Source organism: Impatiens glandulifera, chromosome 4 (assembly GCF_907164915.1).
Source record: "Impatiens glandulifera chromosome 4, dImpGla2.1, whole genome shotgun sequence".
Lineage (NCBI taxonomy): Eukaryota > Viridiplantae > Streptophyta > Magnoliopsida > Ericales > Balsaminaceae > Impatiens > Impatiens glandulifera.
The window spans coordinates 4,917,665-4,986,486 of NC_061865.1; the positions used below are offsets into that span (position 1 = coordinate 4,917,665).

General features: G+C 30.8%; 6 protein-coding genes and 8 non-coding genes across 15 annotated transcripts; 8 read left to right on the forward strand and 6 right to left on the reverse strand.

The window, feature by feature from the left end:
- Positions 1–9,723: 9,723 nt before the first annotated feature.
- Positions 9,724–9,844, forward strand: LOC124937144. Its single transcript, XR_007099255.1, has one exon. It is a non-coding gene; the product is annotated as a small nucleolar RNA snoR86 (small nucleolar RNA).
- Positions 9,845–9,934: 90 nt separating this feature from the next.
- Positions 9,935–10,058, forward strand: LOC124937142. Its single transcript, XR_007099253.1, has one exon. It is a non-coding gene; the product is annotated as a small nucleolar RNA snoR86 (small nucleolar RNA).
- A 36-nt stretch (positions 10,059–10,094) lies between these two features.
- On the forward strand, positions 10,095–10,218 carry LOC124937145. Its single transcript, XR_007099256.1, has one exon. It is a non-coding gene; the product is annotated as a small nucleolar RNA snoR86 (small nucleolar RNA).
- Positions 10,219–10,312: 94 nt separating this feature from the next.
- LOC124937143 lies at positions 10,313–10,434 on the forward strand. The gene has a single exon (XR_007099254.1). It is a non-coding gene; the product is annotated as a small nucleolar RNA snoR86 (small nucleolar RNA).
- A 71-nt stretch (positions 10,435–10,505) lies between these two features.
- Positions 10,506–10,629, forward strand: LOC124937147. Its single transcript, XR_007099258.1, has one exon. It is a non-coding gene; the product is annotated as a small nucleolar RNA snoR86 (small nucleolar RNA).
- Positions 10,630–10,685: 56 nt separating this feature from the next.
- On the forward strand, positions 10,686–10,810 carry LOC124937146. The gene has a single exon (XR_007099257.1). It is a non-coding gene; the product is annotated as a small nucleolar RNA snoR86 (small nucleolar RNA).
- A 3,960-nt stretch (positions 10,811–14,770) lies between these two features.
- On the forward strand, positions 14,771–15,435 carry LOC124934519 (transcription initiation factor TFIID subunit 9-like). The gene is made up of 2 exons (XM_047475055.1): positions 14,771–15,048; positions 15,127–15,435. The coding sequence occupies exons 1-2, from the start codon at positions 14,791–14,793 to the stop codon at positions 15,433–15,435; spliced, it is 567 nt and encodes a 188-aa protein (XP_047331011.1). The 5' UTR covers positions 14,771–14,790.
- Positions 15,436–18,137: 2,702 nt separating this feature from the next.
- Positions 18,138–20,192, forward strand: LOC124935687 (thioredoxin-like protein HCF164, chloroplastic). The gene is made up of 4 exons (XM_047476105.1): positions 18,138–18,352; positions 18,569–18,768; positions 18,855–18,958; positions 19,908–20,192. The coding sequence occupies exons 1-4, from the start codon at positions 18,154–18,156 to the stop codon at positions 20,188–20,190; spliced, it is 786 nt and encodes a 261-aa protein (XP_047332061.1). The 5' UTR covers positions 18,138–18,153; the 3' UTR covers positions 20,191–20,192.
- TRNAE-UUC lies at positions 19,692–19,763 on the reverse strand. Its single transcript has one exon. It is a non-coding gene; the product is annotated as a tRNA-Glu (tRNA).
- A 2,853-nt stretch (positions 20,193–23,045) lies between the features above and the next one.
- Positions 23,046–23,600, reverse strand: LOC124936820 (calmodulin-like protein 3). Its single transcript, XM_047477342.1, has one exon. It carries the CDS (start codon positions 23,598–23,600, stop codon positions 23,082–23,084), a length of 519 nt encoding a protein of 172 aa, XP_047333298.1. The 3' UTR covers positions 23,046–23,081.
- A 9,391-nt stretch (positions 23,601–32,991) lies between these two features.
- On the reverse strand, positions 32,992–33,064 carry TRNAF-GAA. Its single transcript has one exon. It is a non-coding gene; the product is annotated as a tRNA-Phe (tRNA).
- Positions 33,065–34,724: 1,660 nt separating this feature from the next.
- On the reverse strand, positions 34,725–39,778 carry LOC124935826 (probable E3 ubiquitin-protein ligase ARI8). 2 transcript variants are annotated; one of them, XM_047476259.1, is made up of 15 exons: positions 39,417–39,778; positions 39,106–39,227; positions 38,883–38,988; positions 38,671–38,761; positions 37,275–37,447; positions 36,936–37,040; positions 36,776–36,864; positions 36,503–36,610; positions 36,094–36,184; positions 35,902–35,991; positions 35,766–35,813; positions 35,605–35,676; positions 35,435–35,534; positions 35,233–35,359; positions 34,725–35,147 (listed from the first exon to the last, which is right to left on the reverse strand). In XM_047476259.1, exons 1-15 carry the CDS (start codon positions 39,567–39,569, stop codon positions 34,862–34,864), a joined length of 1,761 nt encoding a protein of 586 aa, XP_047332215.1. In that variant the 5' UTR covers positions 39,570–39,778; the 3' UTR covers positions 34,725–34,861. The 2 variants fall into 2 exon arrangements, with proteins under 2 accessions (XP_047332215.1, XP_047332214.1); XM_047476258.1 differs by having other exon boundaries at positions 39,106–39,230.
- Positions 39,779–42,130: 2,352 nt separating this feature from the next.
- Positions 42,131–44,527, reverse strand: LOC124935053 (PTI1-like tyrosine-protein kinase 2). Its single transcript, XM_047475517.1, has 8 exons — positions 44,325–44,527; positions 44,097–44,211; positions 43,766–44,019; positions 43,555–43,681; positions 42,907–43,180; positions 42,693–42,825; positions 42,531–42,617; positions 42,131–42,441 (listed from the first exon to the last, which is right to left on the reverse strand). The coding sequence occupies exons 2-8, from the start codon at positions 44,182–44,184 to the stop codon at positions 42,316–42,318; spliced, it is 1,089 nt and encodes a 362-aa protein (XP_047331473.1). The 5' UTR covers positions 44,185–44,211; positions 44,325–44,527; the 3' UTR covers positions 42,131–42,315.
- Positions 44,528–45,735: 1,208 nt separating this feature from the next.
- LOC124934054 (2-isopropylmalate synthase A-like) lies at positions 45,736–48,592 on the reverse strand. Its single transcript, XM_047474519.1, has 10 exons — positions 47,878–48,592; positions 47,502–47,796; positions 47,333–47,425; positions 47,058–47,245; positions 46,947–46,980; positions 46,802–46,876; positions 46,640–46,723; positions 46,436–46,570; positions 46,225–46,370; positions 45,736–46,152 (listed from the first exon to the last, which is right to left on the reverse strand). The coding sequence occupies exons 1-10, from the start codon at positions 48,564–48,566 to the stop codon at positions 46,017–46,019; spliced, it is 1,875 nt and encodes a 624-aa protein (XP_047330475.1). The 5' UTR covers positions 48,567–48,592; the 3' UTR covers positions 45,736–46,016.
- Between the last annotated feature and the right edge of the window lie 20,230 nt (positions 48,593–68,822).

Sequence of the window (68,822 nt, forward strand, 5' to 3'; positions counted from 1 at the left end):
AAAAGAGATTTTTTAGTTTAAACATATATTAATTAGTGCTTGTGAATGAGCTAATTAAAAAATAATAATAATAATTGAAATTATAATTATCATTATTATATATAATTATACTGTTGTCGGTGAATAATTGAAATTATAATTATCATCATTATATATAATTATACTATTGTCTGTGAATTACTGTGAATGAAGTAATTTATAAAAGAATATTAATACAGTCTATGAATGAAGTAATTTATAAAAGAATATAAATCTGTGTATTGTTTTAGTAGAATATTTAAGTTATAGAAAAGAATAATACATGTATCTATTGTATCGGTGTATTTATTTGGTAGAATATTTAAGTTATATAAATGATGTATATATGGTACAACAATAGATATGATAGTATATAAAGATAATATTACCTGCTGGATTTTACAATAATAATCTCCCTTCAGTTAGGAAAATGAGTTTGTCAAAGTGGCAAGGTATTGCTCCAAATACTGCGAAGTGGGAAGCATGTCCCGAAAGAGCAACCTACTTTCTTGAACTATTAGTCATTGAAAAAGAGAATAAAAAACTTGTAGAAGGAGGGCTTCGGAAACTCACATGTGAAATGTTGGCTGAAAGATTTTGGGAGAGATTTCGAATTTATCACACAAATGAACAATTCAAAAACCACTTCAAGAATAAAAAAAAATTATGGAACTTGATATGCCGGGTTAAAAAATCAACTGGAATCGAATTTAACAACGACACAAAAGAGATTACGGCCTCAGACGAATGGTGGGCAGAACATAAGGTAATAATATTTCAATTGAAATTAGAAAGTCAATCCATAATAAATTTTTATTGAATTCTAATTTTATTGGAATATTTTTTTTAGAATTGGAAAGGGCTATTACAATTAAAAAAACAAACAAATAGCAGATTATGACTTATTGAAAAAAAAAATTGGGGGCTCATCGTGCTACTACTGGTGAAAATATGGAACATGTATTAAATATAGACGATGGGTCTGGCGATTCTGATAAAACCATTGATGAAGGTTTTCATGACCCACTTGTTGGTAACCAGAGCCAAGGTACGGAGTCTAATTATGACAGTTCAGGGAGCAAACGAAAAGCAAGTTCATCCAATGCACCCAAAAAAAAGAACGCATGGTTATCTCCTTGCAAAAAAGTAATTTATATGTTCTTTCAAGAGAAAGATACGCACAAAGAGAAATCTGACTACATGAATATATCGGAACCGTATGAACACACGAATGATAGTATGCAGTTTGCACACGGTTCTGTAAATCCATCGGTGGGGTCTCAACCTTCTATAAAGAAGTGTATAGACACAATGCTTAAAGTACACAAAATTAGTAGCAGATTAGAGCTCTACAGGGTTAGAGTGAATGTTTTCAGTGCCCTTCCAGATCTAATGGTTAGTTTCTTGGCAATTAATGATCAATAAGAACAATTAGACTATCTTCGGTTCATAGTTGATGAAAATAAGCATATTCATCCAAGAACAATGAGTAAAGATCTCCCAAGTCATCAACCCTGTGACCTTAATTTTCCACCATACTATCCTTACTCACCACCACCGGATTATTGATCTGTTGTATTTGTTATTTAACCACTATCGTATTAATTATGTATGAGTTTTTTTAAGGTATTTAAGTACTTTGTTTAATTATGTATGTGTCACCTTTATAATTAATATATTATTATTATATGTTAATCTATGAATGTATTTTATAATTATATAGTTTAATTTTTATATTTTCATTATATTGCATGAAAAAAATGGATCATTCTAATTTACCACCAGAGTTAGACTAATATGATCTATATTTCTTAACATTATTGATGGAGATATTAGGAGACACGTTCAATTATTCATTAACACGCCCAATGAAGGATCCTTCTACTCGAGGTATGGAACTTGTACAAGTGATAATGTCTAACAATGAGAAATGTCTAAACATTATTAGAATGGAGACTCATTGTCTTAGACTACTTATAGAACAACTTGTACAAGTGTATGTGTTGCCTATTTTACGATCATCAATTCGAGTTGAGGAACAAGTGGTGATGACCTTACAATATTTTGCACATGGTCAGAGTATGTCTTGTGTGGGAATAATATTTGGCCACTCTAAACAAACAGTATCTCGATACGTTTCAATGGTACTAAAGTCCCTTCATCGACTAAGCATTGCTGAGATACAACCGATTGATCAAAATATTATACATCCAAAATTTACAACAACACCATTACGTCAAATATTTAAGGTTTCAATTTTTTTTTATTTTATATGTGTTGTCTTATGTAAGAAATTATCTAATTTATGTTGTCATATGTGCAAAATTGCATTGGTGCTATAGATGGTACTCACGTGGAAGCGTATCCTAAAGTAGAAAATTCGTATTGTTGGCGTGGACAATCGGGGCACACAACCACTAACGTAATAGAAATATGTAACAATGATCTCATGTTCACTTATTTTGTGTCTGGTGTAGAAGGATCAATGCACGACTCAACTATGCTTGATATAGCACGACATACTTCTCAATATCTTTTTCCACATCCACTCCCGTGTACGTTAATTAAACACATATCAGGTTTATTGTAAATAATACTACAACTAAGTATTAATTTGTTACAGAAAAATATTATCTAGTTGATTCTGGGTATTCGAATCAAATAGGGTATTTTACCCCATATCCTCGAACAAATTACCATCCTCATCATTTCGGAGGAGTACTTCCTTCTACGAGAAAAGAGATGTTCAATATGCAACACTCTTCGCTCAGATCAACCATAGAGAGGACATTCGGAATTTGGAAAAATAAGTGACGAATTATCTCAAACGGAAAATCATTACGTGGATTTAATCTTAAGAAACAACTTTAAATAATTAAAGCAACTGTAGGTTTACATAATTTTGTTCGGAAGAAGAATATAGAAGTCATAGTGGATGATAACCCCAACGATGACACTGAAGTACTAGTAGACGATGATATTTTATTGTCGCCTAATGTTTTACCTCGTAATGAAATGGATCAATTTCGAGATGAACTTTCTAAAAAGTGTATGATTGTATTAGACATGAATAAATGATAATTTTATATGGGTTGTTTAAGATTTTATTGTCATTACTTTTTTTATTTGAATGTCATGTATTATATCAATACAAATAAAATTTTGATAATAGATGTGTTTATATAAGATTGTTAGAGTTGCAATATTTTTTTAAAAAAATTACATTATAATATTTTTTTTATTTTATTAAATTGAAAAAATATGAACTTAAATTAATTAATATATTTATTTAAAATTATGGTTTATAGTTAGTTTATATAAAAAATAAAGTTAGAATAAATTTGTTTATAAATATTTAATTTAGATGAGATATTTTTATAAATTAATTAATATTTGTTAGATAAATATATAAATTTTATTTTTTATAAATGGGTAGTGTAACACCGTTTTGTTTCCCCCCGGTTTATGTCCCGTTCTATTACTTATCATGTGTTTGTGAGACACGTGGCAATATGGAAGGACTACCGCGAGGCAGCTCGAGGTTCAATGATTTCAACCTTGGTTTGCGTACCAGACATCTTTTAAAATGAAACATTTAATTTTTAAAAGATTTTGAGAATACCTGGAGCAGTAATAAATTAATTATGTAAAATAATTAATCTTTTGTTCAAACATTAATAATCTAGGAGGCTGAATAACAATTTAACCTGGCCTGATTTAAATCAATTAAACATAATCAATTTAAAGATTATTCATTTGAAAATCAGAGTCGCCAAGAGATTTTATGAAAATCAATAAAATGATACGTGTACAAACATATTTATACCAGAGTTTCTAAAAAAGTGGTTCGTTGTCTATTTACGCTCGGGAAAGGGCTTTCGCGCTATGTCCTTTGCGCCCGCCTAAGGACGGTTTTCAAAATCCTTCTAAAATAGACAAAGTCTGGCTTCTATAAATCTAATTATAACATTCCTTATCTTTAATTAGTAGTCAAGGGGTCCTAAATGAGGATAAACTTTAAATAATTGTACAAAATTATTTAAAGGAGGTGTGTACCTGTTGCGTTGGGGTTCATATTTAACAAAACCTGAAAATATCAGAAAAAGATGTTAGAGAGTATAACCAAACAAGACCTAACAAAAGAAAATTTTTTTGGGAAACATCCCAGAGAATTTTGAGAATTACTTTATGACCTTGAAAATACCATTTTTTTAGAAAATGGGGGCTTGGTTTCAAAACAGTTTTGGATTTTTTTGAAAATTGAAACCAAACAGGCCTAAGGATTAAACCCTAGGTTCGAGTCTGATCTGGTCAATTTGGGTTTAGTAAGGTTGAAGAGGTTCAATTTTGAGTAAGGGTTCGGACTTAGACCTAGGGCTATAACGGTCTTAGGTTAATTGGGAGTTTGATACTAGGCTAGGGCTAGGGTTTGGCCTAGGCTAAGATGAGGTTAGGTTTAGTTGTTAGTCCTAGGTTAGGTGTTAATGTCAATCCTAGGTCAAGTGGCAAGGTTTGTCCTAGGTTAATTAGGTCTAGGCTAGTTTTGTCGGCCCTAAGACAACTTTCTCGGTCGGGTGGCACGGTCCTGGGCAGTTTCCTCGGTCGCTCGGCTCGGTCCTGGCCTGTTTTTCTCGGCCCGAAGGCAAAATTCCTGGGCCTGGTGTTCTTGTTTTGGTCCGAAACTTCAGAAGTTCATAACTTTTGATTGGGATGTCCAAATCACAATCCGTAAGTTGCAGTAGGTTCATATGATCATGAAGAACAAAAGCCCTAATATAAATCACGATTTTGAAAATCATAAGAGGATCAATTTTAAAACACCATTTCTAGGTCAAATTTTGGGATCTTTTAAATTAGGCCATTTCAAAACCTGATTTTTGTTCCATTAGCTTTGAAATGATGAATATAGTTGATCCATACCAAAACAAGAACATCATTACATCATTAAAATGGTTTTTGAAGATTGAATCAAAATCTAATTTTTTTCAAAAACCAAATTTGATCAAACATGATCAAAAGGGTGAAACAGTTACTTGAAATTCATCCCTAAAAGTTAGGAATCATGTATAGCTACTAATTGAATCAACAAATCCATCTTAGAAGCAAGAACATGAAATTTCAAAAATCCAGATTTTTAACCTTTTTTTCCAAAATTTCAATTTGATCAAACATGATCAAAACATGATTACAGTTACTTATAAATCATCTAATCATGTATACAAACATGTAATACAACTAATTGAACCAACAAAATCAGATTAAAAGCAAGAACACAAAGTTTTGAAATTCAAATTTTCAAGCTTTTTCTCAAATTTCAATTTTGATCAAACATGATCAAAACTTGATTACAGTTGTTTGGAAATGATTCAAACATGTTTATAAACATATATAACAACAATCTGGATCAACAAATCCAAGTTTAAACCAAGAACAAAACATTTCAAAAAATCAAATTTTCAAACTGATTTTTGCAAAATTCTGTTCTAGGTTGATTTGATCGGGTTTTTTTCAACAAAAGCTTACACATGATATATATAATGATTCTGTACAAAGAAATCATAAAATCAAGCATAAGAACACGACCAAAGTGATCAAACAAGAAATTTTGAAAAAAATTCAAAATTTTCAATTACAAATCAATATTCAAAACTTCTGAAATCATACCAACAGCTGGAAAACATTCATAGGAGTTGCTGGAAGTGATCCAGAAGCCTGGATCGAAGCTTGGCTCGCTGGAGAAAGTTTTGAAAAAAAATGTTCTTCGCCGGATTTTGCAGGTCTTCAATCGGATTGAATTGATGTGTAATTCCTGGTTATTGTTTGATGGATTGGTAGTAGAGGGGCAGGGGAGTATTTATAGTGCTCGAAGGTCGGCTGTAGAAAGCCAATTTGAGTTTTCTTTGATCGTTGGCGTTCTTATCCCTAATTCGTGGCAGCCTTATCCCGGGGAAGATAAGGCTTCTAGATAAGGGGGAAACGTAGGCGCTGACGATGGGATCACGTGGGCGAAAAAATCAACGAATTTGATCGCCTGTAGCCGAAGTTAGAGCTTCTGGAAGAAACTCGTCGGCGAGGTCGCGATTCCGGCGACCCCTGCGTCCCAGCGAAGAAGACGGCTGAAACGACGTCGTTTCGCCTGACGTCGTCAGCGTTCCGTCCGCGGTCAGCGGTCTTGACTAACGGGGTTAGTCCATCCCGTTAGTTGATCCGGTGCGGGCGCGCGCACGTGGTTCTGCTACAGCTGGATTTCTGGCGCGCTCTGGGCTGTCGGATGAGATCTGGGCGCTCATTTGATGGTCCAGAATCCTGCTGCAAAGTTTAAACATAAAATCAGCCACACAGGATTATGCAATTTTAATTTTATTTAAAAAGTTATTAAAAAATCGAATTTAATTCCTTTTAAATTCATTTTTTCACCAAAAATTTCACAAAAAATATTTCTAGATTCATAATAACAATTATGATCATATTTTATTTTTTGGAGAATTTTTGGGAATTTTGGGGTATTTTTTTTTAATTGGTTTAAGTCATGAATTAAACATAAATCATGAATAAATCCTAATTGAATATTTTTAACCCCTTCCTTGGTCTAATTTGGGTAAAATATATACAAATATTTTATCCTCAACTTATTTTTGGAATTTTGAAAAGTTCTCTTAATTAAGGTTTAATTATCACAATAATTAATCCTTAATTACGTTTTAATTCCTTCTTTCAAGTTATTTTGAATATAAAAATCCAAAATATTATTGTAATATTATTAAACATAATAATATTATTTTGCAAATAGGGTAAGTCAAATTTTCATACTTACAGGTAGTTTCTTCGGTCAAAGTTTGATGAAAAGTCTCCAATGAATGTGCATTCCAATCTTTTCCAAAAGTTGACTTGACTATAAATTTAAAGATTTTGTTTTTTTTTTTTGTCATTTTTTGACACAAAAAAAAATACATTTTATTGTAGTTGTCCCATATAAAGTAGGTTACACTGTAGTTCAGGAATATAATACACATTATAAATGATTTGTTTATCTCTTCCTAATTATTTTAAGCCATAAGTTATACATAATTTATGTTTAAAATTATAATTAAATAAATTCATTTTTTTCTTAAGTTTAATTTTGATAAAATAAATATAATAATATTTTAACCTCAAATTATTTTTAAATTTTTATTTATTTCCTAATTAGAGTTTAATTATCACAATAATTAACCCTTAATTTGATTTTAATTCCTCATTTAAGTTATTTTGAATTAAAAAATTCAAAATAATATTTTAATATTATTAAAAATAATAATATTATTATAAAATAGGGTATGTCAAATTTTCATGCTTACAAATGGTATTCGATCTCCGACTCAAATTTGGCATTCACGACTTGGACATCCTTCTAGCGATACTACATCTTTAGTTATATCAATTTTAAATTACCATTTTCAACTAGTAATATTATTTCTTTTTGTGGATCATGTCAATATGGCAAAACACATAAACTACCTTTTTCGGCTTCTAAATCTACATTTATGGCTCTTTTATACCTAATCCATTCGGATGTTTGGGAACCTGCTTCTGAATTGTCGTCTACTAGTTGTCGTTATTTCGTATATTTTGTGGATTATTTTAGCAAATTCACATAGACATATATCCGCTAAAGAAAAAGTTTGATGATTTGAATACGTTTATATCAATTTTCTTCAACTTGTTGAAAATTTGTTTAGTCGTAAAATCACTAATTGAGAATGAGAATATAGAAATTTTAAATCATTAACGGATCATCATGGTATTTTATATCGCTTATCTTGCACATATACTAGTAAGCAAAACGGTATTGCTGAACGAAAAATTCGTCACATTATGAAAATTGGTCTTACTTTATTGGCTCATTCATATATGCTTCTACATTATTGGAGTGAAGCTTTTGAAACAACCACATATCTTATCAACTGTCTTCCTACTCCGACATTACAACAACGTTCATCATTCGAGACTATATTTAACTCTTCTCCTAATTATGATTTTTTAAGACATTTGAGTGTTCTTGTTATCCACTCACACGACTGTACAATCAACACAAATTCGATTTTAATACTACCGAATGCAGTTCCTTGGTTACGGTGCATCTCACAAAGGTTATATCTTCACATTCCGTTTGGACAAATATTTATCTTTCGACATGTCACTTTTGACGAACTCACTTTTCCATTTAAAAGTAAGGACTTTGTGCACTTTTCTAAATCACTTGAAGATAATTAGACATTTCTTCCAACAACTATATACTTAATTCATCAATACCACATTTATTATCTCGTATCATTTCATCGTCTCCACCATCACCCTCTTCGACCTCCTCATCATCATCAAACACTATATCATATTATTCTACTACTATTATTATTCATAACACAAACAATTATCACAACAATTAATACACTTAAATCTTCTACTAATGAGATGATCACACGCAACAAAGCACAATTCATGTCATTATCAACTCTCACTATTAATTCTTTCGCTACTACACTTACGTGCTTTACTAAAACTAATAAGAATATGCAATGACATCTTGCCATGACAAATGAATATAATGTTCTTATTCAGAACACAACATGATACACCATATTGTATTATATTTAACAATAAAAATATCAAAATGAGGTTTTAAAAAAATTGAAATCCTATATAATACGTTTTATCTATCTCAAAATTTAACTTATAAATGTTATTAAATTGGTTAATATATACCTAATTAAAAAAAATCAAAATATTATTTTATCTAAAACAATAATAAATTTATTAAATTTATTTTTACCTAAACACAAACTCTTGAGAACCAATAACTTAATAAATAGATCAAATCTTCTACTACGGAATGGGGTGTTCCCCTGTTGCGGACCAATCAAAACTCAGCAGCATTATTATATTAATAAATTAAAATTAGGTTGAAAGGAAGAGAGAACCCCTAAACCCGTAACCCGTATTTCATTCTGAAAGAAGCTTTACTCCTTTCCGCTTTTGTTGAACTCGAAATGAAGTACGGGTTCCGGGTTCTCTTTTCTTTTAACCCAGTTTTAATTTATTAATATAATAATGCTGCTGAGATTTGATTGATCCGCAACCTGGAACACCCAATTCGATAGCAGTAATAAAATATAACTTGTATGTATCAAATATATTTTTTATAATATCTGAGTTTGAAATGATATATATCAATGACCTTGTTTGTTTTGACTAGGGATTGTGTTTGGGTTGATTTTTAAATTAGTTATAAATTATAATTTTTATAATATGTTATTAGAGTATTGTTTTGGACGAAATAATATTTTGGAATATGTATATATTAATAAATTTAATAATATTTATTCGTGTTTAGATTAAAATAAAAAAGGTCATTACTAATTTCTTTAATCAATATTTAAATTTGTTGTATGAGATAAAAAAAAAATAATGAAAAGAAATAAATTAATGGGCCTCACATAATGGGCCTAACATAATAATGAGTGTATTGGACATTTCATTTTTAGGGTTTCATGTCTCGCTGAAGCTATATAAAGCAAACACAAGGAAAAGTACTACAGCAACGCACTTCACCGTTTTCTTACTTTAGATTCTTGCTTTAGATATCTTCATTTTGTAGTTCATTTCTTGCTTGCTTTCTAAATTGATTGATTTTCTAGATCTTGAGTGAATTATTGAAGCCAATTTGCAGAGCAAGTGCGTCAATATTCAATGATGAATTACTTGCATTGAAGGTTGGCAATAGTATGAACGATTCTCCGTGCCTATCAAATCTCAGTTTTGAATACGGCCTCGAACAAATCGCTACATCTCTTGTACCTCTCTTTCATCTCTACTTGTTTATACTCGATCTAGTTAGTTAGATCTAGTGTTTTGTGTATGTTTGTGAAGCCAATTTGCAGAGCAAGTGCATCAATGATTCAATGATGTATTACTTGCATTGAAGGTTGGCAATAGTATGAACGATTCTCCGTGCCTATCATATCTCTCAATTTTGAATAAGGCCTCGAACAAATCGCTACATTCTTAGATCTATACTTGTTATTTGAAGCCAATTTGCAGAGCAAGTGCGTCAATGATTCAATGACGATTCACTTGCATTGAAGGTTGGCAATAGTATGAACGATTCTCCGTGCCTATCAAACTTCTCAGTTTTGAATACGGCCTCGAACAAATCGCCATATCTTCTTAACTTGTCCTCAATCTCTACTTGTTTATACTCGATTCAGTCAGTTAGATCTGATTCAATTCGATTTGTATTTTATGAAGCCAATTTGCAGAGCAAGTGCGTCAATGATTCAATGATGAATTACTTGCATTGAAGGTTGGCAATAATATGCACGATTCTCCGTGCCTATCAAATCTTAATTTTGAATACGGCCTCGAACAAATCGCTACATTCTATACTGGTTAGATCCAATCTTACTGTTATTATTCATGCATAATCGATGTTTGTTAGAAGCCAATTTGCAGAGCAAGTGCGTCTATAATTCAATGATGAATTACTTGCATTGAAGGTTGGCAATAGTATGAACGATTCTCCGTGCCTATCAAATCTTTCAATCTTGAATACAGCCTCGAACAAATCGCTACATTCATTTTACTTCTCTTTGATCTATTCTATCATTTTTTATATTTGAAGCCAATTTGCAGAGCAAGTGCGTCAATTGTTTCAATGATGAATTACTTGCATTGAAGGTTGGCAATAGTATGAACGATTCTCCGTGCCTATCAAATTTTTCAGTTTTGAATACGGCCTCGAACAAATCGCAACACTAAATCTTACATTTCTATGAATTATCTCTGTTTAGTATACATCTGGATTTAGAGATATTTAACTAGTGAACTTATTAAAGATTGACCTATCCAAACACTTTATACTTCTTCGACTGTGAAATTAGATTTGAGGTTATCATTGAAAAGCAATACGCTTCATAGTTAAATACACTACTTCAAATATTGTTTCACGTTTCAAAGAAGTATAAAGTGTTTTGATGCTCTTTGATAAAGTTCAATTAGATAAATTCTCTACACCAGATGTTTATTCTCATAGGTTATTTGTGGATTTTAACTCGATAAATGTTTTATTATTTATTAAAATAATACAATTATGACAATGTGATAGGATTGGATAGGGATTTGCAAGGTTGGCTCTAATGTCTATGGGTGATTATTGTAGTTGGAGTTCTTATTAACGAATTTGGCAGGATTATGATTTTCCACTAGACTTTCAAATGAACAAGTTGGGTTTTCATATCTGGACAGGATATGATGTAGCTCGTAATGTGAAGAAGGTTATGATTGTTTTGGGGTCAACTATTTTTTATGAATGCCGAGCTTACAACTCTATTCTTTAGGGAAAATATAGGGAAAATATTGTTGAGTTGGATTAGGGCTGAAATAGAAATGATTATATCTTTTATGGATTATTTTACAATTTCTTACTCTATAAATAAAGTTAGAATGGTTTGTACTTTTGATATTCTAATTTGCTATATTTTCTTTCTCTAATTACAAAGTTGTTGTTCTCGGTAATCTTAAACTCCCAATTTGTTTTTCTTATATTTAATTTGTTCTCTTATTAATCTCTTTTAATTACTTCATTAGTTTCTTTTCTATAAATGAATGATAAGTTTCAGTTATTGTAACTTTAAAATCTCAAAACTAATCAGAATATTGAAAATTATGCCGACGAATACTATGTGAAAAGTTTTATGGGAGGCTTACGACCTGAATTGAAAGAGGTTTTAAAGATGACAAGGATCAGTGACATTAGATCCGATAATAAAGTTGGTTAAGATGAAGTACGAGTTACTCGAACCTCCCTCTTTGTAAAAAAAAGAAATTGTTCACAAAATTATCAACTCATACCGCAAATGTAGCACAACCCAAACCTCCATGAAGCAATAGCCAACAAAGTATGTTTAGACCAATTATTAACAAAATTACTACTGAAATACGAGTTAGAGATCTCATGTTTGTAGAAAATGAGAAAAAAACGTGCTAAAAGTATTTGGTTCAATACAAATTTAAATTTTGTGGCCCTTAAAATTAAAATAAATATAATAGTGGTACATCTTGTCAAAAATGTATTAAATATACAAATTAAATATATAATTAAATATATAATTAGATAATTGATTACCAAAAAGAAAAAAATATTTAGTGGTCGTATTAATGTTTTTGGTGTTTTTGAAACATTCATTTGATAATATTTGTGATATATTGTTTATAATGTTTCTATAATAAAAAAATGATAAATATTTTAAAATGAGAAGAGATTATAAAGATAAACCTACTATTAAGAGCAAATAAAATAAATAAATTTAAAAGCGTTAAAGGCATATAATATAAATTAAGGTTAGTGATATAAAAATGTTAGTGATATAAAAGAATTATGAAGAGAGAAAAAATTAATATATTATATATATATAATATAGAAAAATAAGTAATATATATTATTATATTATAATGAGTGAGAAAAAAATATATTTATATATATAGAAAAATAAAGTTAACGTATTAAAAGGAAATAAATATATTATATGATTAAAATAGATATTTTATAATATATAATGTATATTATAAAATTTAAAATTTTATACTAAGAATTTAAAATTTTTGGGCTACGAAGAAGTGAGGTTTCTATGTAATATAATTGTATTACCTCTTGCATGGATTGAGGATTTGGTGAGTGTAGCAACGATGTAAATTGATTCTAAAAAATAATTATTAATGTATTTTATATTTAATTAAAATTTAATAATATTAAGGAATTTAAAGTTAATATTTCATTAAATTAATAAAAATATAAACAATTAATAATGTGTTTTTAATTATTGATTAATGAGAAATTTACAAAAAAAAAATATAATTATATTTTTAATAAAATATAATTTATAATATACTTTATTAAATCAATTTATAATTATTTTTTAACTTATATTTTAATTTTATTTAAATTAGAATTATTATAAAATTAGTCAACAAATTTTTTAATAATTCATTTTTTATTATGTAAATTTAGTATAACTATATAAAAATAATTGTTTATTAATATTTATACTTTGAAAATGAATTAACAATACTACTATTACCTGTTCATATAAATTATTTTAAAATTTAATAGTTTTATAAATTTATTTAATATTTTAATTTATTTATTATATTTAAAGTATAATAATAATAATAGTAAATTACAACTAAATATTTATTTATATTTATACTAATTATTTATTTTATTTTTAATTAATATATATATATATAGCTTTAAATTAAAATTATATTATTTTAAGTATAAAAAAATGTAAATGTGATAATATGATGTATATTTAAATATAATAATTATTTATAAAAACTAATAATGTTAATTAAATAATAATAGTATGATGTATTATTAATGTATAAAATAACAAAAATGTAATTAATTATAAATATTATTATTTATTACAGTTTGAGATATAATTGAAAGTTTTCATAAAAATCTCAAATAAGAATAAAAGAATAATTAAAAAATAATGAGGTGATTGAGAAGGGAATTATGTCTTATCATTTTATTTTATTTTTTTAATTAATTAGAACAAGTTTAATTTCGATTTCTTTTTTCAAATTCTCTTCCTAATCATTTTATCAATAATAATTAATTAAACTAAATAAATTATTTAATTTATTATATATATATATATATATATATAATTAATTAATTAATTTTATTATTTGTTCCTTATAATTTTGAATTACAAGTTAAAACCTAAATTAAGTTGAAAAAATGATTGGATAGTATTATAGTAAAATTATTAATTAAAATATTTATTTATTAAATATTTAGACTTTTAAATTAGTCTACTTTCATTATCTCAGATTTTGCATTTAATCATTGAGCTAATTCTTCTTTCTTCTTGCGGTAATTCATAATCAGAGATAGAGGCTAGGTGAAGGTATCATATGTTGATTTGTTTGTTCTTTGTGTTAATGGATCATATATTTAATTTATATATATATCATTCGAATTCCTTGTAACCCTAGATCGCATCAATACGATCATAGTTTGGTTCTGATTGCATCAACTTTATGATGTCTTGCAAATCATCAACCCTAACTTTTTGTTATTTCATCTTCTTTGTGTAAAATTACCAATGCCAAGTTATCCTTAGTGGAATAATGAGAATCTTAATTAGGGTTCTTTGGAGTTGATGTATTTCTTCAGTTCTTATTGTTGCTTTCAAAATCATGGAATCATTCAATGTCTGAATGGGGATGAATTCTAGATTGTTTGACTTCTCTTGTAGATTTTTGCTTTATTGTGAATAATGTGAACAATTTCATGCAAGATTGTGAAGAACACTAGGTTTGTATTCTGAGTGAATTTAGGGTTTGTATTCAAAGTTAAAATCTTATTTGATCTAGGGTTTGTTTGATATAAAAAGTGTTATATTTAGGTCATATTTTGTAAGGTAGACAATTTGTGACCCGATATGAAAACACAATCTGAACACGAAAAATTCAAGTTAGGATATGACCCGAAACTTTATTTCTGTTTTGTGTTGATGTTATTTTAATCTGAAATATAGAGATGTGATCTTAATTACATCGGGTTGGGTTCGAGCTGAGTCAGATGAATCGGGTCGGAGTTGAATCAATTACAAATAAACATGTTAGGTTAATGTTAAAAGATTTTGATCTGAATTAATATCGCTTTATCCAGGGTAACAATCAATTAATATATGTGACAAAACTTTGATTAAATTTTCAGATAAAATGTCAGATGGAGATGAAGATATCCCTAAGGATGCAAAGATAGTTAAAACACTTCTTAAATCAATGGGAATTGAAGATTACGAACCTATAGTTGTTCGCCAGTTCCTTGAGTTGTGGTATCGATATGTTGTTGATGTATTAACCGATGCTCAGGTCTACTCAGAGCACGCTGGTAAGTCTGTGATCGATTGTGATGATGTCAAACTAGCTATTCAATCGAAAGTGAACTCAAGTTTCTCACAACCCCCACCACGGGAGGTAATCCAATGCATTATTAATGTCAATTTGATCACGTTTGAAAACAGAACTTAATAATACATTGTTTTGTTTGTTAAGGTTATGCTTGAGTTGGCTAGGAAAAGGAACAGAATCCCATTGCCAAAGTTAGTGTCACCTGGGATTCCATTACCAAATGATCATGATACATTGATTAATCCTAATTATCAACTTGGCATCATGGAAAATTTTATGGGGCAGCAAAATTTGCGAGAATTGATGGAGGAGGAAGATGATGATGATGATGATGAAAAGATTGATGATGCTGTTGATGTTATGGACCATAATCCTAACCCTAACCAAGAACATCGAGATACAAGTACACCTCAGAGAGTTTCCTTTTCAATTGGAGATAAACGCCAAAGATAAGGTAAAGTTTGAATATTTCTGATGTTCTTTATATCTGCTTCAACAAATTTTGGATAAGAATCAGAACTAGTTTTTGATGTAATTTGAGAAGTATAATAAAATTAGTTTTTCCTAGGTAAATTTGATTTGATTTAGGGGAGTTTGGTTTATGGAATGTGATTAATAAATGAAAGGAATGACAATAGAAATGATTAGTTTGGTTAAGACCTTCTAATAACTATTATTGTCTTTATAATAACTATTATTGTCTTTATATTGTTTGATTTGATTAGAGAGATTATTACCATTATTATTGATAATGTTTAGTTTACCTATAATATAAATGATAATATATTTATTTGAATAAAGTTAATTTTGATCCTCTGAGTTTATTGTCAATTTAGCAATCCATCATCTAGTTCTTTTATTTCTTTTGTTTTGATATTACAAATTCTTTCTCGAAGATAAGCACAATTAACTACACAATATTGAATAAATAAAAGACCAACATATTTGTTGAAGTAGTAATATTTTTTTTAGTTTTCGTCGTCTTTGTTTAGTGAGAACCATTTTCAATAAAAATGAGAATAAGAAATCATGAGAAAAATGTTCATTATAATAATAATATTATGAAAAAGGTTAGTCTTTGCACTTAAACAAAATTAACATAGCTATAAACTAAAATAAATTATTTTAATTTCTAAATAAAATTAATACCTTCCAAAGCAAAATCATCATCTTTAGTTGTTTTTAAATAACATCGTATTCAAGCAACAAAGACTAACTAAGAAAAAAAATTACTCAAATAGATATTAAACTTCATTTAGCAAACATAATTTATATATCCACTCAAATAAAAAAAACTATTTATAATAATTTGATCTAAAACTTTATTTTTAATCAATTTTTATGACTGAATTTTCTTATTACAAATCAAAATAACCATTAATAGATTTTTTTTTTATTTTGTTAAAAGATTTTAATTTTTAATGTTCATTTACGATTTAACTATAATAATAATTAAAACTCAATACAACTTTAGACCAAATTATTACAACTTAATTTTCTTTTTTTTTTTGAGTAAACATGTATGGATGACTACTCAACAAACAATAGAGTAACAATGATCAAAATTAACTTTAATGATATCCAACAATCATCGCTATAATATAATGTAACTGTATAGATGAAAAAGTAAAATAATCTCGAAAAGAGGTTGAATAATCCTCATTCAGGGTGTGTTACCATCTATGCCCATATATATATATGATGTTTTTATTCATTTTTCTCAAAAGTGTAATGGTAAAATTGAGAGAATAATGTGTAAATTTCTATAGGGATCTTCTAATTAATCCTTCTGTCATCTAGTTAGTTGAAATAAGGTTAAATGTTTTTAAGAATAAAAAATGTGTGGATATTCGAGATCTTATTTTTTTTATAAGACATTTTTATCAAAATTGTGTATTAAATTTGCAATAGAGCCGAATAGTTTTTGGGCATAGATAATCAAATGTAAATATGGTCGTGATTGTGGTTGGTTCACAAAAATATCTAATTATTTAGTAGGGTATAACATTTGGAGGGAAATTTATTCCATTTAGAAAAGTTTTCGTAAGCAATCTATATTTATTGTGGGGGTGATTGTTTGATTAGTTTTTGGGATGACATTTGGTTTAATGTCAAGTCTAACTACGACGTATCTTGTGTCTGCTTCCATTGTTACATGTAGAAATGTCACAGTTAAGAATATGTTTGAATAGTGGTTTTTCTAGCCGAATTAGATATAAAAAGAAATTAAACATTATAGATATTTCATCCCAAAATAAAGTTTTATTTTTGGTAAGACACAATCAAATGTCTCCGTCTAAACAAGACGTTATGCATTGACAATATATTGATAGTTTTCATGTGAGGCATTGCTACAAGTTGTTCGCTAAAATCATTTCATATAATTTTTTATCGGAGAAATTTTGAGAGTCAAATATTCTATCAAAAATCTCGCTTTTGGATGAAGCGTTATTCATAGTGAAATTATTATGGATGAAGTGTATAAAAAAATGTTATATTATGGTTAATTGTATGTGTCATGTAGATGTTGAATCGACAACTCACTTACTTTTGTATTGTCGAAGATGACTAGTATTTGAAATCTTTTGTGAAGTATTACTAGGATTAATTGGGTGATACTCAAGTTTTTGAGTTGTTGTTGGAAAGATTTGATTGATAATACCTACATATTTGAGTTATCATTGCAATTATATTTTTGATGGAATATGTAGTTGAGAGAAAATGTCGAATCTTTGTAATAATTTGATATACATCCTTCATTAAACTCTAATATTAATCCAATAAAATTATACAAACATACAAATATAATGATAATTTTTTTTTTTGGTATTAAATAAAGACAAAAAAATAAATAAATCAAATGGGGTATGATCCATAAAATTTATATCATTTATATATTAACTTTAATGAGTTATTCAAATAAATTTTATTATATAAAATTTAATATATCTCTCCTATGGTATACAATATTTTTATTATAATGTGAATACAAATGACTCAATCACAAACAAAATTCTTTATTCTACATTTAATTTTAAACATCATCAAATATTTATCCATAAAAATCATTTTCACTTAATAATTACTATCATCCCAATTAAAAAAATTATAAATATTAATTAATTAAAAGTATGGATATTTGGCTTTTTTTCATTTTCTTTCATTGGAACAATGGCTTCCACCAGTTCACATCTTCTCCATATTTCCTCTCTCCGTCGTGTCCTCCTCCGTACGCCGGAAAAGTCCTCCAACTTACTCGTTCACCGCCGGGAAGAGCCACCGCCGTCTCGGTATGCTCGCCGGAGACAACGATTTCAGTCTCTAACGGTGAAGGTTTCAGAAGAAGCTGGAGAGAACAATCCTGTTGAAGGTAAATGTCAATTCTAGTTTCTAAATGGATTATTTATCTCTGTTATATAGTATTAGCAAAGTTTGATGAATCTCAGGTTTCAATTTCATGTGATTTTAATCTTACTGTATGCGGATCTGCGATTTGATTAACCTTGAAATTAATGATAACCTACAAACATAATCGAGTTAGGTTCCTTTTGATAGCAATGATTCATTTGTTTTCATGTTATCTTAGTGCAGGAGAAGGTTTCTATACAGTCTGATGACAGTTCTAGGGTTACAGAACCTGGATTTCCTGAATTTCCAACCAAAAATCTCAATAAGCAGGTTGCTTTGGTTTCTACTATTGCAGCTATAGGACTTTTCTTGTCGTCAAGATTAGATTTAGGTGTCTCTTTGAATGACCTTTCTGCTGCTGCACTACCTTATGAAGAGGTTAAGTTATGAAACTATACTAGTTAGAATTTGTAATTTCCTCTGTAGGACAGCTGCACTGAATGTTTGTGATTGTCGTTGTGTAGGCGTTATCAAATGGGAAGCCGACTGTTGTCGAGTTCTACGCAGATTGGTGTGAAGTTTGTAGAGAATTAGCGCCAGATTTGTACAAAGTCGAGCAGCAATACAAGTAAAATTATCTTTCTCTCCTTCTATAAAATGATTTTGATTACTTTAATTGGTAGGAATGATCTCATATCGGGTTACATTTCTTTCCTTCTATAACGCTGTTTTGATTACATTAATTGGTAGGAATGATCTCTGATCGGGTTAGTTCAGTTATTTGGTAGGAGTGATTGGTTACCTTTCTTTCCTTCTATAACAGTGATTTTGATTACATTAATTGGTAGGAAAAGATCCCAGATCGGGTTAGTTGAGATAGTTAGTAGGAGTGATTGGTTACCTTTCTTTTTTCCTTCAATAACACAATTTTGATTACATTAATTGGTAGGAATGATCGGATTAGTTCAGTATTCAGTAGGAGTGGTCCATTTTTATAACCTAATAGATCAGATTACATTCTATCAAGAGTTTATATATGATGGATCACACCCTATGAGATATAGGATGGGTTTGTCAATTTTTTGGATTATGACCCTATTAGTTACAAATTCACATTTTTTATTTGTGAACAAGGAAATCAAGTATAAAACAAACTAGGGGAGACCGTTGATGGAGTTAGTCTTAGGTAAAAAGAGTTCCATTGCCAACCTGGGTTTGTCAACTTGTTGGATTATGACCCTATAAGTTACAAATTCACATTTCTTTTTATTTGTGAACAAGGAAATCAAGTATATAAGGCACCAAAACAGATATAACAAACTAGGGGAGATCAAGATCGAGATAGTCTTAGGTAAAAAGAGTTCCATTGCCGGGAATCGAACCCGGGTCTCCTGGGTGAAAGCCAGATATCCTAACCGCTGGACGACAATGGATATTTATTCATCATGTAATACAATGAAATCAATTTTGTATAGAACATTTATCATAGCTCATTTTGTGAGGGGATCAATTTGCATGATGAACTTTTGAAAATGAAAACTTATTTAAGTATTAGATTCTCCTGACATTGTTTTCAGGGACCAAGTGAATTTCGTGATGTTGAATGTTGACAACACGAAATGGGAACAAGAACTAGATGAGTTTGGAGTAGAAGGTATTCCCCATTTTGCGTTCTTGGACAAAAGTGGTAACGAAGAAGGTAATGTCGTGGGAAGACTACCAACAAAGTATTTTCTCGAGAACGTGAAAGCCCTTGCCCAAGGAGAAGAATCTATACCGCATGCTCGAGTTATTGGAGAGTATTCAAGCACCGAATCTAGGAAAGCCCATCAAGTTGTTGATCCAAGGAGCCATGGATAAAACTTAAATTCTTTCTTTCAATACTTAAAAACACTTAAAAATTTCATGAGAATCTCTATAAAGATAAGTATTTATTTATTAATATGTTTGCTAAATTAATTATGCATATAGTTTGATAACTTAATATTTTGTAAGTTATATTTTAATAAGAAATTAGTTTTAAATTGAATATAATATGACCCAAAAATATAAGGGTGATTTATAATTATGCTATATTCTAGATGAAAACAAATGTCTAAAACCTTTTTGTAACTCCTATTAAGCTTTTCAAGGCATTTACTCACCATCAATAAGATTTCTAAATTTTGGATTTTTTTTTATTCTCGTTAGATTCTATATGGTATTAGCAATCGTGAAGTAGATTCAAAAAAACTTTAACTGGGTAAAAAATAATCTTCGACGAATCATACTTAACAAATGAATCTAGATCTTGAAGAGTATTACTTGAAAATCAGACTATACTGGGATGATCAACTTCACATTAGTCCACACCCCGACATGTTAATGTGATAAAACCAAGAGCGATTCATATGTAGGATAAGTTTGAAAAAGAGGTGTTAGAAAAATATGAAAAGAACAATATGTTATTGTTCTTAATGGTACTAGGCGACTCGTAAGAGAATATGAAACATTCTATACTAGTAATGGAACCGATACCAACCAACTGTATACAATGTGTTCACTCTACTTCTGAATGTAGAGAAAAAGAGGTTGATCAACACACAAACAATTTACTTAAACTACCCTGAATGGTGGACTAATTCGAAGAAAAAAAGGGCCTATTTGGTGAACATGGACAGATCGAGGTAAGTAGGAAATAATACAAAATAATCAAGAAGATGATACAAGGCATGGAAAAAGGCTCTAAAAGAAAAATGCACAATTATGATTTCTTTTGAAAGTGGAAAACAATTATGATTGATAGATTCTGGAGCAAGTAGCCACATATATATGCAATGAGAAAAACAAATTTACTGAAATTAGGAAAATGGATGAACACATGAAGATGCTTTTCTTTCTTTGCTGATGGTTTCTTCAAAAAATAATTAATGAAGTTGGAAATGTAAGATTAAATGAGAAAATACTTTGAAGAGAAGTGTTACTAGCACCATATTTTAAATATAATCTGATGTCAGTAACAAAAACTGATTGATAATGAAAAGATGCAATGTGTATATTTTAAAAATACTTGTATATTGAAGGACCCTGATTTTGGGAAAAGAACCAAAAACTGTTTTTCTATTCCAATGATGAGAATCTGATTCTTAATAAGTCAAAATGTAGCTCTATTTCAGAATATGAAATGTTTCAACAAAAATGTTGACATATTCCTTAAATAAAGTGATGAAATTGATTTTACTTTCTGTACATAAATTGATTATATTAATGACAGATGAAAATAATGAACATAATAAAGAGTCATATATCATCATTTAGTGTGTCATTTACAAATTAATGAAAATATTCAATCTACTACAAAAAATAATAATAAATAAATATATAAAAATGAGGATACACTCTTAAAAATTTTCCTTTTTTCTTTAAACATAAAAGATTATGTTAGTTTTTTTTTTTTTCTTTCAAAAATTGATTCAAAATTAATCACAATAGATTACAAATAAGTATTGAATATATGAATAATATATAGATGATTTATCTTCGCTCAAATTTTTTTCTCGATTTTGTTATATACTACATTCAGTTTGTTTGTTAATTCTCACCGTTCATAAATATATAATATTCTATAAACCCAAACTAATAGTCAGTTACAATTTTTAACCAATCTTGAGATTTAATAGATTTACCAAAAGGAAAAAAAAGACAATTGGGTGTAAATGGATTTTTAAAAATAAATCTGATGGAATTTTGAATAAATGCAAAGCTAATGACAAAATATTATAATAAAAAAGATGAGATATATTTTTATCATTGTTTTGCTCTAGTAGCAAAATCAGTGACATACTTTTATTTTCATTATCACCACTCAACAAATTATTTTACACCACATAGATGACACATAAATGACACATAGATGATGTAAATATTTCATTTTTACATGGAAATTTAAAAGAAAATATTTATATAAAATTTCTCAAGGATTGTCTCTATTATAATTTATAAATAATAAAGTTTGTAAATTAAACAAAAAAAATTATATAGATTATAACAAACTTCAAGACAATAATGTACATAATTATCCTTATTTTTGTTTACCATTCCTTTAAAAAAATCAGGACAGATCAGAAAATTATGGTCCTACTAATATATGTAGATAATATATTAATGATAAAAAATGATATATTACGCATTATAAAAATACAATTTAATTAATTTTTTTAAAAAAAATATTGGTCTTGAAATTGCACAACAGAAAAAATTGTATATTTGTTAATCAATAAAAATACATTCTTGATTTAATTAATGAATCTTGACTTATGATTTGCGAATTACTAACGACTACTCTTATGGTAAAAGATACAAATATCTTACTCGATTCTCAATAATTATTTTTACGCTTAACAAAATATAAGAGAATAATTGAAGATTATTATATCTGAGCTATCCAATACCTTATCTATCATATGCATTCCAATTTTTATCTCATCTAGTATATGAATAAAACATAAGCGGAATATCTCATATAGTAAGAAGGTTATGTGTTCGATTCAATTTCTAAAATTCATTCTGAAAAACAATTTTTATGTTCTTTAGTCAAATAATTTTGATTTTTTTTTTTTGCTAGATTCTACCATCATACAATTGGATACCAAACAAGAAAACTAATGCATGTATTTAATTTTATTATTTAGTATTGGATATATATATATGAATATAATAATTTTAACTTTAACAAATCCAAAAAAAGAGAAAAAAAAAGGGTTTGAACTTGATCAACTCAAAGCTGCAAATCCACCACCTTTCATCATCTGTTTAAACTCAGTAAAATTAACCCTTCCATCTCCATCCGCATCAACCCTGCTAATAATAATCCGACAATCCTCCTCCGTCCTTCCCTGTTTAAGACCAAGAGATGAAAGAACAGACCTCAATTCATCAACCGTAATAAATCCATCTCCATTCTGATCAAACGAATTAAAAGCCTCCCTCATATCCTCTCCATCTTCTTCTTCTCCATCTTCTCCTTCTCCTTCTCCTCCTTCTTTTTCCACCGCCCTTCCTTTCGCCTCACGTTCTCGATCCAGAATTGATTCGTAAAGTGCTCCGAATTCGTCTATATCCACACACCCGTCTCCGTTTACGTCGATTTTTTCGATCATTTTTGATAAATCCGTTTCTGAAATTGACATGCCCATGTTTTGAAGAGAATCGCTCAGCTCTTTTTTTGTTATGCGCCCGTCTCCGTTGCGATCGAACATGAGGAAAACGCGTCGGAGTTCGCAGGAGTCCATGATGATAGACTCCTTATTTTTTGGTTGGTAGAAAAAAATGAAGAAGAAAGTTCATCCATAAGAAAATTAAGATGGAGAAGAAAGACAATGGTGGTGAGAAAAACCTGCCGATAATTTCTATCTTCTATATTTAAGGAAAAGGATAAAACACTTTTCATTTGAATTGATAATGTTTAACTATATATAAATATAGTAAGTACCCTTTTATTTCATGTATGTATATTTTTTATTATATAATATATAAGTATATGATATATCAAAACATTATATTATAAATAAATTTTTAAATTTTTATAAAATATGAATAATAAATTAATGATGTTGTATATTTAATTGTCTTTATAATTAGTATTTGGGACGTGCCGATAGGGATAAAAATATCATCTCCGATCAACTATCAGTCAAATCGAAGGAATTGTGTTTGAGTCGTAGTGTATTTCTAGAAGCTAACTACAATTAGTATGGTAAAACATATAGCTATTATAATGATGTATTATGAGGTCACACGTTAAGATTTAAGACTTTATGGATTTGGTCAAAAGAAATGATGTTAATAATAAATAATAGTTTATGTCCTTTCATATATATAATCGTGCTTGTGTCGTATCTATACTTGTGTCGTGTCTATACTCGTGTTGTATTCGTGTCGACTCGTAACCGTGTTACGATAGTATAAACTCATAATCGTGTCGTGATCGTATCGTCTCATGTTTGTATCGTGTCAACACAAGACCTGAGTGAGATGATATCGTATCGTGTCATTCTGTACAAATATCGTGTTGGATCGTGTCAGTTCGTATTTATTCAACTCATTGCCCAACTCTAGTCTGGACCGACCAATATTATTGTTGGTGTTGGATATTGGTTGATGTTTGTTTTTGTTCTACTTGTCATCTTGGTTCTAATCTCAAAATGGTGCAAGAAGTGATGTTTTGAGAGTCGGGTCATAGAGTTTATAAGACTTATTTCTCGAGTATTTGTGAGCTCGAACGGGTTGGTTCGTATTCTGTTTTTTTCTTCATATTTTTGTGATTTTTTTAAATATCATGGTTTGTGGTTTGTACGGTCTACTTATTCTTATCATTTACTCTATCTAAACAAAATATATATTATACAAAAATGTGATTTAAAAATTAATAATAATTGTTATATTTCCAATCAAAATTTGATTTAGGCTAGCCGACCAATGTTTGATTATCCCTTGTTGCATATTTATCATGTTTTCTCATTTGTTTTATTGTATTTCTGTGTTGCTTTTGAATTTTGTATTGTTCATTTGAATAAATTATGTTATTTTATAAAAAAAAATTATTAATTTTTGTATTACTGTTGTAACATGAGTGAGCTCAAATTGTTAAGGGTGATTTCTAATTTATAATTTGATTTTGGTTTAGAACGTTATAAATTGATGTGATGGTTGTGGATTGTATTTTTCAATGGCGTAACGTAAGTAGTCCAGTTTGGTCGGTTTATTAATCGAAATGTATATTTAAACCGTTGAGATTTATTAAATTTCAAATTGCAAGAATTGTTGGTCGGTTTCATCAATTGTTATATCAGTTTCGTCAGTTCTATAAACAAATTTAATTATTAAAATAGATTTTATATATACACGAATAAATACAAATATTATAAATAAGATTCGGTAAGATAATTCATGAATTACTAGTATAATTTTCAAAACACAAATGCATTACAATAAAAAAAAAAATTACTAAACATCACAATAAAATTGAGTAATAATTTTAAAATTAAATTTGTTTACTACTAATAGTTAAGATTTTTGATAGTCTATTAACAAATTTTTACGTTTCAAATTTTGTTCTATTTTATTTAAATATTTGATCCTTTGAACGATTTTAGTAGTACTGAACCCAAAATTCGAACTGTGTTAATCGGTAAAATGAAAATCATAATAAATTGGGTTAGATATTCAATTTGTTTTGTTGGCTTATTTATAACTAATATAATATGTAACTTGATTGAATGAAAAGAGTAGATTTTAAAGTAGATAACGTTATATAATTGAAAGTTGGCTGGTAAAATTTACAATTTATATATTTATTCAAATTATTTAAAATAACTAATATACACAATGTCAAGTAAAAAAAACTTTCACTAAGTTTAGTTTTAACGTGGACAAGAACAAATCTCATTCTTAAAATGATGAAAACGATTAGAATCTCTCAACACGATCTCCCTCTCGACCGTTTTCGACATATACTTCGCCATCTCATGACAATCCGGGCAAATCTTATTAAATTTGTTCTTCGTCACGCGTAATGTTTTCCAGGGGCAAGACTCAATATTCCGAATGCCATCGCCAATTTCTCACTATGCGCACAAGCCGAAACAATGATGCGCGCTCTTCTACGTATGAACATAAACTTGATCAGAAAAGTAAGATCCTTCTTCTCTTGCACATGATCCATGGCTCAATGAATAATGCTCATTTCTGGATTTTTTTTCGCGTTTTGATTAATCAATAGGTCAATTGGCTATGCACAACCGCGTCTGATTCGGAGAACCTCATTGTTTGCGACACTTCCAAATTGGTGAAAGTGTTTAGTCTAGCTTAGTTATAAAACTAAAGAGTGTTTTAGTATTGCTTAGCTATAAAACTAAAGAGTTCAAACTTTCAAATCTTGTTTCGATCATTTTATCGAGTGTTTTGAATTTGTTTTTTTGAAAATGATTCATGCAAATGATATAAGTGAGAGTTCTTTTAAGCTCAACGACAAAATTATTAAAAAAATATACAGGAGAAAAATTATTAAAAATCAGCCCAACACAAAAATATTTATCTTCGAGAAAATCATTAAGTTCCTCCATTTCTCAAATGGTTTATCCAATGAAATTTTTTCGACTGTAAAAGTGGATTAAAGAATTGGATGACAACTAATAATAGACTCTGTTTTAATTCACATATCCGAACAACTAATGATAGACTTCATTTCATTCCGCGTCATAACCTACTCAACAACTAACGATAACGATAGATTTTGTCTCACAACATATAATGATAAACTCCGTCTCAATCCTACTCAACAACTAACGATAGATTTCGTCTTTCTCAATTCACAGTATAACCTACTCAATAACTAATGATAGACTTCGTCTCAATCCACATTTTCCCAGTTAATGATAGACTCCGTCTCAATCTACATCTCCCAAGAACTAATTATAGACTTCATCTCAATCCACATCATAACCTACTCAACAACTAACAATAGACTCCATTTCAATTCACATTTCCCAACCGCTGATGATAGACTTCATCTCAATTCACAACATAACCTACTCAACAACTAACCCATTGAATATCAGGGTTAAAGCATGTTGTTTTAAATTTGTTAAAAGTGAATTGGATCAATTTGAACATATTAGTCAAGTTCAAGGGGGAAATTAACTTGGTTGTTGTAAATGAAGTGGAAAACGTGGGAGTGTCTACTTTTGAGGAAGAGTATATTATTAAATTTAATGAAAATTCTCAAAGAGGAAAGGAACATGTTTTCTTGCCCATTTCAAGTAAGAATAGAATAAAAAAAACCTTCTTCTTCAGGAATATGGATTTGGTATCTCTGCAATTATCCCTTTACTAGATTCTTATATATTATGTCATTTCATTCCTTTTGTTTTCTCATCTTCATACAAATACATCATTTTCTAATCAAATTGTATCTCATTATTGATATGTTTATACTTTATACACATTTTTACTATTTTTTTTTATCTCTTTTGAGATTTTTTAAATCAGATTATTATTATTATGATCATTTTTTTTTATATAAATTTAGTTACAAAATAATTTGGGTTATGGAACATGTAGAAAAGTAGAACTTTTGAGGTTAATTTATCAAACATTTGAATGTTGATCGAACTCAATTGGTTTTTATTTTATTAAATGGACCGAGTATTTGAATTCAATTTATTTAGAAACAAAAAGTGTTTCTAAAGTGACTTATTAACTTTTAATATATATTTATTGTACAAATGTATAAACTAATTGTATTTTTTTAAATATAATAAAAATAAAGGTATTTAAGCATAACAATTAAAAAATAATATCAGAAGGAAATGAAATCAAATAACTTTTGCAAAGGGTAACATAGTATTTTTAAAATTATATTTAGGGTAACTAATTTAATTATAAGAGCTTATGAATGGCTTAGTACCAAGAGATTTGAAGTAATTTTTTTTTCTAAATTATTTAGGAAACTAGTATTATATTGCACAAATGGAAGAGTAACCTTTCATCTTTTCATTTATCTAATATTTAAAATTATGTCTTTTCAACTAATGACATGAGGTGATAAAGAATACTTATTTTATTAGTTAGACCCCTTAGTTTATTAGTTGTCACTTATCACATCTTCAGTTTTAATTTATTAATATAATAATAATGCTGAGTTTTGATTGGTCCGCAAGGAAACACCACATTCGACATTCGATGGTAAAAGATCTGATCTGGGGAATAAAAGAGGGAATGACGCTGCAATATGATTGGCTAAAAAAATTAAATAATTTCTGTCAATCTCTCTCATTTCTTTACTCAAATTCTCTATATATCACTCCTCTTTTATTATTATATATATAATATAGAATCTCTCTTTTTATTTTTTTCCTGAAATTTTTTCTCTTGTTTATATATGAATATATGATAATGAGAACAATTTCCCAAACCAAATCTATCATGGAATCAGTGTTCTCTCTCATCCTCTTGCTCACATTCTCTCTCTCCTGTTCTTCATCAAAACTTGACCCGACCCAATTCAAAATCATCCAATCATCTTCTAATATTTCCGACCAATTCCACAATCTCACCGTACTAAATATTTCTAACACCAATGTTTCCGGGTTTCTCCCAATTAATTGGCCAAAGAATCTTGTTTTCATCGATCTATCACTAAACTCAATCCAAGGAACAATACCCGAATCCATTTCAACCCTACAAAATCTTCTATACTTAAACCTATCGTCCAATTCACTCCACGATTCAATACCCAATTCGATTGGAGACATGATAATGCTAAAGAACCTGTCTTTAGCTTCGAATTTCTTGTCGGGGAAGATACCCGAATCAATGGCGGCGATGAAGTCTTTGGTACATTTGGATTTGAGTAATAATAGATTGACTGGGGACATTCCTGATTTCTTTGTAAACTTGAAGGAGTTGAAATATTTGAATTTGGAAGGAAATCGTTTCGAGAAGGAATTGCCGTTTGATAATTCGTTTGTGAATCGGTTGGAGTTTTTTAGAATTGGAAGGAATGAGGATTTGTGTTATGATAAGGGTAAATTGTCGTCTCACGCCGGCGATTTAAGGAATGTGGATGTATGTTATGAGCCTGGACCATCCAATATTATTGTTGGTATTGGATATTGGTTGATGTTTGTTTTTGTTCTAATTGTCTTCTTGGTTCTAATCTCAAAATGGTGCAAGTGATGTTCTAAGAGTCGGGTCGTAGAGTTTATAAGACTTATTTCTCGAGTATTTGTGAGCTCGAACGGGTTGGTTCGTAAAGTGTTGGTATTATTTTTTTATTTTTATATTTTTGTGATTTTTTTTAAATGTCATAGTTTATGGTTTGTACTTTGTGATTGTGTTTAACTGTTCTTATCATTTACTCTATCTAAACAAAAATATATATACAAAAATGTGATTTAAAAAATAATAATAATTGTTATATTTCCAGTCAAAATTTGATTTGGTCAAAATTTGATTTGGTCAAAATTTGATTTAGGATTTTAAATTTTGTATTGTTTTATTTGAATAAATTATGTTATTTTATTTTAAAGAATTATCAATTTTTTGTATTATCAATTGTTAAGGGTGATTTTTAAATTACGGTTTGATGGTTTGATTATTGATTAGAACGTTTTAAATTAATGTGATGGTTGTGGATTGTAAGTGGTTCGGTTTATTGACCGAAATACATATTCAAACGGTTGAGGTTTGTTAAATTTCAAACCGTCAGTAATTTGTTGGTCGATTTAATCTATTCAGTTTGAATGGTTATAATATCGGTTTGATATTTATGTATATAAAAAAATACAAATATTATGAATAAAATTAAATAGCATACTTAATGAATCACTGAGAAATACAAATGCATTTTACTCAATTTTTTTAATAAACATGACACGATTTTGAAATTAAATTTGTTTACTAATAATCTATATATATAATGATGCTTAATTTTTAAAGTGTCCGGATTGCCGGGTCGAGAGCTGTGCTTAATTTGGATACTTGAGTCGGATTGTGGGTTGACCCGTTTTTAAATTTAAAACGGTTAAAAATAAAATTAAAAATGCTAGAGGTATGTTTCGAACTTGTAACCTAACAAAACAAGTACAACTCTTTAACCAACTAAGCTACAAAGACTTTATATTTTAAATTAACACCAAATTTGATAAACGCGGGACGTTTTAATATTAATATAAGTTCAACTTTTTAACTAACTAATCTATATATATATAATGATGCTTAATTTTTAAAGTGTCCGAATTGCCGGGTCGAGAGCTGTGGTTAATTTGAATACTTGGGTCGGATTGTGGGTTGACCCGTTTTTAAATTTAAAACGGTTAAAAATAAAATTAAAAATGCTAGAGGTATGTTTCGAATTTGCAACATAACAAAATAAGTACAACTCTTTAACCAACTAGGCTACAAAGAGTTTATATTTTAAATTAACACCAAATTTGATAAACGCGGGACGTTTTAATATTAATATAGTTTCAAATTTTTAACTAACTAATCTATATATATATATAATGATGTTGAGTAAATGGATAATTGGGTCGGATTGTGGGTTGACTCACCCATAAACTTAAAACGGTTAAAAATAAAATAAAAAATGTTATCCGTAATTTTTTTTTACGGTTTTTATATTATCACTCGTGCAAATGCACGGACTAAATGCTAGTTGTAATTAATATCTCTAACAAAAATTATAATTAATATCTCTAACAAATATTCACGTTCATTATTATTAATTTAAATGTGTAATGCATTACTATTATAATCTGTTTAAAGTTTATTTTTTTGTTCTTATTTAAATATATTTATTCAGTGGTGCTGAAATGGACAACTGAGTTGTTAGGATCCTTGAAAGATATATAAAAAATATATACTATGTAACTAGCTTATTGAATGAAAATAGTATATTTTAAAGTGATTCAAACTTGGTTATGTTTCTTAATGTACAAGATTTAGAATTTATATATTCATTCAAATTATTTAAAATAACTAAGATCTGTATTCATCATCTAAACAACTTATTCACAATATCAAGTAAAAAGCTTCACTAAGTTAAAACGTTTACAGAAATGTGTTGCTTTGTCTACTACAAAAACTAATATATTGTCATTACTGAATGTTGTAAGGAAATGAGATAGATGAAAGAATTGTTGAAAGAAATAGGCATTGCACAAGACATGTTTGTGGTATTTATTGACTCACAAAGTGCTATACATGTGAGCAAGAATCCAAGTTTTCATTCACGTTCAAAACACATCCAAAGAATGTACCATTGGATCCATGAAGTGCTCGAAAATGAGTTATACTTGGAGAAAGTGCATACAGATGAGAACGGGTCAGAATGATGACAAAGGGTTTGCCAAAAGACAAACATGAGATATGTTATGCCAAAGCCGGAATGGTTCTACCAGGAGTGTCACGATAATGAATGTTTGTAGCAACATTCTCCCATGGCTCGGAAGGGGGAGAATTGTTGAGGTGTTCCTTGCCATTGCGGACGGGTTTTAAATTTCGGGTAAACGGGTCAGGGTTTTCTGTTATGAAAACGGGTTATAGTATAAATATTTTTTTTGGGTATTTTTCTCATAACACAGTAAGGTTGAGAGAGTGTGAACAAATCTAAGGTTTTTCTACTTCTTCTTGTTCTTTGGTTGATCCAGAGTGAGAGGTTGGAGGAGCTTTTGATTGTGGAGGATTCTAATCATTCCTACTGAAATCACTTCTTTCATTTGAGAGCAGGGCATGTAAGTTTCTACTATTGACATTTTTTTGATTTAGTGAAACTTATCCCTCTTGTGAACGTAGGTCGATTTTGACCGAACCACGTATATTGTGTTGTCGTTTATTGTTTTGTGCTATTTCAGATCTTGGTAAATCTGTTGTTCGTCATAAACGATTTGGAAACTGATTTGTTATAGGTTTGATTTTTAAGAAGATCCGTAGTTTTGTTGTTGCAAAACCCAATATTGATGTAATATTTAATTAGTCGGAAATATTGAAAGATGATTGGAGGATTTTGAAAAATGATAATGTTAAAGAACCTGTCTTTAGCTTCGAATTTCTTGTTGGGGAAGATACTGGAATCAATGGCGATGATGAAGTCTTTGGTACATTTGGATTTGAGCAATAATAGGTTGATCGGAACATTCCTGATTTCTTTGTAAACTTGAAGGTAGGGGTGTTCATCGGTTCGGTTATATTATTTAAGTTAATATTTTATTTTAATATTATATTTTAGTATGTTTAATTTTAATTATAAATATTACATTTATGAAATTAAATAATTGAATAAAAATGTAATAGGTTTAGTATGTTAACGTGGGTAACTTAGGTAATGTGATTAATTGAGTTTATGTCGTTTTGTGTCTATACTCGTGCTCGTGTAGTGTCTATATACTTGTGTTGTGTCTATACTCGTGTTGTGTTTGTGTCGACTCGTAATCGTGTTACGATCGTATAAACTCATAATTGTGTCGTGATCGTGTCGTCTCGTGCTTGTATCGTGTCAACCTAAGACTCGAGTGAGATAATATCGTATCGTGTCGTTCCGTATAAATATCGTGTTGAATCGTGTCGGTTCATATTTATCCAACCCATTTCCCAACTCTAGAACTAACTAGAAGAATAACATTGTGCCTCTCGTCTCCATCGATATTAGCAAAATTGACCCGGCGCATCAATATATAATTTAATAAATGAAATAAGAAAGAAATGTGTTTGTTTTGTAATATATAATTAACATTAAACTACAAAAATTTCTTTACATATTAATAATGTAATTGTATTCATTAAAAATAAAATTAGCAGCGTCTAGTTCACTTGGTTAAAACATAATAATGGATGTTGATAATCTTTTCAATCATTTAAAATTTGTTATTTATCTTCATTTTCTTGTGCTTCCTAAATCCAAACAATAACCTTTTTTTTTTACAAGTGCACATATTCCCTATTGTCATACTAATTGACAATATTTTTATTTATTTTTCTTACAACATTGTTAACTTTTTAGATTATATTTTTTTATTTAGTCTTATATAAATTTATAGTTGTTTCAAAATATGTAAAGCTCATTATTATCTTTTTGAATTATCAATTCTCTTGGAAAAAAAAATCTGGAAATTAAAAAACTTTTGCGGTGAAGGTGGATCGAACACCTGACCTTCAGATCTTCAGTCTGACGCTCTCCCAACTGAGCTATCCCCGCTTATATTTTGATTTCCGACAATGAAAATTAATCCCGTCAATGTAATGTTGCAAATGTATAGATATTATTTTTCTTTATATTTGTGTATTTATTCAATCGTGCCCGTGTGAAACGTAGATCATTGCCGTTCTTAATTGAGACTCAGGTTAAGCTCAGTCTCGGAACCTTGTGGGGTTAGGAGTAAAGTATCCCGAGGTTGGCGCATCTTGTTGGGCGTGGAGAAGCATTGGGAACCCCAATTTCTTTCTTCGGAGCCCTTTCTTTTCCGTCCCCCTGCCCGACATAGCGCTTCGCTTCCAGTTTTCGGAAGATAAGGAAACCTTCAAAATATAAGGTGATGAATCTTTTGAAATAACCTAGTTAGTTAACCATGAATATTTATTCTTATTACTTTTTCAATAGTTCAAAATAAGGATTAAGATTCAAATCGATTCAAACAACCTAACCGTTTATATCGATCAAATACAAACCAAAGAATTTCAATCAAGCCAATCGTTTATATCGGTCAAAGACTCAAATACAAACCAAAGAATATATGAAGGTTATAAAACCTGATGTAAGATATTGATTTAGTATAATAGACATAATAGCCTTATATAAAGTCTATTAAAATATCCAAACTAATTCATTGTGCTCTCAAATTATATTAATTAATATTATGATTAATGACATTCTTTTACATATATATTAATTTGATTTTACATTTTTTATTTAATAATTCATTGTTTTAAAATTAATACATATTAACATAAATTATTAAACATAAAATTTCAAACAATTGTTAAACTTAAAGGATAAGCGCAGTTTGATCAATTTATTAACTGAAATACACATTCAAACGGTTGAAGGTTCGACGTCAGTTAATTTAAATGGTTAAAAAATCGATTTATCCATTAATAAATTTGTCAAAAATAGATTAAATATATATACTTATAATAACCATACTTAATGATTTAGAATCACCATAATATATAAAACACATCTGCATTCATCTAAGACTTTATTTTTATTAAAAATAAATTAATAATAATAAAATTAAATTTGTCTAAAATATTTTATATAGTATATTAAAAAAAAATTAAGTTCATATATTCTCTTATTATTATTAGTTTAAATGTGTGTTAGGACTAAAGTTCGATTTTCTTATTTAAATTTGACCAATTTGAACCATTTCAGTGGCGTTGAACCAACCAACCAAACTGTAGAAATCAATTTGGTAAAAAAGAAACCGTAATGAATTCGATTTGGCCAATTCGGTTTGATATTTAGTATAGTTTGAACGGTTTATTTACACCCTTAATCAAATATCCAATATAAGGTTTGGTCTTGAGTATAGCCGACACAACATAATAATCAAATTTAAATTTACCCAACCCGACCCGCGATCACCCTTAACTCAAAAGGAAACATCTTTCTTGATTATCTTAACAAAACCATGTCTTAAACTAACTTAGTGCACTTAACTTAATTGGTCTTAACAACCTAACCCTAACCTTTCTCACTCAATTTATTTTTTCTTGATTCCCTCCATTTCCCAACTCTGCATTAAGATGAAAATGAGTTTGAGGATTTTACTAGAAGATTTACATTGCAGGCAGTCAGGCAGTCAATAGATGATAGATAGATTGATTGAGATTATTCACAAACAAGCCCAGGGAAATTATCAATTGACTGGTGTATTTAAATATCAGTCAAGTAATAAGTAATAAAAAGCCTTTTGCTAGCTAGCATGGCTACAAGTAAAAACCAAGAAGAACAAAGATAGAAAGTAAGAAAGAAATACCCAATTTTATTTCATCATAATCTGCGTTGACGGCACATCTCGCACACAGACGAAGTCTTCAAGTTCATATAAGTACATTGATCGCAAAACCAACCCGTGGAGTCTTCTGCCGTGCCATTTCTACCACCCTTCGAACCTCCTCCTCTTCCTTTGCTCTTGCTCTTTGTACTCGAGCTCGCACCACCGCCAATTGTCCCCACCCCCATGCCGTTGTTCTTGTATCCCACCTCTTGAGAATCCACATCCGACAGACCATTTTCCAAAGCTCTAACCAAGTTCTCAAAGTAATTCCTGGTTACACTGCAAACATTTTTTATTTATCAGCATCACACTCGAAACTCATCCAGATCCAGATTAGGGTTTCTTTGTTTGTTTCATTCTTTACCTTGTCAATCCAGCCAGCTTTGTGCGGAAATCATTGAAATCAGGTGAAGGTCCATCAGCATTCAGATATGTCTGCAGATCCTTTTCAGCACATTGATGAAGCCTTTCTAGACCAGACTCGGCTTCACCTGTTCAGCATCACAATTAACAAATTACTAGTAGTTGATTCAAAGAGTAAAAATTACTCGTAAACTATATTATACCCTGTACGTATTCAAAGAACATCCTCTTAGCTTGTTCATGAAGAGGTAGATAGAATCCATACGCATATGTCCATTTTAGAACACGCCTACATTCAACAATCTACATGCACAAAAGTTAGATTCTTCTTCCATTCAATCATATAACATATTTAATAGCTCATATTATTTACTTGAAGCCAGGCGTCTATGATGAACTTGAGCTGAGACTCGGGCTGGGATTGTTTGTCACTCAGCTTTTCAAGCTGCAATACAGACCGTATACTAAGCTAAGTTCATCGAATTCAGACTTACTTAATGTTCAGAATTATTTTCGTAATACGAAAGTACTTACTTGCACATTCTGCATCTGTTCTAGATCAGCAAGAGCTTTCTGCCTAGACTGCCAGTAGCAAAAAAAGAAGGATGAAAATGAAATGGAAAACAAAATTGCAAGTATTCCAGTTGACATTTTAGAAAATCATTCATACCGACTGATTAGTAGCCCAACGTTCGTAGTAATGTGTGTACCTCTCCAATGAGTTCTTAGCCATCTCCCTTCTCTTCTCAGTTTCGTCATACTACAAGTAATAACATGAGAATGGATATGAAAATCTGTTCAAAATATTTAACTTTGAGTCGGCTATATGTAGAAGATATAAGAGTGTTTTGTTTCAATTCACCGCTCCCTCTTGTTTTGCAGATTCGTAGCGGTTACATGCATAGAAACCACCAGTCCTTTCTCCGTGATCAGACCATACACCAAGGCATAGCCTACACACAGTACATACAAAAGGCAAATTTACAAGCAGATAAAAAAATCTCTAATAAACCAAGTGCTTGTTTGAATTATAGATTTTTTTCTTCTGAAATAATCATACTTCTTTTCTTTTTTAATAAAAAAAAGTGGATTATTTGGGTTAAATGACTAAAATATCCATTGTGTTTAATATTTAAAATGTTATAAAAATCAAGTAATTTTGGAATAATTTGATCAATGGAATAAGGGGTTATTTGGATTAAATCAAACTATGCACAAGATATGCTATAAATGGGAGCTATACTCAGGTACCAGAAGGAAGGGAGTTTTACCAGCAAAATTCAAATTTACAAGGAGGAGTGCATGTCATATGCATACATCCTTGGTTTTTCTCTATCGGTCTCTTGCACTTTGGACAAGGTTTGGAATTTGCTAGTATCCTGTTGTCATAACAATACAATTTGGCATTACATTACGATAGACAAATATATAACCACATTTTAAGAACCTAAACTTGAAAACTTAAGAACAAATCAAATAGACATATGACCAAAAAAAAGTATAGTGCAATAGAGATGAGTGGTAACAATAAATGTAAAAATTACCAGTTCATATTTTCTGACTCGGCGCTGTTTTTCAAAATCCATTTTGAGACAGTGCCACAATCCACAGGACGATGAGCTTCCTCAGAGCACTGCAATTTCAACTTCAAAGATTAACCAGATGGCTTCAAATAAAAGATCCTAGCAAACTAAGTTGACTTACATTCCAACAAAATCCATGTGAGCAAAAGCATGCAACATCATAGCCACTACTGCCTATCACAAATTCAATGGCATAGTCACAGCCTGGTGCAGGACACCATTTTGTCTGCCAAATAACAAAAAGATAAGGAACTAACTGAAAAGTGAATGTGGCACTGATAAAGAAAGAGAAAGAATGATGATTCTATCACCAGGGAATAAATAAGCCAGCAGAACATTTAATCCTCAAATTATGATGGATACATTAGACCAAAATATATACTTCTACGGTTCTACCTATTTAAGATACTATTACTGTATTATATGCACACAAACCAAAGCACACATATGAATGTTGTACCTTTCGACTGTCTTCAACATAAGATCTAAGAACATAACGAGCATATTTATCCTTATCTTGATCAGTTGCCAACTGATTGACCATACATTGGCCAACAGCAGCTCCACAAGATGGATCAGGGCATCTCAGCATCAAACATCCAGGACCACCATCAATTGATACGTTCATGTAAGCTACAAGCAAACAAACAAAAGGATGGAGTCAATTGCTGGCATTCCCTTTGCAACTTCAATTTCAATAGAAAGGCAGCAAAAGGTTAAACAATTAAGGTAATGAGATGCAAATGACTGTCAGCTAAGATAGATTTCTCAATTCGTATGTGCGCTCATGTGTGTACGCAATGGAGAGATAGAGAAGAAAATTAAAACGTTTAGATCACATTCCTAACATGATTATGATGGAAGAATTGCATATAGTTAGAGTAAATGCAATTAAAACGTTTAGATCAAATTAATGCTTGTGTATATATGAATTGTGGTGATTTGCAACTTGTTGTAGAAATGTGACTTCAATACAAGCTAGCCACAATCCAGAGGGAAGGGAAGGAAAAAGAAGTTTTGAAACAACAGTCTATGAAGCTTCCAAGGATGAAAGTTTCAAATAATAAAAGACAATAAAGCAAGATAGCAATGAAGAAACCAAATGGCAAAATCAAACGATTCCTTCAATAATCACTTCTCCCCATGACCACCCCAATGAAAAGCAAATCCATTTCATGAAAATAATAGCATCTGAACCTCAACAGAATTAAGAAAATTGAGAAGACCACCAAAGTCTCTGAATACCAACATTTTATTCAAAACGTTGAATAAAGTTCTATTAATGAATAAATCTTTGCTGCTTCCAATTTCAATTATTGCTTGGATTACTTTGGATCGGTAGTAAAGCCAGCATGTGGGGGTTCAAGAAGAGAAGGAGACAATTGCACCTTCCTCATTAATTGCGTGATGGAATGAACAAACTGCTAGACATTACACACTGATGATGGTGTATTCCTCCTTTTGGGCCAATTAAACATGTCAATCGCTATGGGAGTTGGCATAAATGTGTTTCTGGGCAGTTAAAACAAAGTATTCGGGTGTTTTTTTGTACAAAGAGAAACACATTCTTTTAATGTTCTCTCTTGATCTTGTGAAAGTTGGTTTGAGATAAATATCTTTGGATATTGAGAGATTGTGAGCCATTTTTGTAATCTCAATTTTCCTTGCATCAGAGTGAAATATCCTTACCCCCTTCACAAAAAGACATAAACCTAAAGTTGAACCACATAAAATTGTGTAATTTCCATATTGTTCTCAAATTTTGTAACCAACTCAATACAACTATTGCTTCTTCCTTGCAACATAGATTATTAGATATCAGCTAAGGTAACGAGTAATGTCCTAAGGAATCAAACCTTTCCAGCAGGTTCTACAGAATGGGTGACCACAAATGGCAGAACTAATCTGATCAAGAGGATAACCCTCAAAGCAGATACCACAATTAACCTGCCAAAAATTTGTAAAAGCTAGTATATCAGAATTTAAGCAACAAAAATAATACAATACAGACAGTTTATCAAGAATCTATTTTCCGGTAAGAAATTCTATTCTTATAGTTGAGACTTACTTCTCTAGCATTAGGGAATTGAATAACCGGCCCCTCCACTAATCCCACAGTTTCGCGGACTTTAAATTCATCAGCAAACCACGCCTCGTGAACATCGCTAACACTCCTGCGAAAATAATAAAGCCACAACATATAACCAGTAAGGAAAAAAAATTGCATCTACAAAACCCTAAACCACACACACAAACACATTGATTTGAATGAACTAATACGGAAACATTACCAGTGATAATGTCGAAGTAGGATGCTCGCATCTACTCTAGGTATAGAAAGAACAGTAGAAACAGTTGTGATATCATCCTCCTGACGCTGTTTAATGTCCGCCTCCTTCAGCACAGTAAAATTCTTCTGAAATATAAACAGAAAACATAATCATTGATAGGAAAATTGTTAATGAAACATCTACGGATGCAGATAAGATCATATTTTCCTATAAGTAGTTCTAGAGACCAGTGAATCGACAAGCGGACAGATCGATTGCAATAAACAAAGAAGTTAAACAGTTAAATCAATCAAAAGGAATGAATAATTGACCTGTTGGCGGCTAAGTATGATATCATCGGTATCATCTGGTACGTTATCTAAGAACTCGTAATCGCCATTATCGCAATCGCTGTAATCTGCCATATCATCACTGTAATAGTCATCAGGAGATTCGGCATCGTGCATATCATCTTCCGATTCCATTTCTGTAAACTCGCAAATAGTGTATCTGGATTAGGGCTACGATCTATGAGAGTGAGATGGAGAGAAAAGAGATTGGAAAAGGTATGTAATTAATAAGATGATATCGATGAGATTAAGCAAGCTGCTCTTGATATCGATTCAGCTAAAAGCGATAACTATCTATCTCCGCCTCTCCTCTTGAGAAATACCATAGGCGGAGCAGCGAGAAAGCATCAGTCTTTACCGAATGACTTCAATTGTATAAATAGATAGAGATTCTACTGTGTGTTTGTGTGTGTGTGTGTGAGATACGAACTCTTTATGGTAAAAATAGTAAGAAAACGGAAAATTGAATTTAAATATTATTTCCTTTATTATTATTGTCTGAAAATATTCTAGATCTGGATTTTCATAAAAAAAAAAAAATATTATTTTATTGATTTAGATTTATATAATATTGAGTCATAATATGAACAACCGTAATTAAGAAATTAAATCAATGTTAAGAATATAAAGTGCACTTTTTATGTAGAAGAAAAGAGAAATAAAAAAAATTATAATAAAAAATAATAAATTTAAAAAAATAGTCTTATTTTCGTTATATTTTTCTTGACTAAATCATTTATATATATAAATATATATATTAATAAATTTAATAATTATTTACCCTTATCAAAATTAAAATTAATAAATTGATTAATGAATCATATAAAGAATGGTAGGTTTAGATTGGAGTTATTTTAATAATTTAAAAAGAGAAAAATAATGTTTAATAATGATTTTAAAGAGATGATAATTTTTTTTGGTAATAATTTAAAAGGTATGGGTATATATAAATAATAATTTAAAATAGATACTATTTTAGTATTTTAATTAATAAATTGAAGTGATAAATAAAAATGGAATAAATGGTATTTCAATGGTTTTAGTTATTTAAATAAATCAAACTCAAACTAACCTTTTATATATATAGAATTTAGACGAGAATTTGCTTACTTTATGTCATCATCCTTATTTATAATAACCTTTTAATAACCTAATTATTTATTTATTTATTTAAGGAAAAATGTCAAGCTTTTAATAATATAAGTAGTGTTAGTGTTGAAAGTAAAATTATTATATAGGGTGACAATTGAACAATTTATCAATTTTGGAAGAATTAAAATCACATTGTATTGTTAAAATGAGGAAATAAATAAATAAAAATAACTTAACGTATGAGTGAATCTTGGAAAATTAATATTTTGTTGTAATTATAATCACTTTAAAAATTATTTGTTTTTATTTTTGATCAAACAAATATGATTGAAATAAATTAAACTTTGTTAGGTAAAAAGTTTGATGAAAAAAAGTAAATTTTAATACATTTTTAAATCATATGACTTTTTTTTTACTAAATATGTTTTGTTTTATTTTTATTATTTAAGACTTACCAAATAAGCTTGCTTCAATTCTTTTTAATAACAAATTGTATCATGATTTCCAATAAAATAAAATAAATAACCTAGCACTACTTGGTCTCTATAAAATCAGATGTCATTTAATTATTTCTCGTTTTCATTATGTTTAAAAAAATATTTTTTTCAAAAAGATAAAACTCATTTAATGCACCAAATTTCTTAAACAAAATCTTAACCATGAAAAAATCATTAAAGAAACAAATCAATTCAAATTATGAAAAAGAATTGATATAACTTATAAGTTAAATGACAAATCAATTCAAATTATGAAAAAGAATTGATATAACTTATAAGTTAAATGAAAACTATTAATTATCATTCAAATAGATCAGCAAATTGATCACCAATAACAAAAATAAACAAAGTAACATCTAATAGTTTTTTTTCCCTATGTATACATATATTTATAATTTAATCTCCTCTTCAAACTTAACGACAACCAAATGTGAATATTCTCACCCTAAGGTCTGAGGTTCGAGTCCACTAGGCGGTAAGTTCTGCGCCTAGTTAAATAGTCGAGTGTGTTTGTAAACTACATGCTTAATTCGATGTTATATTTTTTTTTATAATTTAATAACTCATCATATTTGAAATAACACTACTAGTATAAATCTCACATTTACATCTCACATTTACATCTCCTATGTTACTTACAACTTACAAGTTACAATAATTCAAACACAAACTCTAATCTAAGCAAGAACACTGACCCATTATCTAAACCAATAATGATTTTGACAAATTTTGAGACGGGCAGTTTCTAGAGGGCCGGATCTGTCGTCTCACGGTATGTCAAAGTGTTTTGAAGAATGAGACATGCATTGGAATATATTGTGGGACAACATATTCGAATCGGTTCTAGAGGAGAAGTTAAGTTGAGAAATATGCAAGAAACAACCCACATACTATGTTGTGTGAATACGGTTACGGATATTGTATCATATGATGCGGCGATATGATAAATTTTGCAAAGATACGTTTATGATACGCCAATTCTTAAAAACTATATAAATATAATATAAATATATAAATTTAGTATTAGTATATATAGAGAAACATTTGTGACAATTGACACCTCTTCATCCAATAGTTTCTTTAGTTCATTATTATATAAGAACAAGATTTTAAAAGAATGAAATGAATAATCTTTTTTATTAGCAATTAACCAACTTATATGTTCATATCATTTGTCCGTCCAGAAGCAAATTTGAACATCAAAATCCACCAAATAAAAATATATATATTCCAATGAAAACCGAGCTCACGCGAGCAGTTAAGACTTAAGACTACGACCTTTAAGAGATGGATTATACTCGAGCAGGGGCATTGGTAGGAGGTGGCTTAAGCAGCGGTTGGAGAGCTTTCACAACAATGCTCATATTTGGTCGAAACTCGGACTCATACTGCACACAAAGTGCTGCTACTGCTGCCATCTGCCATTCCAAAATTATCATTCAATTCAAACCAAATATTAAATTCTGCCTTTTTAAGATAAAAAGTAATTACTTTGCCTTTCACAAACCTTTGCAATTCCTTTTGCAGGATACTCTCCCTTTAGTTTTGGATCAATACATTGCTTGAACTTATCTTCACCCAGTCTAGGAGTTACCTATACAAAATTCCTCTTCTTTTAAATAAACCAAATTCAATACAAAAAAGAAGAATCCAAGTTCAAGAAACTAACCCAAGTAACAAGACTCTGCTGACCGCGAGGCATTGTATGATCAACTGGTTTTCTTCCGGTTAGAAGCTCCAATAGAACAACTCCAAAGCTATATACGTCGCTCTTCTGCGTCAAGTATCCAGTCATGGCATATCTAACACCCCACAAACACAAACAAAAGTTAATTTTTTTTTTCTATTTTACTCAGACCTATATAAAAAAAACTAATTATTACTCTGGTGCATGGTAACCAAAGGTTCCTAGAACCCTTGTAGAATGAAGACGAGCAGCCATGTCAGGTGTCTGATTTGAAAGGTTAAAATCTCCAATCTTAGCCCTAAAGTCATCAAAGATAAGCAAATTGCTTGATCTTATATCTCTATGTATGATTGAAGGTTGAACTTTCTCGTGCAAATACTCTAACCCCCTCGCTGCATCAACCGCGATTCTAACTCTTTGCATCCAGTCTAGAACCGGACCTGGCTGTGCCCCTTGCACTCCTTTTCTACCTGTGCATGCAATCAAAGAGATTCATGTTACATTTAATCCCATCCAATATCTGGGTACCTACATTTAAGTTCTATATAGCATCGAAAAGAGTCCTACTTAAATATACAGGAACGGGGAATTTGAGAAACATGAATATCCCCCAAGATTCTAGATGTCTGAGAACACATTTACATAAATCATGGACAGTCTCAAACTAATTTCTTAAATAAAAACAATGGGCTAGGGATCAAGGGTGGAGATTCATTGCCTATATGGTAATTGAGTCAAGGATCTCAAGAATATATCCAGATTTTATGAATACAAAATGACATTATTAGCTATCATATTTTCTAACAAATTAGAGTAATCCTAACAAATTCAATCTGTTTCATACCATGAAGAATGTCGTGCAGAGATCCCATTGTTGCAAATTCATAAGCAAGCGCACGAACATTTCCTTCAACGCAATAACCTTGAAGCTGAACTACATTTCCATGCTCCAATCTTGAAAGCATAGACACCTACAAATAATATATGAACATTCAATCAGAGTTGTTGTTTTTTCAAAACATTTGACGAATTTCTTTATTCGTTTATACATATACCTGACTTAAAAACGCATAGTTTGATTCAGGTTCTAGAGAAACATCGAGTTTCTTAACAGCAACAGCTTTTCCATTACTTAAATTTGCATAATAAGCTCTCCCATATGATCCTTCCCCAATCAATGCCTTTGTTCCAAAATTATCAGTTTTCTCTTTCAACTCAGACAACGAAATTACCGGCGCTTCAATTGGAGGTGCAGGTTTCTCATCTTCAGGTTTAACAATAGCATTCACCTTTGCTCCCTTTCGTTTACCTAAAACGTACATATCAATTTCAATATCTCTGTTTTTTTTCGTTATCATTCATTCATTCATTAATTCATTGACATACCGTTCCTAGATTTTTTGAAAGGTTCAATCTCATGAGATCTGGAGTTAGACTCTTCAACATCAGAGATACAACACAACCACTTACGCATTCTCGAAAGAAATATGTCTCCCGAAACCTACATACGATAGATGGATCAGAACATATAATATATGTTAAAGAAGATAAAGATCAAACAAGAAATGCTACGAAATGAAAGATGAATCAAAATATAACATAAAGATAACCTACCTGATCGGGAGATTGAGAGGAAGACGGATTGGCTAAGCGCGACGAACAAATTAGGAAGTTTTTGAGAATGAAATCTCAAAATTCCTTTGTTCGTGAAAGATTTCTCTCTTCTCTCTCTATCTTCTGTAAAAGAGAATCGAGGGAGAAGAGAGGAATGAAAGAGCTAGCCTAGAGAGGAAATGGTGAAAGGGATGAGCTTTAAGAACAAGAGAGAGAAAATGGCAGTTTTGGGATTTCTCTCTCTAGGATTAAAAGAGAGAGGATGTAATGTTTCGGTTAACTTTTTAATCCGACGGCTATGCAAGTGACAGGTGTTATATCTATCCCGCGTTTTTTTCTTTTGTTTGTTGTATAAATTTTCATGAATGGATTTTTAAATAACAAAATTATATAAGAACAAAAATAAGGTTATGACACTAAAATAAAAATTAAAAATGATCATTTTAGATATTTTAATCGGACATAGATTGATAATTATGTTTAAAAAAATGTTCTGATAATTATGTTTAGGACAAAAATCTCTCGAATTATTAGAGGAAAATTGAGAGAGAAAAAAAAAAAAAAGTGCAATAAAAGAGAGATAAAAGATATTTTAATTTTATATTTTTGTTATTTTTTATTTTAATTTCACTCTCCTTATCATTTCTTTATTATTATTTTGTTATTATTTTTTTATTTCAAATATTTAAACTTTTATTTAAATAGTTTGAGTTACTTAAAAATTATGATGGTTAGAGATTTTGGAGATATTTAAAAAAAAAATACCTAAAAGTTATAAATACATAGTAATAAAAAAAAAATAAGAATTGAGTAATGCAATAAATTTGATGAATTAGGTTAAGATTATTTAAATAATTCAAAACTTATTTATTTAGATCTCATTAATCAATTATCTTTCAAATTTTATAAAAAAAAATTGAACAAAGCACTAATATCTTTACTAACTAAGAAAAAAGATAAATATAATTATTTATGCAATTTTTTTAATTCTAATTGTCCAATTGTTATCTTTGTGTGTTAGTAACTAAACTAATATTGGTTAATAATCAATTTTAATCTTGACCATCATCTTAGAACAATATGGATTGATGGGTGATAAGGAACCATATTAAAGCTATAGCATTCAAATAATTTTTTGATTCATGATAAAAAGTGAAAAAGAGATTCAACCAAATTTAAATGAATAATTCAAAACAACTTTTTAAATGATTGATAACCCTATATTTTCAATGAACAAATCTTTTTCATTGAAGTTTCAAAATTGTGGGCAAGAAACACGACAAAACGTAGCACTAAACCATCACATATAGGTTGGACAAAATTAATTCGAAGACATAGCTTTGAAGCCTCTACCATAATCATCGCGAGATCAAATGGCAAGATTGTGTGTGAAGCTATAGTCATTACAATCGAAGCCAAAACAAATAGCACTCATAATAATCTTTGAAGCCATTTTCATGCCCAAATCGTTATTAATCACAACAACAACAAGTCTAATAAATACCCATGGACAATTACATTAAATTTCAGTTTAAAAACAACCTAAAAAAACAGGACATGACAACATCTTATTGCCACAAAAGCAATAACCCATTATGGGTTATTGGATTTGTACTGAAAAACAAGTTTATATAGACAAATGGAAATTGATACCACAAGTTTACACCAAGAAATCGAGATCTTTATCTATCGTTAGGTCGAACGCTGAGAAGCTTCTGCACCAACTTTCCTGTCAATACTACTGCTATTGAAACCCAACATCTTGTTCAAAGCATTGACATAAGCTCGAACACTGGACACAACAATATCCATTCCTGCTCCAGTTCCACTAAAACCAACCAGAAAAACCAATTCTCAGTCGAATGATGTAAACAGCAATGGGAAAAAGATAGGTTCGAACCTGAAAGTACGATTCAAAGTTTCCCCAGTAGCACGTGTAGTAACGTTTTGGACATTTTCTTCTCGAATCATGACTCTAGTGGTAGCTATAGCATCGATTCCCTCTGTGACAGCATTCATTGAGTACTCCAAAAGTGTTACAGGTTTCTGCATTTTTATTCAAGTTTAATCATATAACTGAATTGATCATCATAATTCATAACTCTTCTGACCTTTACTATCAGATCAACTGCTTTGTAGGCTGAATCGACAGGACCGGTTCCATTTGCACAGACAATATGTTCATCTCCTTTTGCATCAATCAGTCTCACGGTTGCCATAGGAAGACCTAGGGTTCCACATGTAACCTGTAATCAATCTCCAAACATGTCAAAAACAACAACCAATGAAGAATTGATCAGAAATGTTGTCAATACCTGAACATCTCCGAGTTTCCACACAACTTCTGGCTGGAAAACTACATCCGACACTAACGCCATCAGATCATCGTCGGTTATAACCTATTACCCCCCTCACCCAATATTACGTTAACATCCTTCAAATTAAAAAGCTCATTATGAGTAAATTTTCATGGTTACCTTCTTCTTTTCGGCTACATCTTTGAAACGCCAAAAGAGATCATCCAGTTCTTTACCATCAATAGTATACCCAAGCTACAAATGCAACAAAATTTTGAAGCATACAAAGATGGTTTTCTTAAAAAAATTGTAGATTTGTGCATACCTCGGACAATCGAGACTTGAATGCATGCCGCCCACTGCAATCAACACGGACAATCAAACAAAAGAAAAAAACACAAATTTGAAGAATAATTTTTTTTTTTTCTGCAAATACCTGAGTTTTCCAAGGACAATACCAGATTCATTAGACCTGTTAAGACCAATATCCTCGGGAGATATAATCTCATATGTGTTTTTGTGTTTAAGCATTCCATCTTGATGAATACCACTTTCATGTGCAAAAGCATTAGCCCCAACTATAGCCTTGTGTGGCTGGACTTGTAAACCACTATACTCTTCAACCTAATAATAATTAAACAAATACTCGATAACAACTCATCTACATAAACCAAAAAAAAAAAACGATCAATTGGTTCATAATAAAAATACCATCTTGCTTGTCATAACAATATGTTGTGCATTGATCCCTGTATAAAGACCTCCCAAGATTTGCTCTCCACGACATTTAATCGCCATAACGACCTAAATCCATAAAAAAATACAACGATAAACAGAACTAATACATAGGGATTGACAAGAAAAAGCCAAAGATTCATACCTCCTCCAAAGAAGCATTTCCAGCTCTTTCACCAATACCATTTATCGTCACTTCCAATTGTCTCGCACCTGCAAAGCCTCCAGCCAAAGTGTTGGCAGTCGAAAGACCCAAATCATTCTGACAATGTGTGGAAATGATCACATTTTCTATTCCAACAGTGTTGGATTTTATATCAGCAATCAATTGTCCAAATTCAGAAGGCAATGTATAGCCAACTGTATCCGGAATGTTTAGTGTCGTCGCCCCTGCTTTGATTACTTCGCGAAGAATCTGATATAGAAACTCCCTATCAGACCTGTTATAAAGAACAATCAAACAATTCAAGAAAACTAAAGACTCTTTCTTTAGAAACTAGAAATTAGAAACAAGAAACTACCTTCCAGCATCTTCAGGGCTGAATTCAACATCATCACAACCCAAACTCCTAGCATAACTAACCATACTTCGAGCTATCTCAATTACCTCTTCTTTCGTTTTCTTCAGCTTGTACTTCATATGGATTTCGCTAGTGGCAATGAACGTGTGAATTCGAGGCCTTTTCGCATATTTAACAGCCTCCCACGAAGCGTCTATATCTTTCTTGTTGCATCTAGCCAGGCCACAGATGACTGGAACGTACCCATTTTCATCAATTGTGTTTCCAACTTCTTTAGCTATGGATTTCACTGCTTCAAGGTCGTCTTTTGAAGCTGCAGGGAAACCAGCCTCTATGATATCAACACCTAGCTTTGCAAGCTGACGGGCAATATCTAGTTTTTCCTTGCTTGTCATGGTGGCGCCAGGCGACTGTTCGCCGTCGCGGAGGGTGGTGTCGAATATCCGGACATAGTTTGGATCGGAAATTTTGTTGGGTATGTATTCCGGTCGACTTCCATTGCTACGGCTGGCTGCTGAACAGGAGATGGCGGCGGTGAATGGAGATTTTTGGAGGAGAAATGATGGGTTATGGGTTTTGAACCTGAAACAGAGAACAGAGCGACTTGGATTGTTCCGGCTGAGAGAAATGGCGTCGGAGCAAGTCGTCGGAGTGAAGTTTGGACTGGTCATAAGAGATATGGATGCCATTTCCAGAGAGAAGAAGATTGTCTGTACAATTTTAAACCCTAAAAGATTAATCTTTTTATAAGCTTGACACTGGTCTAAATAATTATTTGAATAAATGTTATATTATTTATACAATTTTGATTCATATTCTCTTCTTCATTTTAGGAACTTTTGTTATTACGAGGAGAGTACAATTATAATTCAAATCGAAAACATGTTATACTTGTCATTCTTAATTACATATTCTCCTTCTTATGAAAATAAATATATATAATTAATTATATTTGTTTTTGTAACTTTTGTTTTAACAATTATAACTATTTTTAAAATTATCAAAATAAAAAATAAATTTAATTATATTTGTATTTAATACATATAATTAATTAAATGAACACTTTAATAAAATAATTTTTATAATATATATATATATATATCATATTATATCACTATAATTCAAATTTACAACTAACTTAATTAAAATATTTTTAATTACTTTTATTAAATTTGAATTTTAAATATAAAAAATATTTTAGTAATTAAGTATTACAAAACTCCACATAATCCACTTTTTTATGGACCATTTTTTTAAATACCAAATCAAACAAGATGCTAAATAAGTTAGACCTTAAATTTGAAATCTCATCCAACAAGTTATAAAATAAGTTTTTTAAGTTATTTATTTTGCTCTAGTATAAATTTTAGTTATTTTATTTAGTCCTGTAAGAGAAACCAAAACACAACAATTATAATCTAACAAAAAAAAAAAAAAAACAAAAAAAAACAAAAAAAAAAGGATTTAACATCTAACCAACCAAACAATCCAACATAAATAAGGAGATGAAAAAAAAATGTGATTGATAAGGGTGTAAAATAAGAATGAGTATAATTGATAGAAATTCAGTGTTTAATTAGTATTTAATTAGGAGTGAGAAAAATTATCGATATTATAGATATATCGAAAATATTGTACTACAATTATAGACACCCGTATTTTGCACCATAAGTTTATAATTAAATTTATGCCTGCTTAAATTAAATAAAATTAGTATAAATCAAACAAACAAATTAAATGGACTTTATAAATTGACTTTATCAATTTTATTTTTGTGTTTGTGGTGTTTTGTTTTTGTAGGTTGAAGAAAAAAACGTGCAATAAACAAGGTCACAAATGCCTAGACTCCCAAACCAACGGACTCTTCCCCAAAATGATCAAGCTTGAGAGTCCCTTTGCCCAAACCCGACAAAAGAGCTAAAAAGAGGGATAAATCAAGAGTGATCTCTTTTTTAACTAGGACAAGAGGCAAGGAAAAGGGGGAAATCCGATGGACAATCGGCTCCCCTCAAGCATTCGAAGACTAGTGGGCAACAAATCGTCCCCATGTAACTGAATGGGCGTTTAAAAAGTCGTTGTCTCTAACGACCTGTGAGGATTTGTCTTTTCTCTAAGGGGATTGTTTTCCTTAGGGGTGGCGCGAAACTAAGGATCATGTCAAGGCTTTGTCCAACGCACCTTGGGGAAATCCCTAAGAAAATCTCAAATAATAGCTGGCATGCGTTCATCTCGAGTCAAAAATAGATCTCAACCGTCCTCGAGATGATGTAAGGAATGTCACTTACAAAAAGGAGGATGGCCACAATGAAGATTGGGAGTAGAAGGAAAAGGAAGATAGAAGGGGGAGAGATTTTTTCTTTAGAGGGGCCGAGCTTGGGGAGTAGAGAATGATTGTTGCTCGGTTAAGGAGTGATCGTTCTTAGACCTTAAGGAATCTTGTACCATTTTTCGAGTCTCCTTTATCGCTCCACAAGTACCAGTATTTTATTTTATTTCATTACACTTTAAATTTAGGACCATGAAATGGACGCATAGCCTATAATTGGACAAATAAGGTATAAAATAATATTCTTTTAAATGAACAAAGTTTAAAGTAGAGACTGTCATTTGACAGGCACGTGAGACATAGAATGTGAACCATTTCTCACGTGTAATCAAACACCGAATCAAAAACATAATCTTAAAAATGCGTTTGAATACGCAAAATATTTTTTTTTCATAATTTCTCGAATAGTAAATTAGGTGGCGACTTTAAAAAGTCAAAGTTGGTCTAAATTGAAGTTTTTAAATGCACACTAGTTAATCCTACAATTTTGGTTACTCGTCTCATTCGAGACTCGAGTGGAATGTGAGTTATAGGGTACGACTATTGAGTAACGAAAACCCCTTATTGAGAAGGGTCGATTTTTTGTGTTATAGTAATATTTCAAAAATATCAATTATTTTGGTATACCGAAAAAATGTAAGACATGGTAATGATACCGAAATTTTTTGTACGATAAAAGTATGAGATTTTTAAAATTTTGGTATATCGGGATATATATACCAAAATATCGAAATAATATTTATAAATTAAAAATATATATTATATAATACTTATAAAGAAATATTTTTTTTTGAAAAACGGCTTAACGTCATTTAATTAAGAACCCAAAAGTGTGAGAAATGACCGATTATCAAAGCTAGACAAACCATATTTTTGATTAAAATAATCAAACGATCCTAGAGTATCTGATTAGAATCAAACAAAAAACAGAGATTACAGAAACAAACAACTAAAGCATAAAAATCATACTACTTAACAATCTTGTTCAATTTAGCCAATATCATTTCCTCTACTTTCAGATCCTAATCTACTTCTCTCGCAGCCCAACCACTTTGCCTAATATCTTGTTTAGCTCTAGTCTTCATTATTGGTGATAGAATTATTGCATTTGATGATGACTGTTTGTGAGTATTGACCTCCTTTCCTGGGATTAGTTTCGCTTTAGAGAAGTCACCACTAATCTGATAAAATAAATTATGTTTCAGTATTTTATGAATTTTACATTTACTTGCACATTCATTTTCTTCATTTTTGTCTGATTTGCTTCGGTCTATTTTCAAAATTTTCTCTTCACTTTCATGAGTTTCCTCCACTGCATTTTCATCACTTCATTCATCTGATTTTTCTTTATTTTCATTCTCTAATTCTTCTCTTTTCATTCCTCTGATTCTTTTTCTTTTTTATCCTCTGATTCTTCTTCTTTTTTATCCTTTAATTCTTCTTCTTATTCTTTCTCTAATTCTTCATCTTTATTTTTCTTCGATTCTTCATCATTCTCATCATCCGCATCTCCATCTTTAGCTTCCTCATTTTGATTTCCTGATTCTCTAGTTTTAGTTTTTATATTATGTTTCTGAACTTTTAAATTTTGCAGTTGTTTTCAATTTTTTTGCACATTTATTACTGGATTGTTTAAAAGTATTACAGAACGCACATATGTTTGACATTCATTCATACATAATATTCATGTATGTGGGTTTGCTTTTTTTGTTAACTATTATCATCTTTGTTGGTAAAGTGCTTCTAAAATGTACTTCAATTCTTATCCTAACATATGTGATGTGTTCTCTTTCCTCCGTTATTGGGTTCATATACAAAATGGTTTCTCTAAGAGACTAGAGAAATGGCTAAGTGCTTCTGCATTATACATATGAGCTGAAATGTTCCTTAGTTGGAATCAAATTGGATTATTTCCTTCGGTTTGCTGAGTAGGTTCATACATTCAGATCATTTTTCAAGCTTCATATAGTTTGACCCAACATATGTGTGTCCTAACTTCAGAATACTTTCCAGATTTGTTCCTTACTTGAATCTCAAAAATATAGATCATGGATATTTGTTGATACATTTTCTAGTCCCATATGCTCTCATTGTTTTAGCAAAACATCCTTCATGACTATGAAAGATACACGATTCATATTTATGTAGTTCCCCAAAACTACATGTTCCTCCATTTTAGCAGATAATTTAAACTCTAAAAGGGATTTAAGAATCTCAACTTTTGGTTTAAAATCTTCCAGGTAAGTTTTGGCTTTATATTTTTACTGATCTTCAGTTTTTTGTCCTGCATTTTTCTTTCAGACTTCATTAATTTCTAGTTATAATTACTTCAAATAGTGTAGGTCTTGATTTTTGGACACTTCATAAACTCCCTCATTGTTTTCACAGACCATTTAACTATCTTCTTGTACTCCTATTTTAGTAAGTTCAATCATGAAGATAGTGAATATTGAGTTTGACAGTAGTCTGTTATATTTTTTCCTTACTAAGCATAATCTCTCATTTATTTGCTTGGAACAACAATTTCGTAATTTGATTCTTGAGTCCGTAGAGATTTGTCCTTTCGTTGTATTCAACCATACATATTTCATCATTTTTTATTTTAGACTTCAAACTTTCAGTTTCATTATGCACTTTTTCCTCAATCCTCTGAGAGATCTGTTTTTGTTCGGTTCCATTTATCGTTGCTTGAATAAATTTCCACGAAGTCATGCACTTCTTTTGCCTTATTCTATTCTTTCTCCCCAACTTAACAGAAGAACTAGATAATATAGAAATCAAGAATATAGACAACTCAACAAAATCCAATTTACTTACAATCGAGAATAACCTACGATCAGGAATGACCATATACTAACGAAATAGTTACCATGTTTCACAACCCAACAATCGATAGCAATCGATGAACGAGAGCAATCACGACCCAAATGATCTATTCTCAAACAACCCTAACGACCGTATTTCTAATTTCCCGACCCAAGATTCATGACTCAAACGAACAATTTCCAAACGAATGTATCAGATGTAACGATCATGCCGAACATGTCGACGATCATGACTCTGACCACGTTTTCCGTAACTTACAAACAAATAAAACAACCAAATTTCGCGCGACCGTTCTGACTATGCCGAACGTGTCAAACATGTCAACCGTACTGATCGTGCCGATTGTGTCGAATGTGCCGACGACCGTGATTCCGACGCGATTCTCCCCTAGGATTTGCTTTGCGTAATTTAGGGATTTTTTTCTATGTTTGCGATGTTCATCAAATTTTGAGTTATAAATAAACATTATTTTTGAAAATTAAATCAAAATATAATTATACTATAATAGTATTTAATGGCTCAATTACCTATTGAGGATCGAACTTTGAGCATTTTTACCATATGTGGATCGAACTTTGATTTGAGCCATATGAGACTTGAACTATCAAAGTTTTACCCATTTGGGGTTTTTTACTAAATGGACGTTATGTCTGTTTATTCAATATGACATGGTATTTTTTTTATAAAAAAGTATATGACATTTGTCTGGCGAGCGCACACACAAAAAGAGAACAAAAGTACAATTCTTTCTAGTCTATTCTCTCTTCGTCTCTTCTCTTCTATGTGTCCATGGGTTCTTAATTTCTTCTTCACCTTCTTCAGTAATCCGTTCAATCAGGTCTATGTGAATCTTCTGTTGAATATCACGACTAACCATTTCGACAACAAAGGTGAGTATTCTTCACTTGTCTCCCTCTCTCGATTTAGGGTTTGATTTAGGAATAATGAAGACATATTTTAGGTTTTACCGCGATCGATTCACATATTAGGTTTTACAGATTGTTTGAGTAAAAATCATTTTGTCCTTTTCAACTCGGATGAACTTTTATTCTTAACACTATTTTAGGAGAGTAAGTCTTTTACTCATGAACAACTACGATACTATTAAATGGTTTTGGCCAATATGTTATATTTTTCGTAGATGCTACGTAGTTTATATCTTTTATCTATTTATTTTGTCTTTTCCAGGAATAATGACTATAGAGAAATAAGTGTTTCAGCAGGAAGAACTTATGAGGTCTGGTTCATTGTTGGTTAGGTTTATATTAAATTACTAAGAACTATTTGTTTGTTTGAGGATATGCAATAATTTCTATGTTATTTATTCTGAAAGGGCCTTAACTGATGACCATTTTGAAAATTTATCCCATGACATGTTCCATATAAATTATACAATAATATTTATGATCCAAAAAGTTTTAGCATGTTTTGGAATCATTAGGCTATTTTGAAATCATATCTCGATTATAGTTGTTCTTGGACATATGTATTTACTTTCTAACTTGCTTTTTGACCTCTTGAGGTAAATTATTTTTCTTCTCAAGGTAACTACTTTATATTTTGAACTGTTTTGTGAGAATTGTAATTATAACTGCTTTATTTTTCAGATTGTAAAAAAAAATGTTATATCGTCATCTCAAGGTTCGTATGTAGATTTATCTAGTGTTTATTGTCAAAGTGGTGAAATATGTCCAATATGGACATATTTAAAAGAAACACATAATTTTGATAGAAGATTCATAGGTTGTCTTAATTACAAGGTAATTAATATTTATTTCAGTATGCTTCATTATATATATATATATATTGAATTTTCATCACTTTTGATATCAATAATGAAGCAAATATCAAAATATTTAATAAGAAAGAAATGTGAGTTTGATGCTTCTTTTATTCTACCCATGAGCCACTAGCCGAACTCCTCATTTCTACAAAAAAATGATATATGATCCTCTGTTTTATTATTAAGTTTAGGGTAGGGTCGGATCAACCTTTACCCATTAAATTAGAGAAATTGATAAATTTGGATCAAAGTTAATCATTTCCTAATTCCTCCTTGTTTGATGTTTGATCACAATAATTTCAAGTAACAACATCTTTGCTTCTCATGTTCTTCCATTGGATGTCATCTGTTTCCCATTTTGAAATCTCATATAGTATTTTATAAACACAAAAATACACTAATTAGTCAAAACAATATGTAGTATGCCACTTTCTAATATGATTGAGCTAGTTAGTCAAATTACGTCATATAGTATTTCATAAACACAAAAACACATTAATTAGTCATCAACATATAACATTAACAAAATATACAAATAGTCATCAACCCATCAATCCTTAAGATGCTTACTCCCTTGAGATGCATTCCTCCATTGAGATTTTCCAAAATTCATTTTCTTCTTTGTAACTATCTCGAAGTTTTTGAGAGGTTATGGCTGATTTTTCATTAAACACAGGACCTAGTAGCTTAATTCCATGACTTGGTTTTTAGCACCAATCTTCAAAACACTAGAGTTTCTTGATGTTGGTATTGTTGTTATTCGTCTCTCAAATTGGCGTGCTTATTGTGTCCTTCTTGACCACATATGCTGCAAACCATTATTCGTCCAACTCGCTCTCTTGGTGCACTCACTTTTAGTTTTTCAACGCCTCCCTTTTCTCTTAATTTTTTTTATTCCTTCTTTTTTGAACATTAGGGGGTTGAATCAAAGAAAATCCGTCACAATGTGAATTCCAACATTCTCTCCCACTCAGCTGTTTAATGACCTTGCCATATGCCTTCTTGACCGCTAACCGTTTATACCAATCTAAGATATAATCTTCAAGATGTCCATCGTAATGATAAATGGCACAAACACCGTATGCATAAGGTATACCCGCGAGGTCCCATAATCTACATGTGCAACTTCTTTCTCTAATGTCTATGGAATGTCTATGTTTTCCCTCAGTAATCTCATATCCAAATTCTCCGTTAAAGTCTAATGTGCACTTATGATATCTTGTTTTTTCCTGTTTTAGCCTTTGCATTGCTACTAGAGAAACATTTCCAATCCAATTCATCTCCAACTCTTTCCTTAAACGACAAACTCTTCTAGTTATCATCAATCGGATGTGCTCCAACATGTTAATGATAGACATAGACATACTTGGTAATATCCATGAATTTTAAATGTTTCTGAGATGTTGTTGTCGATCATGTCATACTTTGGATCCTCTCTTAAGTATGTCTTTGACCATCTTCTCTCGGTAATTCGGATGGCAGAAGCACCAACTCCTTGCTTGGTTTGTTCTAGTATTCTTAAATTGGCATTAAATTATTCTGGATAAGTGGATTGAGCACACCTCCAAAACAACAACTTCAAATCTTCACCCATATTTCCTGCTCTAGCCTAATTTGTATACCAATGACAACATCAAAATCTATGCTCCGTATTTGGTAACAATTCTGCAACAGCTCTTATAAGTCCCTAACAAATGCAAAAAAATAAAAGATCAAATACAATTCAAACTGAAATTCATTGAATTGAATTGGACAAAAATCATACTTTTTACATGTATGATATAATGTTAATGTTAACTTTTTCTTGTATGAAGATCCTCAATAAGAAGTTTAAAAAACTATTCTCAACTTGCTCGACTCTCTCCTTCCACCACATCCCATGCTATCAGAAATATTTGATCATCTGCATCTCGACCAACAGCAACAAGTAGTTCACCTATGCATGTTGTCTTCAAAAAACAACCATCAATTCTAATTATTGGTCTACAACCGTTTATCCAACCACTTTTACATGTCTCAAAACACACATACATTCTATGAAATCGTGTTTTCCCGATGGTTTCATCTTTTGATGGTTTTGAGAATAAATGTACCACTATTATGTGATTCTAGTTCTTCCAAATAGTTCTATAACTTCCTAAAGTCTTTCTCGATTTCGCATTCAATTTCATCCAAAGTTATTTTTTTGGTTTTATTCATCAATGAACAACTGACATCACAATTCAAATCCTCCCTACAAAGTTGTTGTACTATTAATGCAGAAATGTCTCTTTGGCTTAAAATTCTATTGTAGAATTTCCCGCAACTTACTTTGTAGAGACCAATTCCTGTTATTAGAATAACAACGATGTTCAGGATGATAGTTCTTTACAATCCATTTTTTTCTGTATTATCCATACTTGCAAAAAAATACCATGAACATCCTTCTTTATTACATTTTACCCTCATTCTGTAAGAATCTTGTTTTATCCACTTTAAACTCACTTTGCAATCACAAGAATAATCTATTATAGCATCCTTTATCATTTGTTTAGATTCAAACACCATGTCTGCAACGAAGCTTCCTGCACCATCAACGGAAGAGTTGAATTTTAAATGATTAGTTTGTTGTCTCTTTACTTGATGAGATACTACATCATCATCAAGCCCCTCATAATCACTTTCTTTACTACCACTCTATAAATACATGCCTGGATCGCTTTCATCAATATATTCAGAAACTTCATCTTCATCATCTATATCTTTCTCATCTACCTCAATTGCATCATCATAATCTGACTCAACTTGATTTTCAATTACAACTTCCTCTTTTTCTTCTTCAAAAGTCATGTCATCTTTTTCTTCATAACATTAATATTTACTTTCAATCTCAAAATCATCCCTAGCATTACATTGAATTAGGACATCTTCAACACTTGTCTCAATTTCAACATCTTCTTCGAAATACTCTTCTTCATTCTCCACCTCTTCAATCTCGGTCTCTTCAACACATAGTGGTACAAGTGCACAACTATGTTGAACTTCATCAATTAAATAATCATCTTTTAGTTCAAGATAAATATCTACATCAATACACATCTCAAAAATCTTCAATAAATGTAGCAAATGCTGATCATTGTTAAAAGGAATCAAAGGTGCATTTGGTGGACGATACTAGAACTGAAATTGTTCTTTATTTCTATATCTCAAAGATAATACAAAATCCACCACATCCCATAAACAAAATTGATCAACATCCCTAATTGGCATTAGATGTTCTTTTCCATAGTGTAACAGTCGAACAAATCTACAAAATAAAGTAAAATAAAATAATAATATAAATATTAAGCTAAAAATGTTAAAAGTTATGTAAATGAATTGTATATGTTAGAATGTATTACGGTTCTGGAATTTGTGAAAGTTTATCTGGACTGTATTTTTATAAGGGTTGTCTTTAGAGCTTTCACGTCTAAAATTCTTCATTTTTCTAATATAAAATAAATTAAATGTATGAGAAAAATATAACAATTTATCGATATCTAAATCAAATCAAATTATAAAGACGAACATATGAACACAACTCTTATTCTTTATCTCACCAAACCATCAAAGTACAAGCTATGGATTAAGACATAGATTGTCACCCCTAAAAAACTTTGCTCCCATCATTTTCCCATAAAACCAAATTCCATTTCATTCCAATTACTTGTATATCTTAAGAATAAAACCAAATAAATCACAATCTATCTAATGTAACCATATGAAAACATTTAATATTATTAAAAGAATTAGAATTTCATTATAATATATAACCCTAAAATTTTTCAGATCATAATTGGCTGACATGTCTACTACTTGCCAGAAATGTGTTTAGATTTACTGATTGAAATAGAATAATTCGTGTCCACAAGATTAATGAGAAGTTCATCAGCATATCAAAATGTTAAAGTCATGAAAACTTTATGAACATTATTCTACATATGGGAGTAAAAACAATTTCAAATATCAAAATACATTACAAACACAAATATCAAACATCCATTTCAATTGTTCTGTTCTGTTCTAAATTCCAATTTCAATTGTTCTGTTATGTTCTAAATTCCACTAGAAGAAATCTTTTTTCCCTAAAATAGCGTTAAGAATAAAATCTCATCCGAGCTGAAAAGGGTAAAATGATTTTTACTCAAACAATCTGTATAACCTAAAATACGGATCGATCGTTGTAAAACTTAAAATATGTCTTCACTATTCCTAAATCAAACTCTAAATCGAGAGAGAGACAAGTGGAGAATACTCACATTCATTGTCGGAATAGTTAGTCGTGATATTCGACGAAAGATTCACATAAACCTAATTGAACAGATTACTGAAGAAGATGAAGAAGAAATTAAGAACCCATTGACACATAGAAGAGACGAAAAGAATAGTATTTTTTTTTTCTCTTTTTTTGTGTGTGCGTGCTAGATAGATGTCATATATTTTTTTATATAAAAAATGTCATATCATATTAAATAAACGGACATAACGTCCGTTAGCTTTTAGCTTTGATAATTTGAGTCTCATGGCGCTCAAATCAAAGTTCAAACCCTATACGGTAAAAATACTTAAAGTTCGAGCCCAATAGGTAATTGAGCCATTATTTAATATATATAATATCTAAACATTCTATTTTTTACAAAATATATAAATAATTTTATTTCACTATAATTTATTATTATTATTATTATTTTTACATTGATTTTTTTTTAAAAAGTGTTTGTATTTTTTTCTTTCAAAATAGACTTAATGGAGTCTAATATGTTAACAAGTTTAACTCAAATATAAAACACGATTTGAAAGTATTATTGTTATTGTTATTATTTAACATAAATTGTATTATCAATTAAAAAAAATAAAATTATATATACAAATGCGATTGAAGACGGTTATGAATCTCACTCTCTCGCATCCACTTTAGTCTAATTTGAAGAATATACTTATGTTTATTTTTGTTAACTCTAATTTTTTTTAACTAAATTTAATTCTAAACATTGGTTAGTTTATAAGAATGTTAGATTTTAAAAATAATATTTTATTTTATGATAAATATCTTTAATTTTTAATTTTGTATAATTTTTTGTAGTAACCATATTAAATTAATTTTTTTGTTTAATTTAATTTGTCTTTTTATGTATAAAGGTGAAATTTTTTATATTGATACATTACCGAAATTAATGTATATTGAAATCAAGTAAGGGTAAATGTATAGATTTTTCTATACCGAAACGTTTGGTAAGATATAATGTATGGATTAAAAATTAAGGTACACCTTAACGACTCACCCTTTATTAGGACTATATACTCATTATTATTGATAATGTTTGGATTTATTAAAATTATTATTATTATTTTGTAATTTAAACTAGTATCTTAATTTTATTTTTTATTTTTTATTATATTTTATTTATTAAAAATATAATTTTTTTACATTATAATTTTTTTAAATATAAAAATATTTAAATATATCATAATTTAATAAAATATAAATATTTAATATCTGATCATATATAAACATCATATATCTGATAATGATAATCAGATTGATGATGATTCAATTCTTTTACTAATTACAAATAAAAAATTATTAATCAAACATAAATATATGAGATAAAGTTTTTAAAATATTATTTATTTTTTTAAATAATTCTTTATATATTTGTTTTTCCTTTTATTTTTAAGTTTTTATATTTTAATTTATTTATTATAATTATATTATTAATATATAATATTTAAAATTAATTATATAAAAATGACTATATTTATTAATTATTGTAATTATTATTAAAATTTTATTTTATTAATTATATTTTATTTTAAATAATTTCTAGATATTATTTAAATAATTAAAATAATTTCTTTTAATAAATAAACTAATTTAGTTTATTTATCATTTTAATTCCTCCAAATTTAGAGAAATTGAGATTCCTTAATATTAGTTAATCATTCCTCAATTTATTTATTTTTACTTACTCATAGGTACAAAATTACTATTTTAACTTAAACAAAATTAAATATCATTTCATTTTTCTCTTATCATCATACTACTCAAATCATTCATTAAAATACTAAAATATTTTTATTTTTTATTTTATTTATATATATATATATATATATATTAATATCATGAAGTATTTTTACTAAAAATAATCGTCACTTATTCAAAATTATCATCAATTATTATTTTTCTCGTTATTTAAATAACCCCAATTTAAACAAAATTCAAATCATGCATATTAAACGGGAAATTTGATGAAATGGCCCCCATAACAGGGGAAATTTCAAAAAGGGCCCCCGCCTACTAAAGTTGGCAAAAAGGGCCCTTTTGCCCTGCGAAATGTCGGAAATACCCCTTCGGCGCCATTTCTTACGCTCAAAGACGCGAATTACCAATCACGCGATTTAATCTAAATCGCGTGAGTTCATCACCGCGATTTAGATGAAACGCGTGATTGATAATTCGCGTTTTTAAATGTACGTGAATTACCATGCACGCGATTTAATCTAAATCGCGGTGATGAACTCACGCGATTTAGATTAAATCGCGTGCATGGTAAATCGCGTCTTTAGTCTTATATATTACTTTTCCTGCCCTAATTTAAAACAAAACCTCCCCGATTCTCCCTCCCACTCCGACTGCGGCCGACTTTCCATTCCCACATCCATCAAGATCATCGTTCCTCAACATCAGCGTTCCTCAACATCATTGTTCCTCAACATCATCGTTCCTCAACATCATCGGGATCCTTCCAACATCATCGTTCTTCAACATCATCAGGTCAGTTTAGGGCTTAAGGTTTAGACTTAGGTTTTGATGTATATTTACCGTTTATATTCATGGATATAGATGTATTTAGGGTTAAAGGATTGGTTTTTGATGTATATTATGTCGTTTCCTATGTATATCGAAGTATTTAGGTTTAGGGTTAGGTTTTGATGTATATTTACCGTTTATATTCATGGATATTGGTGTATTTAGGGTTAAAGGTTTGGTTTTGATGTATATTATGCCGTTTCCTATGTATATCGAAGTATTTGGGTTTAGGGTTAGGTTTCGATGTATATTCTGTCATTTATATGTATCTATTTAGGTTTAGGGTTTGGTTTTGATGTATATTATGCTGTTTATAATGGATATTGATGTATTTAGGTTTAGGGTTAGGTTTCGATGTATATTTTGCCATTTATATTGATAGATATTATAGTATTTATGTTTAGGGTTAGGTTTCGATGTATATTCTGCCATTTATATTCATGGATATTGTTGTATTTAGGGTTTAAAGTTTGGTTTTCCTATATATACTGATTGATTGTTGATTTTCAATTACATGAATATTGTATGGTTAGCTATTGATGTATATTCTGCTATTTATAATGATGGATATTGTAGTATTTAGATCAGGAGCTGCCGTTGTGGTTTTCTCAGTTCGTTCAACAAAATGGTATGTATTAAAATGGTTGTTAATAAAATTGTTTTCTCAGTTCGTTGAACTCCTTTTTTTTTATAATATGCAGGCAACAAACACTGTTATGACCTTATGTCCCAATCAATTATCACCTGAAAATAATGTATGTTCTATTCTCTCTACTATGTCAATATTAACTAGTTTTGTATGTAATAACCATTATATTATTGTTTTACACAGTTGTTGATAGTTGAATTTGCTCGCACTTTTGGTGCAAGGGTGTCTCCGAAGTGGAGAGAAGATGTAACCCATGTTATTGCTTACACTGATCCCAATGGTGCATGCGGCCGAACTCAAAAAGTATTGAAGGCAATTCTGAATGGGAAATGGGTCCTTAATATTGATTGTGAGTCTCTGTTAACACGATTATTTTCATACATATGTCTGTTAAATTAATTTAAAAATTGCTTTGTTTAGGGATAAAATCATTATTGAAAACCCAAAACTGTGTTGATGAGGAACCTTATGAGGTTAAACATGATAATTATGGAGCCCAAGGTGGTCCTAGAAAAGGCAGACTTCTGTTGTTGAATAATGTGAGTTTGGTCTTATTCCTCCTATCTCTACTTTTTCTTATTTTGCATGATAACTGAAATTATCTTCTTTGTTGGTTTTTCAGCGGTCGAAACTGTTCGACGGTTACATTTTTATATTTATAGGTAATTTCAACACACTTTACAAACAGGATCTCATTGAGTTAATAGTTGCTGGAGGTGGTAGTATTAAAGAATCGGATAATCCAGATTATCCATTTGCTGAGCCAAGGGATGCGAAAACTATAATAGTATATTTCGAGATAGACAGCAGGTATCGACCAATTGAAAAGGATTTTGATGTTCTCCCCGACAATTGGCTTTTTGAGACAGCGGCTGCTATGTCACGCATATTGGATGAACATGTTGTTCCTCATACAAAGTTGCTTCAATCTGTTGCTGCTTGTGATTTGCAGCATTTGCTTACTTAATTTGGAGTTGTTTAGACTTAACGTTCTTCTATTTATGATTTATTTATGATATTTATGGTTTATAACAATACTTAATTTGGATATTTATGATTTATTGTGGTTTATATTACTGAATATTCTTCTATTTATGGTTTATTACTTATGTTAACAATAGCATAACTTATCCTCATAACTCACGCGTATTGTGTATAATCAAACAACAAGGAACAATGTTGTTATTCGCCACATAACTCAAACAACAAGGAACAAGGTTGAAAGGTTGTTATTCACGCATATTCGCCACATAACTCAAACAACAAGGAACAATGTTGATATTCACGTGTTTCATCTAAAACGCGTGAATAAACTCACGCGATTTAGATGAAACGCGTGAATGCATTTCATCTAAAACGCGTGAATAAACTCACGCGATTTAGATGAAACGCGTGAATGCATTTCACGTTAAAACGCGTGAGTTTATTCACGTGTTTTAGATGAAACACGTGAATAACAATTCACGTCTTTCATCGTATATATTATTTCCGTGCCCTAATTTATAACAAAACCACGAATCCTTAATTTCCCCTTCTCTCTTCTCTCGCTTTCGCCACTCCGACTCTACCCTCCCCTGAAGAACTCGACCACGAGCAGCAGCAGCGGACGACTACGACGACACCACGTTACCCTGAAGAACTCGACCACGAGCAGCAGCAGCTTACCCACTACTCTTCATTCTCAAAATGGGTATGTTTATTTAATATTGAGTTATTGTCTTATCGAGCAGCAGCAGCTTTGTTTTAGTTCTTAGAAAGTCTTATTGAGTTATTGTCTTGGAATTTGTTGATCAGTATGCTGTTTAAGTTCCACAGTTCTTATAGTTACAGGACCTTTTTGTTTAAGTTCCACAGTTCTTGAGTTATCTTGTTATTCTAGTATTAAGGTTTAGGGTTTGCATGCTGGCATAGTGTAGCTGATTTCACTCAATACTATCTTGTTATTCTAGTATTAAGGTTTAGGGTTTGCATGCTGGCATAGTGTAGCTGATTTCACTCAATACTATCTTGTTATTCTAGTATTAAGGTTTAGGGTTTGCATGCTGGCATAGTGTAGCTGATTTCACTCAATACTATCTTGTTATTCTAGTATTAAGGTTTAGGGTTTGCATGCTGGCATAGTGTAGCTGATTTCACTCAATACTATCTTGTTATTCTAGTATTGAGGTAGAGTTTACTGGTATGTTTCGTGGAGATACAATGTTCCAAGAATTAACCACAAGTTTGCTTCAATGGACCTATTGGATAGGGAGCTCTTATCCCATTAGATTCATTGAAGCAAACTTATGGTAAAAAGTTGCGGCATTGGATTTCCTGAAACTCTACGAGCAAACTCTCCTCGGTTATGGTACTGTTGTTGAACTTTTTTCAATTCTTGTGATGTTGTTGAACTGTTTTCAATTCTTGTGATGTTGTTGAACTGTTTTCAATTGCAGCTCAAGTACCTGTACTTCTTTACTTTGATGGAGAGTGGAAAACTACGAACGATCTTACTCATTTTTCTGCAAAGTCAAACAGCGGTATGATTGTTCCCCAAAATTCTACTTATGCCCAATTAGTTGATCAAATTTATTCTGCTACCGATGTTGACAAATCTAGATATGATTTATTGCTTCAAGCCAAGTATAATGCTCCTGGCATGATTGCCAAATTTTCTTATATAACTGATATAAAAAAAGATGTGGATGTGGAGTTCTTTTTACATGAAGCAGTTTCAGTCCACAACCGCACTCCATTGTGTGTATCCTTAGTAGAGAAGTCACTACCAACTCAAGAAAGTGTAGCTGTTCCAGAAATTGATGACCCCGACGTCTTCCCGATGCAGCGTGAGGTTTTCTTTGAAAATGACATTGAAGATGAACATTTGCGTCTGAATGTGGGGGATGATGCTGATGATGATTGGGTTCCTATTACCCAACCTAGTAGTTCTGATTGGGTTCCTAGTACCAATCCAAATCCAAGCGGTTCTTGGGTTCCTAGTACACAACAAAACAATGTTGTTGTTCGTACTCAACCAAGCTGCAGTGAATGGGTTGCTAGTAACATACCAAGTAGTGAAAATCCTTTACATGAGGCAGTAAGTACCGGAATCGGATTGGAAGTCAGTTCTTTGTTTGAGAATAAAAAAGAACTTCAGCTGAGGTTATATAAATATGCCATGACTAATCATTTTGAATTCAAAGTGTTGAAGTCAAAAAAAGAACTTTGGGTTGTGAAATGTTTGGATAAGAATTGCAAGTGGAGACTGCGTGCTGTCAGAGTAAATTCCTCGGAAATGTTTGAGATTCGTAAATTCGTAAAAGATCATACCTGTTCAATTGTGACGAGGCAAGAGAATCAAAGGCCAGCACCAGCATGGGTGTTTGGGGAATGCATGAAGAGCAAGTACATGGACCATCACCATGACCACATGCCCAAGAAAATAATAGAAGACATACAGACTACTTATGGAATAAAGTTGTCTTATAATAAGGCTTGGCGGTCTAGAGAAAAGGCCCTAATGGCGGTGCGAGGAACTGTAGAAGATTCTTACGGTAAATTGTCATCATACTTGTACATGTTGGAGAAGAACAATCCGGGTACCATAACAGACATCCAGACGGATGAGCACGGTCATTTCAGGTATATGTTCATGTCCTTAGGCTGCTCAATTAGGGGTTTCAAAAACTGTTGTCGTCCAGTATTGTGCGTCGATGCCAGTTTTCTTAAGCACAAGGTTGGAGGTCAGCTATTGGTGGCGATAGCATTAGATGCGAATGAACAACTCTATCCTGTTGCATTCGGCGTTGTTGATTCTGAAAATAACAACTCCTGGACTTATTTCATGCAAAACTTAGAGATGCAATTGGATTGGTTGATGATCTCGTGTTTGTATCTGATAGACACCCAAGCATCGCCAATGCCTTGTGTGCTGTTTTTCCAGAAGCTGACCACGGTGCGTGCACATATCATATCAAGATGAATATTATGGCCAAATTCAAAACCGATCACTGCCACGCCGAGTTTGGTTTGGCTTCTCAAGCATACACAATCTTGAAGTTTAATCAGCATTTTGACAAGATCAATGCTAAGGACCCTCGTATTGCTATGTATTTGGCAGATATTGGGTTTGAGAGATGGAGTCGTGCATTTTTTCCGGGTAAACGATACAATCAAATGACAAGTAATTACGCTGAGAGCTTCAATAGTCAAAGTAGGGAAGCTAGAAAGTATCCCATATCAATCTTAGCTGATTATTTAAGATTCACATTACAAGATTGGTTTAACAGTCGAAGAGAAAAAGCTTCCAATCACAATGAACGTTTATCTTTTTATTATGAAAAGTTCTTACGTGATCAAGCTGAGAAGGCCAGATTATATAACGTTCATCCACTTAACCGTTTCGAGTTTTATGTCCATGACGGTGAATCTGATTATAAAGTTGACTTGAGAGGAATGAGTTGTAGTTGTAGGGTATTTGATGTATCTGGTCTTCCTTGCACTCATGCCCTGGCTGCTTCCCGTACCCATAGATTGGATGCCTATGAGTTCTGCTCAAGGTTTACTTTAGATTATTTGCTATTGAATTTATCTAACTAACTTTATTTCTCACATGTTCAATTGTTATGTTTCAGGTATTACTCAAGTGAAATGTGGGTCAATGCTTACGCGGAAACAATATATCCAGTTTGTCATGAAGAGTATTGGGATATTTCAGAACATATCAAGCAACGAGTGTGCCTTAAACCACCTGTTAAGGTTAAGAAAGGGCGTCCTCAAACAAAGCGTAGGTCATCCCAAGGTGAAATTCGTAAGGTGCCGAGAAGATGTAGCTCATGTGGTGGTCAGGGTCACAACAGGGCAACATGCAAATCAGTAATGCCTGCACCCTCTACTGCAAGAGCTGCAAGAGCATCATCATCTCAGCCGCCATCATCTCAGCCACAAACATGAATATTGTCTGTGCAATTTTGAATATTGTATACTGATTATTGTTGTTGGTTTTCGAATATTGTATGCTGATTGATTGTTGTTGGTTTTCGAATATTGTATGGTGATTGAAAGTTGTATACAGATATTTCCATACAGGTTGGTCATACAGTGAGTGACTCACGCATATATATTGCACAATGCTAATTCACGTGTATTGTAATATAATTCACGTGTATTGTAATATTACAATACGCGTGAGTCATATTACAAACACGTGAATTATATTACAACCACGTGAATTATATTGGGATATTCCAGAACATAATACACGTAATACACGTGGTTATATAATTCACGTGAATTATATTACAACCACGTGAATTATATTGGGATATTCCAGAACATAATACACGTAATACACGTGGTTATATAATTCACGTGAATTATATTACAATACACGTGAATTATATTGGGATATTCCAGAACATAATACACGTAATACACGTGGTTATATAATTCACGTGAATTATATTACAATACACGTGAATTTTATGATACTTATTACAACCACGTGAATTATATAAACACGTGAATTTTATGATACCTATTACCACGTGAATTATATTACAATACACGTGAAATAATTCAGTGTTTACAAAACAATATACAACAATAATTCAGTGTTTACAAAACATGTTACAACAATAATTCAGTGTTTACAAAACAATATACAACAATAATTCAGTGTTTACAACTTCATGGCTCTAAAATCTGGTGGTACAACCTGACTGCCCACTTTTCTCTATATACTTGCATATTCTTTGATATGCAATTTTTTAGACCAAGTTTAGCAGTCAGGTACTCTAAATACATTAATACAAAAACGCCACAGTCCCCACTCCATTCTGCTTTTCGCCCCTTTAAATTTAGCCCCTTTCGCAAATTCTTTACTGAACTCTTTCCTCAGTTGCTCATTACAAGTCGACATAGGATCGAGAACAATCGTCTTCTTTCTTGGACGAGGGACGATGTAGGGACTAAGTAAAGCTTTCGACGCCGTCCTCTTTCTCTTAAATAGGATGTGGGATGCATCTTCCAGTACCACCACATCCTCATCTATCCGCTTGTCCTCCTTCTTCTCTTCCTTCTTCTGCACAACGAAATGATCGTCCACCTTCTTCTGCACCACCCTCCTACCCCTCTGCACCCCCTTCCTACCCCTCTACACCCCCCTCTTACCCCTCTGCACCCCCTTCCTACCCCTCTGCACAACGAAATCATCGTCCACCTACAAAGAAATCATTGAATTAGGCAACAAAAGCCCTTCAATTAGTCCAAATGCAAGAATTGCATACCTCATCTTCATTATCCTCCACCCTCTGCACCCTCCTCCTACCCCTCTGCACCCCCTTCCTACCCCTCTGCACAACGAAATCATCGTCCACCTACAAAGAAATCATTGAATTAGGCAACAAAAGCCCTTCAATTAGTCCAAATTCAAGAATTACCTCATCTTCATTATCCTCCACCTTCTCTTCCACCTTCTCTTCCACCTTCTCTTCCACCTTCTCTTCAACCTTCTCTTCCACCTTCTCTTCCACCTTCTCTTCAACCTTCTCTT

What these genes read in the sequence shown, in the direction of transcription:
- LOC124935053 (XM_047475517.1), bottom strand. Translation starts at nt 44,184, where the DNA reads ATGCGTAAGTGGTTGTGTTGTATCTCTGATGTTGAAGAGTCTAACTCC. An exon ending in TCTGCACGACATTCTTCATG is followed by an intron (nt 43,181 to 43,554) that starts GTATGAAACAGA and finishes TTGCATGCACAG; the next exon opens with GTAGAAAAGGAGTGCAAGGG. An exon ending in AGCAGAGTCTTGTTACTTGG is followed by an intron (nt 42,618 to 42,692) that starts GTTAGTTTCTTG and finishes AATTTTGTATAG; the next exon opens with GTAACTCCTAGACTGGGTGA.
- LOC124935687 (XM_047476105.1), top strand. Translation starts at nt 18,154, where the DNA reads ATGGCTTCCACCAGTTCACATCTTCTCCATATTTCCTCTCTCCGTCGT. An exon ending in AGAGAACAATCCTGTTGAAG is followed by an intron (nt 18,353 to 18,568) that starts GTAAATGTCAAT and finishes ATGTTATCTTAG; the next exon opens with TGCAGGAGAAGGTTTCTATA. An exon ending in CTGCACTACCTTATGAAGAG is followed by an intron (nt 18,769 to 18,854) that starts GTTAAGTTATGA and finishes GTCGTTGTGTAG; the next exon opens with GCGTTATCAAATGGGAAGCC.
- LOC124934054 (XM_047474519.1), bottom strand. Translation starts at nt 48,566, where the DNA reads ATGGCATCCATATCTCTTATGACCAGTCCAAACTTCACTCCGACGACT. An exon ending in TTGTTATGACAAGCAAGATG is followed by an intron (nt 47,246 to 47,332) that starts GTATTTTTATTA and finishes AATTATTATTAG; the next exon opens with GTTGAAGAGTATAGTGGTTT. An exon ending in GGAAACTCGGAGATGTTCAG is followed by an intron (nt 46,571 to 46,639) that starts GTATTGACAACA and finishes GATTGATTACAG; the next exon opens with GTTACATGTGGAACCCTAGG.
- LOC124936820 (XM_047477342.1), bottom strand. Translation starts at nt 23,600, where the DNA reads ATGGACTCCTGCGAACTCCGACGCGTTTTCCTCATGTTCGATCGCAAC.
- LOC124935826 (XM_047476258.1), bottom strand. Translation starts at nt 39,569, where the DNA reads ATGGAATCGGAAGATGATATGCACGATGCCGAATCTCCTGATGACTAT. An exon ending in TGTAAATTTGAATTTTGCTG is followed by an intron (nt 36,185 to 36,502) that starts GTAAAACTCCCT and finishes TACTGTGTGTAG; the next exon opens with GCTATGCCTTGGTGTATGGT. An exon ending in CTGCAAAACAAGAGGGAGCG is followed by an intron (nt 35,992 to 36,093) that starts GTGAATTGAAAC and finishes TATTACTTGTAG; the next exon opens with TATGACGAAACTGAGAAGAG.
- LOC124934519 (XM_047475055.1), top strand. Translation starts at nt 14,791, where the DNA reads ATGTCAGATGGAGATGAAGATATCCCTAAGGATGCAAAGATAGTTAAA. An exon ending in CACAACCCCCACCACGGGAG is followed by an intron (nt 15,049 to 15,126) that starts GTAATCCAATGC and finishes TTGTTTGTTAAG; the next exon opens with GTTATGCTTGAGTTGGCTAG.